The following is a 70,479-nucleotide window of genomic DNA, read 5'->3' as shown; positions in this document are numbered from 1 at the left end:
GAAATGAAAACTTTTGTATTGTAAATAATTCGGAAAGTTTAAATTGAAAATTTGTGATACGGTTATCTCGTGTAATTCAGTAATATTTATACCCAAATGGTATTAAAATAGTTTGCAAAAATTATATTTTTGTTTAGCAGGTTAAAAATGAATTTATACTTATATAAATATAATATTTATATAATTTTGATTACACCGACAGTCGAATAAATAATTCTACCCCAAGCCCACAATCAAACAAGGAACAGGAAATGGATTCAAATTATCAATTCTAAGCCTGTTGAACCCTAAATATATAATTTATATAAGTACATAATTTTATTAAAGAAAAAAATTAATAAATATTGAAAACATTTATATATCAACCCAATTTCTTGTGTTACACTTGTATTCCCCCCTATCCCCTAAAACAGTGAAAAATCATGAAAACGTAAGGGTATGAACTCACCTTGTGTATGAGTTTCTGGTTGGTTTCGATGTGGTTGCGATGATTCCCAGTATAGAATACGTGTGATTAACCGTATCCTAATTATATTTTACACATAATTACATGTATAAATTAGATAACTAATGATTTAACAAGATAAATAATATTAGTTCATATGGATTTCTTACTAATAGTGGAGAAAATTCTAGGTATTGATTTGAATGTTTGAAGGCTAACTGGGTAACTGCTTGCATATACAAAGAACTTTGATACGAGTTTTGAGAGTATATGAGTGAATTACGTTTACTGTAAGCGTATAATGAATTCATTTGTTCCTTAAATATGAAGGAAACTCATAATGCGGTGAATGTAATTTTTAGGGTGTAATCACATAGGGAAGCTGATTTTAGATAAGATTATGAAGATATTTGATGAGAGTTTACGGTTATACACTTCCAAGATGAAGTGTTTACGGTTTGAACCATTATTCTAAAGGAGGGTTCACGGTATGTATTATATATATATATATATATATATATATATATATATATATATATATATATAGAGAGAGAGAGAGAGAGAGAGAGTGGGTTCGTGTATAAATGAGATTAAGATGTGAAAAAGTAAAGAACCAATAGGAAATAAGCATGTGTATAAGAGTTGGGTTTTTTTTTTATTTCACACGTAATATTTTGATTTTTATAATTTTTTAATTAAAAGATTATAAATGTAATTTATCTATGCAGTTATCTTTTATGAATTTAACCGTCATTGAAGAGTGAGTAGTCGGTTTTCAAATTGAGCTAACCGTGTATCCGTAATTGATTGAAGGTCTACGTTTTTGTTATTACAAAATTTATTCTGAGGGTTTATTTTAAGTTTTCTCTACTATTAGATTATGTATTTCAACATTATTCAACATAATGTTTGCGTTTAAAGCTTTGTTAAATGCGAAAGTTAACAGGAATAGGCAAAGTTCGCATTCAAAAGTCATGAAGAAATTTCCAATTTCATCACAGAGAATGGTTACCAGGAAGAAGGATTATTTAAATGAGAATGTGGACAAAGTTGATTGCATGGTTAATTCTCGTGATCATCCTATCGAAATAGATGTTGATGAAGTATCAGTAGGAAAAAAATTTCGATCTGATGAAGTTAAGAACGAGAGTAAGTTATGATGTTTTGTTGTTAATGTTTTTCAAATTGACTTATTTTATCATTTTTTTCGGGTTGATTTTGTTATGTCTGTATGTTTAGATAATGAGAGTCCAATTGAGATTTATTCCAGTAATTCTATGAAGAAGACAATTGACATTTCATATAGTAATTATTGGTAGAAGAAAAAGCCAAGGAATAATGTTCATCAGTCTGTGTATAGTTCAATGAAAAAGAGAAAACATGGTTTGTTTGGTCGATTAAACTCAAAATCATTTGATTCAGAAGGTTAGTTATTCTAATGTTGTTATTCTTTAAGTTTATCATTAATCTAGATTATAATTTTTTTTGTTGGACATAATTTAGATTATTTAAGTGATTCTAATTTTGAAGTTCGGAGCATTACAAGGAGCAGGAAGTTGGTTAACAGAAGTGATAGAAAATTTAGTAAAACAATTGTCTCCGAACATGGTAAACTTAAATATAATGTTATTTATTTATTGTGTTCCATATTTATTGATTTTGTTTTATTAATTTTTTTATATTATTTTACAACGTTTATATATTGATAATTTTGTTGTAGACTTTTCTAGAGATTCTGATTTTGAGGATGGTACCAGTAGTAGTGTGAAGAGGGTGGATAAGATAGCTTATAAGAAAGTTAAAAAGAAAATGGAGTTGAATTGTGCTAAAATAAAATCATTGTATTCTTGTGTTTCTCTTCATTCTATATATGGCGTTGTGAATTCAATGAATCATAATCAAAAAGAATGTGTGAGGAGTTTGGGGTTTGGATCATTGATAGACATGAAGACTCAAAGTATTCTAGCTAAATTATGTTATTTTGTTGTTGATTCTTTTGATCCTTTAGAGATGGTTATTAAAACTGAGGTTTCTAATATTTTGGTTACAAGGGAAGATGTTAATAGGGTGTTAGGTTTGCCTATGGGGGTTGATCAGTTAAATAGTGTTGATTTAAGAGGTAACGAGGAATGGTATGAGATATGGAAAGATCAATTCAAGAAGCCGTTGTCTTTAATAACTCCAAATGATACCGTGTACAAGATAATAGAACGATGTGAAGCATATATGGTGTTTGTTGCAAATTTTATTATTCTTGTATGTACATGTTTTGGATCATGTAACAAACAAGGTGCATGCAATTTGAAGCTTCTACCGTATTTGTCTGAATCATATAAGTTAGATAAGTTTGATTGGTGTACATATGTATTAAATTGTGTAAAAGAGGAAAAGTTGATTTGGGGCAGAAGTGATATTAAGACTTTCTTCAATGGTCCTAGTGTGTTTCTAACGGTATGCCATTTAATGTTATTTGATTAAATATTTTTAAAATATTAATAATATTTATATTTTGTTATTAATTTTTGTTTTTTTTTTTGTAGTTTCTATATGTTGATAGGATTCAATGTAGGCAAATGTTAATGGTTAGAAGATATCCAGTAATTAATAATTGGACTTTAGAGCTGTTGAAAGTGAGAGAAATAAATGAAATTTCCAATGGAGGTTTTGGAAGACCATCTGCTATAGTGAAAAGTGTTGATGAAGTTTCTAGAGGATCAATTTTAGTAAGTAATGTTAATTGTGTAATTTTGATCGTGAACATGATTTATTTGTTTAGTATTTTGATTTTATGTTTAAATCTTCAGTTTTAGATATTAATTATACTTTTTTATATTTTTTCTTGTTATCAGGAGTTTCATTCAGAAATGAAGTGGTGTTTAGTAGATATGTCTAAGAAAGTGGATAAAGCCTTTAAAAAGCATGGAAATTTGAAAATAATAGAGTTTTATGGATTGAAGGTGAAAGAGTTATGTTCTGCATATAAAGATTTTCGTCATAGTAATTATAAATGCGAATACTTTCGAGTCATGTGGAAAAAGCAGTAGTTGTGATGATAAGTTTGATGAATTTCGAGATTTTGGGCAGTCTATTAACAACATCGTTGGTGTTAATAAATATGGATTGGCAAATTCGTTTGGCAAATCTGGATGTATTGAAACTAAGTTGCTTGTGGATTGCGAGGGTGGTCATAAGGAAAAGTGTGTAGTTGAGGGTATTCCTTCTTTTAATTTAGGAATTGAGGATGACATGTATACTCCTCCAAAAGTGAATGCAGGTGTTGATAGTTATGTTAGTAATAATTTTGTTTCTGTTGGAATAAGTTTTGCTTCAGTCAAAGGAAATGTACTTAAATCTCATGATGAAAGTGAAAAAGTTAAAATACTTGAGAATGATATGATTTCATTGAGACCAAAGAGAAGTCAAACGTTACCTCCAGTGCTTAGGTCTCCATTTGTTGTACGAGCTGTTGAGATTGATAGTAATTTGACAAAGGAGGAGAATATCAAGTCTAATTGGCTATTCAGTTTATGTGGGAATCGAACGTAATGTGTTTGTGTATATGTATATATATTTTTATATATAATGAATATTTAATTTAATGTATTTTATTTTTATTTTAATAGGGATGATCTTTTTCATAGCATAAATGGACAACGTGGGGAAAGATACATGTTTGAGAGCTTATGTCCAGGAGAATTTCTTTTTTCCGGGACTATTGATTGTTTTGTTGAAGTGTTGAACTATGATGAGAGAGCTAGGAATTTGGACACTCCTTCATGTTTCTTCTTCAAGACAGCAGTATTGGTACGTATAGTAATTGTTAGTTATTGTTTCTATATTATTATGATGTTAATTGAATTGTTGTTTTGTATTTAGGATCCTGCATACATGCATAGTGAAGCATGTAAATATGATGATGTGTACCAAAATTTTAAAGAAAATGTTTTTCATTGTTTGGGAGAGTCTAAAGAACGAAGAAATTTAAAAGGAATTGATTTGGTAAGTTTAGTTTTTCTTTGTAAAATTTATTCCTTTTGTGTTTGTATCTTATTGTGAAGTTGATTATTTTTATTTAGATGTTCTTTCCTGCATGTGCAAACAGTCACTATTTTGTGTTTGTTTTTGATTTTAAAAACCGCAAAGCTGTCATATTGGACAACATATTATATAGTCTTTCTGAAAAACCATACCCACATCTAACTCAAAATCTGGTAAGTTTGTTTGTATTTTTTTTGTTTAAATGTTTATTTATATTCATGAATTATATTTTTTTTATAATGGATATTGAATTTTTGTTTATATTTAAATGCAGAAATATATGTTTGGTAGATATCTTCAAGACATAAAACATTTTATGGCTTTTTCAGTTATGTATGAAATGGAATTTGTTGATCAATATATGACGTGGAAAACAAGAGGTAACAGTAATGATTGTGGGATTTTTTTGATGCGTCATATGGAAACTTATAAAGGTGGTCCTTTAGCTCAATGGAAATGTGGGTTTAAAATGGAAAGTGTTGAGCAGATTTTGCAACTTAGAAATCTTCGAAGAAGATATTCTATGAAAATTCTATTGAGTGAAGTGAATCTAATGAAAAATGAAGTTCAACAACTTCTTGTTGAATATCAAAAGCTTTCTGCAAATGACAGCCGTGTAATGTATCATGAAGGCATTATCAATATAGCAGCTAGGTTAGCTGCTTTTGGTCCTTGATATATGTTTGTTGAAGTAAACAGCAAGTCGCTATGTTTATGTAGAAGTATTCATAGTAATGGTTATGAATGAGTAAGTAAAACAATTTGTTATGAAGTATTTTAAATGTGTGTTTGTTTTTGGTTGTTTTTCTTTAGGTTGAATTTAATGTACTTCTACAAACATAAGTTTATAATAATATATGAAAAGTGTGGCTACATTTTTATGTTTTTGATTTTGATTGTATATGTATAATCTTTTTTAAAGTTAACATATTTACAATCATATATAATATTAACATATTTAAAACCATCATATCTACAATTTTCAGAGTAACATATCAACAATCATATATAATATTAACAAACTAACAACCACCATCGATAATATTTATAAATATATTACAATCCCCATTACAATCATCCCAAAAGAAGTTAGAGCACATAAACATATTATATAAATGACCAAATATTCATACTAACACCATTTCCTTAAATCTAAAAACCCAAAAACCCAAATTCCCACCTTTTCACCTTGCAACTTCATCTACTTACCCAGAAGATTCACTTGATACTTTGTGTAATCCAAAGCTTCAATGAGTTTGTCAACATTTATCCAAAAGTTGAATTCGTCAAAAAGCATGATCCTAGCCTCCCAAACAGTAATTTTTGGATTTGATGCAACCATTGAATAGAGTTTCGTGCACATATAACTGTTGGTTGCAAAGTTTAATGTTTTTGGGAAGAAGTTTGTAACAGTGGTTTGATTATGCTCCAAATAAACTTGTTGAACACAAAAAAAAAACCCATCTATTTTAACTTTTTTGACAAAGTTCAAGAAATCATTCCAATAAGCAAGCTTGTTTAGACCAACGTCTAAAGGAGCAAACGAGACTAAAGAGTATGCATATGTTGTCGCAACATCATAACCAAAAGAACTTAAGATGGTATGAAATACCTCTGCAGAGAAAGTTTCAACCTCGATGAAGTCTATATAGTCAATGTTGCCTCCAATGTAATCTCGATTTGGGTAGTAGTGGAAACTACCTCCATGGTTTAGCATCATTGTGAAGTACTTTTTGTTTTCCCACCCTGAATGAAGATTGAAAAGAAGATTATATAAGTATTAATAGGATAAGATTTTAACAATAAAGAACATACCATATATGTCGTAAAGATCAAGATAATCCGAGGAGTTCCGAACTACCCAAAGCGATGATTCAGAAGCCATCAATGGATAGTTTTTTTTTCTTTAAGTTTATGGTGATGTTGAGGAGGAATATATAGCGGTAACAATTGGAGTTAGTAGAGTAGGTAATTAATTTTCTGCCATCATTTGCTTCAATAAATATTATAGTCTATTATGGCGGTTGTAGATTTAGGTAATCATGGTATCTATACATTGAAGATGATAATCCTTATCTTCTTATGAATTAATTTTATTTATTTATTTATTTTTTTTTGCATTTTATCAAACAAATCGGTATATATTACCTTCTTTTATTAATTTGATATAAATAAAATAAATATTTTTTTTGTATGTTATAATGAGATTATAATCTTGTTATTATTTATAGTTTTTACATTATATTTTTAGTAATTATTTTTTTTTTCATTTTTTTAAATATAAAATATAAAGTTACTATTAGATGAAAAGCTTTTTATATGAAAGGATTGTTTGTATTTATTGTAATTAAGTCGATTTGACTTCTGCATTTATGAATATTTATATTTTTTATAATTGTTAATTCTGAATAGATTTAAGTAATAAATGAAAGATTTTACTAGGTAATAAAATATTATATATTTCAGAAGATTAGTTGCATATATATACATGTGTAAGTTATAACTAATATTATATTTTTCAATCGCATTAGATTTAATATTTTTAAGTAAAATGATTCTGAATATGTAGTTGATGATTTGAAATAGTCTTAACATATATTTCGGAAGATTAGTGGCATATATATTTATGTGTAAGTTATAACTAATAATATATATTTCAATATAATGTATATTTTTCATCAAAATAAGATGTATAACACACAAATGAGGTTGTGTAAATTTTGCAATACGTTGGTTCAACATGATTCTAGAAATTGTCCATTTGTCAAAAGACATGCTCAAAAGAGTTGCAGAGAAGATGTTGAAGGAAAAAGACATTGGTATATCTCTGAAATATGAGGGAATCCATTTTTCTCTCTTGTTGAACATATCAGCCAACCATTTATTATCCTTCAAATGAAATTCATTCAACATCAAATCCCATTTGTTCTCAAATTCTGATGGTTCAATATTCATATTCCAAACTAGTTGATTTATGCGTTTCTTGAAATCTGAATTTGAAACTAAATCAGCGTCAATCTGTCAAGTTAAATTTGATTTTATTAATATATTTTCATAAGCTATTTTTAATTCAATAAATTAAATTTTTTGTTACCTTTGATGGCATTTTTGACATTATGTGCCACATACATAATCTGTGAGTACATCCTTGAAACACCTTTCCTATTGAAGAAGATAATGCTACATCTATGTCTGACAGAATCATTGTTGGTTTCTTCTTATGTGATGACAAAAAAGCTTCTAATAACCAAGAGTATGATTCAATTGTTTCATCTGATATTAGTCCTACTCCAACATTGATTGTCTTTTCATGATTGTTTATTGCAGTGAAAGGAACAAATATCATATTGTACCTGAAAATAATTGTAAAATGTATCCCTAATTCTATAATATAATTTAATAAATATAAATTTTACCTGTTTGTTCTATATGTAGCACCTGGTTCCTGGTACGTAAATCTTATTTGAGTAATTTCCATTTTTAGCCTTGGACTCGGCGAGTCATAGGTCCGACTCGCCGAGTAGAGACGGGACCCGGGACATGTTTAAGTTGGCGACTCGGCGAGTCCATATCCTGGACTCGGCGAGTCACCGCTGTTTGATGAAACCCTAAGTTTCAGGGGTTTGCACCCTATTTAAGCCCTCATTTCCGCCCTAAGCCAGCCCCCTTCACCCTCAGGAGCTCTCCATACGTTCTAACCCCTTGTTCTTGTGAGTTTGAGGCCTTTTGTGTGTTTTCTTGAAGATTTTGAGAAGGAGGAGGAGTAGATCAAGAGGAAGGGAAGGAAGTCAAGCATCTTTGTGTTCTCTCAGTAATTTCTTGGAGGCATAACTCGTTTTCCCTCTGTTTCTATGCTTGTTACTCCATTAAAGTCCTTCTTGAGCCCTTCCCCAAGCTTGCATGTGCAATATAATTTGTAATAAGCTGATTGGCCTCTAGATCTAGGCATGGTTGAGCTCCAAGAGCTCAGATCTACTGCCTTTACGGACCCATATTACATAAAGACCCTAGATCTACTCATTTGGTGCATTTTGAACCCTAAAACTTTACGTGTTATTCATGCTCTAGGAACCCAGTTCTGTGGATAGCATAAGCTGGATTCAAGCAGAATCCAGCATATAGTGATTGCATGGTAACAACTCGGCGAGTCGTTCATCTGACTCGGCGAGTCTGCTTGCGAGTCTCCGAGTTTGTCCCCTTTTCGTTGTTTGAGTGGGAGTAGTGAGTCACGGGGTGTGACTCAGTGAGTTGGAAGCCAAACTCATCCATGGAGGAACTCGACGAGTCAATGCCCTGACTCGGCGAGTTCAAGGCAATCTCCTTAGATCAAGAACAAACTCGGCGAGTTGTTCATACAACTCGGCGAGTCGCAGCATATGTGTTCTTCGGATGAAGATGAACTCGGCGAGTTGTTCATACAACTCGGCGAGTAGGATGAAGGACTTGAACCTCAATTTAGAAGGAGAACTCGTCGAGTCAACGTCTAACTCGACGAGTAGGGACGAGATCCAGGGCAATCGATTGGATAGGGACTCGGCGAGTTGGAGAGCCAACTCGGCGAGTCGGGTCAACTAAAAGTTGACTTTGACTTTGACTTATGACATGATCAGGGGTAAAATGGTCATTTTACCCAAAGGACAGTTAGCAGTGATTGATTGAGTATGTTGTGGGAGTTGCAGCCGGAGGATTTCCGGAGCAGCAGCAGCAGTAGGCAGTCAGTTCCCGACCAGACCAGCAACTACTTCGGGGTGAGTTACCTTCCAGTAGCGGTGGGTCTACGGCCACAATGCCGGCCCACCAGTAGGAGTTGTATGTGGATGATTGTCTCCGTGATATTCATCTAGGGTTACTACTACCTGTTCCATTCTTATGTGCTAGTATGATGTGATGCTATGTGTTAGTGGTAGTAGGGGAGATAGTCCCAAGACATCCGGTCAATAGGGCCGAAGGGGTAGTTATACCCAGCCATGCTAGATAGATTCTGATACTGTGGTACATGTTATGTGGTAGTAGTAGAGGGGAGAAGTAGTCTCCAGTATCCGGTCGAGAGGACCGAAGGGGAGGCCAGCACCCAGGTATGCTAGGCAACATCCGGTCCAAAGGACCGAAGGGGTAGGTCGAGCACCAAGATATGCCTGACGATAGATGTATGTTATGTGATTATTATGGTATGTGGTACAGTGGGGGAACTCACTAAGCTTTGTGCTTACGTTTTTCAGTTGTTGTTTCAGGTACCTCTTTAGCCAAGGGGAAGGAGCAGGCTCGGTAGCAGCATATCACACACTTTTGTTTCCGCAGTTATGAGTTTATTCTGGGATTGATACTCTGATATTTTGGTTGTTTAAATGTTGTGGATTTCAATTTGGTTTTCAATGTAAAATGGTTTAATTATACAATGTTTTAATTATTAATGATTTCCAAGTAATGATTTATAAACAAAATTTTTGGACGTGAAAATTAGGTCGTTACAAGTTGGTATCAGAGCCTTGGTTTGAGGGATTAGGACACACCTTCGGGGGTGTCTGAACTCAGATCGAGGGATTGAAAGATTTTCTAAAGGAAAATGTTTTGAAAAAAAATGAGAAAATAGTTTTGAGAAAGAACGAAGTGTGTGATGTGCGCGACCGGCCGAGCTCAAGTAAGTATTCCCCAAAGTACCCATACAAGTTTATGTTATGTTTATCAGCTTTTGTAGAACAGCATGCTAGAATATGACTAAGGATCTAGGAACGATGCCTTATGTGCCTGCTTTATGTGTTTCAGCTGTATAAAAAAAAAATTGCATGCTAGAGTCGAGTAGACAGCAATAGGATAGCCTGTTAGGTTATGCCTGATACTATGAGTTTAGCTCTGTATGCTAGATTAGTTCTTCTCTATGAGAGCGGATTTGCTTGAAATTGTTCCCTTAGCTCGAATGATGGTTGCTTTGTGCTTTGTGGGACTCTGAGTGGTGGGAGTTAGCCATTAGGTGAATACGTCACGTCACATGTGATCAGGGTTGAATAATCTTAGAGTGTTGGATTTGTCCCTATTACACAGCTCTCGTTTGAGTCTAACCGTTGTAGGGATGAGCCTGTTACTCGAAGGATTATCCGAGTCTAACCACATGTGATGGTATTCAGGTAATGGTCAATTGGCACTACTAAGAGGCCTTCAGCAGCTGAGGACCTGGTAGGGTGGAGCCTGAGATTTCCCTAGGGCAAGCCTAGGATGAGTATAGTAGTGATCAGCCGTAGTGGAAAGGATCTGGTGGAGTCGAGGCAGTTCTTGGAGAAGGTACGGATAGATGTTGAAGGTAGTATGGGCCCGTACTACTGAAAGCAGAGGATCCGTACCCGAGCCAAGGGAGGCCAAGATGAGACCAGGGAACTTGTGGTAGATGTGATCCCTCAAGAAGTATTAGTATCACTAACAATTATTATTCCTGTATTACAGAATGGTGGTACTACGTTCGAGGCCGATAGATGGCGGTTTATGAGAGGGGTCAGGTTCGGGATCAGGTTCCGAGCCAGTCGATGAGGGACTACGCGAGTTCATCGCGTCAGAGAGATTACCAGAGGCATCATTGAGTCGACCCCCATCATCTTTGGGTCGATCAAGGAGAGGATCATCGAGTTGATGGAGGATCACTTTAGGGCGTTCAGGAGCGACATGGCATCTGGCCAGTCGGGGCCTCGCACGCTGTCCTTTAAGGACTTCAGGGGCAGTGGTGCACCAGATTTCCACGGGGTGAAAGACCCCATTGCTGCTAGGCAATGGATTGCAGACATCGAGTCTGCACAGTTGACTAGCTTCTGCCCCTCGGGTCGAAGGTGAGGTATGCAGCAGGATGTTTACGGGACCGAGCTTGAGATTGTTGGGAGTCAGTGGGTGACTCGTTGGGAGCCTCAGCTATCGAGACTATGACCTGGTCGGATTTTGTGACCAGGTTCAGGGCGGAGTTTGCGCCGGCTGTCGAGCTTCAGCAGCTGGCCAGGGAGTTTTTGGACATGAGACAGACGACGGAGAATGTGGCGGAGATCACCGCCAAGTTCCGGGAGAGGGCACTGCTGGTGCCCCAGTATGCAGGCGATGAGGAGGACCCTTAGTTTTTCAGCTTGCCTCACCTTGGACTCTATGATTGCCAGGGCAAGGGAGAGGGAGATAGACTTGGAGCACATCCGGAAACGGAAGGCAGGAGAGGGTCAGTCAGGAAATGCGGCAACAGGGACGGGGACGCTGCAGGAAATGCGGCAAGACGCACGAGGGGGCATGCAGGTTGGGATCATCAGGCTGCTACAAGTGCGGCAAGCCTGGACACTATAGCAGGGATTGCACTGCTCCGGCAGCAGTTATCCAGACGTCTGAGTTGCCGTGTTTCCACTGCAACCAGAGGGGCCACAAGAAGGCCAATTGCCCCCAGTTGACAGTTTCAGCGCTAGCTCCAGCGACCCTGCGGATCACTGATTTTATAAGTACATTGCATAAAATGGTTTTAAAATCATTTTGCATAAAATGGTGTTTGGATAGTATTTGGATGATTTTAAAAGTACATTGCAGAAAATGGTGTTTTAATTATTCTAAACGGTACATCTTAAAAGCAGATTGCACAAAATAGTACACCTATATTGTACTCTTTGTAATATAATTGCAGAAAATGGTATTTGTAATTAAAAGTACATAATAAGAAGGGGTGTAACCATTACATATAGTTAAATTCCATAATACCAATATGTAGCAGCCATCCATTTGTACTAAAATGCCTAAACAATTCACAAAAAAGGCATCCTAAAATGGTAACAAAAGAACAAGTGGAAGTATGCTGCAATCAACAGGTGTACTAATTAATGTACATGTAAAAAAAATGCCAAAACATGTTGACAAAAGTGGCAACCTATATCATCCCCACTACACCCCATTTCTACCTAACCGACTACTCCAAAGTGACTAGGTTTGCAGACGAAGAAGAACCACCATCCTCATTGCCAATGGGGGGCAATGGCTTAATGTAATGAGTTTGGGGCCAAACATTGTTTCCAGTATGTTTGAAGAGTAACATTCAAGATATTTATCTTTAGAAAAGTATTAATTAATATATACATAAGGTGTTTGATGGATGAAATTAATTCCAATAATTGTAATTTTCACATCCTCATCTAGCTTCAAACACATTTCCTTGACAATGAAAAATCAACCAAAAATCTACAATAATTTAGACAGCTAGTAACAATCTTTGTTATGATTAATATAATTGTTAGAATGCATAAAATTAGTAATATACCTCATATTCTTTCCAAAGCGATTCATTTTCCTTATCACTGTTGGACAAACATTAGAACTCCATCTTTGACTTTCCTTATTCATGTGGCAAACCTGTTCATAAAAGTATATCTTAGATTTTCAAAGAGGTTAGTCTTAACAAGAAAAAACTTGAAAGGTACAATGTTTTCAAAATGTATTATCCTAATAAGAAAAAAAAAAGTTAAAAGATAACATTTAAATATGTTATATTTCAAAAATAAAATGTTGTCCTAATAATATTAGATTTTCAAAGTTTATTGCTTTAATAAGAAAAAGGTTGAATGGTAGAAGTTTTTAAAGTTACAAAGTCTTAATAGGTGAGATTTTTAAAGTGCAATGTCTTCATCAGGAAAATATTAAATGAGTCTTAATATGTTAGATATTAGCAGTATAACACTATAATTTAAATAGTAATATTTAAGATAAAGCACATTGTCTTAATATGAAAAAAGATATACTGAAATATGAAAGAAAATTGAAAGTATAATGTTAGTGATGGGAACATAAATCATAGATGCTTAGATTTTCAAAGTACAATGGCTTAATAGTAAAAGATTATAAGAAAAAAAAATCTTTATAGGTTATATTTTACAATTGTCTAGACTTTCAAAGTACAATGTTATAATTGTCTAAAATTTTCAAGTATAGTGTCTAAGTAGGGAAAAAATAAAAGTAAAATGTCTAAATATGTTAGATTTTCTAAGTATAAAAGTCAGTATAAAGTTTTAATGCGGTTAATGCAAATTCCAAATTTACCCTTCCGAGTATATTTTTAAATTAACTTAATACAACATTTATTTTTATTTCAAATATACATGTGTCTCATCCTTAATGGTTGTTTTCCTTTTCACAAATCATTTGTGTTTTCGTGTGTGTGTGTATATATATATATATATATATATATATAGGTTAGATTTTAAAAAACATTTTCTTAATAGGAAAAAAAAATAGAAGAAAATATCTTAATAGGCCAGATTAAAAGTACTATGTTGTAGTTGTCTAGATTTCCAAAGTACATTATCTATGTAGGAAAAAAAGTATAATGTCTAATAATATTAGATTTTCCAAGTGTAAAGTTTTAATAAGAAAAAGTTCAAAGGTAAAAAATTTGCAAAGTTTGTTGTCTTAATAAGAAAAGGAAATACAAATTACAACATTTAATTATGTTAGATTTTGAATATAAAATGCTATATATGTTTACCAAAATCAAGCAAGTTCAGATTTTCAAAATAAAGTCTTGATAAAAAAAAAAAAAAAATTAAAGCTATAATGCTATAACTAGTAACCAAAAACAAACATGTTTAGTTTGTGGAAGTAGAGTGACTAGGAAAAATAATAAAATTACAGTGTCTTAATAGATTTGATTATGAAAGTATAATGTTTTAATAGAAGGTTATATACCTTTGCATCTAAATAGCATTCAGTTGCAACATACAAACTTATGAGGCCAATATGGAAAGGATTTTTTTATTATTGTTACCTTATTAGACATTTTACATGTATATTTAGTAATCAGCAAAGTACAGTTTGGTTTATTACCTTGTCCGTAACACCTCCCATAACCTTAATGTTTTATCGTATTCAAATACCCTGAAACCATGTGATACTTTTTAATTAGCGAGGGTAGAAGAGTAAATTTACTTGCCTTTTGAGTTGGATCAGAATCCAACAGAAACAGAAAGCAGTTGTGTAATGGGCTGTTGAGTAGTTCCACCAGCTGCCCTATCAAAACAATAATAGACATGTTAGAAACCACAGCTAAGAAACGGAATTGCGGATTCTGGCAGAGTTGGAATTCGAGATTCCATTTCTTGACGTGTTTGGTTGACAATTTGGATGGAACACACTTATGTTGGATTTCTTGAAATTCCATGTTTGATAATCACAGCTAGGAACTGGAATTGTGGATACCGGTGGGATTGGAATTCGAGATTCCATTGAATGGTGCCTTTGGTTGAAAATTCGGACGGAATGCAACTTTGTGAAATTCCTTGGTATTTCATATTTGATGGGCTTGAACCATTTATTTATAGGGGCAGGCAGAAAGAATGCCAGTTTTGATTCATTCCTCCCTCTTTATTAAAAGACCAAAATACCCTTGTTATATATTGAGATAGAGGGAGGACATTTTATAGCGCAAAGAAAGAGTTGAGAGTGCATGCCTTTTTGATCATGGTTGAAATTTGGACCAAATCATTCCAATAAAACACCTGAAAGCTTATGAATCATTTTTCAAGATGAATAATAATGGAGAGAGAGAGAGAGAGAGAGAGAGATCACTCATGTTTTGTGAGATAAAAATTCTTTATTTCAATTATTAGCAAAATATTGTGTGTATAATAAATAAATAAATAAATAACACAAAGTAAAATGACTAATTAGATAAAGTAAAATGACTTTTTTTGCCCTTATCTTCATCTTCTAAATCTCCTTCATCTTAAATCATAAAAATCAAACCAAATTCAATCAACACCCAAAAATTAAAGAAGAATCAAGATCCAAAAGTATAAAATAAAAATAATTCTAACCTAACAATCTTTAATCTTTTTAGTTTACTGTTCATGGTTTTTTTAAATAAATTTGTTGGTACCTTGGATCTTAATTTTGTTTTAGTTTTAGCTTAATTGTTGGGTATTGGTTTGATTAGAGTTTAAGATTAAAGTTGAGGAATTTTAGGTTTACAGGATGAAGGATAAAAAAAGAGAGGGACAAAATAGTCATATTTCACTTGGATTTCACAAACATTTTGCAACACCAACAGTTCCACCATGGAGAAAACTTTCAACAAAACTATACTTTACTGACCAATTGTACAGCAAATGAAATATCTTAGATGAAAACCATAAGTTTTGAAATATCACAAGGACGAAATTGTAATTTACTCTATAAATAATAATAGTGGCATGTTACCTGTCAATAACCAAGATCAAAGTTGTAGAATGAGTAAGTCAACAATATATCATTACCTTAAAAACAAAAATAAAATACTTAAATAAAAAAAAAAAAAAAAAAAAAAACCACATCTGAACTGTATGGTTATTTTCATACCACATCTTTCTCAATCAAACCCTTCCTTTCTCTAATTTCTGTAAACCTTTTTATAAATCGCAATAAATATAATATTTGGGTGATAGAACTTGGAGGGCACAATAGTCATTTACCTGCAATTGGTTTTTGATAGTCATGTACTCTAATGTTTTTAACTGAGACAACATACTGTTGAATGGTATGAATAAGATCCCACTAAGAATGCATAAACCTGGAATTACATGTCATGAACAGATTTAGTTAAAATTAGCCAAAAGGGTCGATGTGTAAATTTCAACAAAATATAAAAACCTCTTTTTGCCCCTATAGAATATTCTCTGTTTTAAAGCGTCTGGATCCATGACTCAGCCTTCATAATCCAAAAAGCTTGACCACTGTATAACATAAATAACATTATTTAATTTATTTTTCTCTTAATTTTTACACATAACAACGTACTTCCATTTTTTTACCAATAGAAGCAATGTACTTTATTCTTTATCCATAATAGCAGCATACTTATACTTTTTATCAATAATAGGAATGTTCTTTTAATTTTTTTTTTAACCATAATAGCAATGAACTTATATTTTCTACCCATAACAGCAACATACTTAAATTTCTTTACTGATAAAAGCAATATACTTTGTTCTGTATCCATAATAGCAGCATATGTATACTTCAACCTGTAATGTAGTTTATTTAATTTTTAGAGAATCTTTTCGGGGGTTAGGGTATAGTTATGCTCCTTAAACATTTATGACAGATAATTTTTTAAGAGAATTGATTTCTTTGTTGAGGTTAAATTATGCTCCTTGAACACGGAAATGGAAGAGATGAAGAAGACATAGGCAAAATGGTCATTTTCATAAATTTAACATATGGGCTGTTTGAAGTTGAGACCCAAAGACCAAACAATACACATTATCACACAATGAAATGAGTACCACATTTTTAAAAAGATTCTATTTTTAGGGACTTAAGGTTTAGTTTTTTGTTGAAATTTCATGGAAATGAAAGAGATTAAGATGACAGGGACAAAATGGTTATTTTCATAAATTTAACATATAGGTGTTTATGAAACCATGAAATCCTTAGATATGATAATTCTGCAATTAGTTTTTCTAAGTACAGTGACTTTATAGGAAAAATAATAAATGTAATATTACTCTAAAAAGATTGATAAATCAATCATTCATATATTATTGTTACAGAACCACTGATATTCGATAATGAAAATTGTTACTAATTGGAAAACAAAATTATCTTCTATTAAAGTAATAAGATATATGATGATAAGGTAAAAAAAAAATTGCAATACCTGATCCCGTTTCTTGTACAGATCACCACCAGAAAGAATGAGATGAAATCCTTACTTTCTTAACATAATTCGTTTGGCTAAAAAAAAAGGTAACAGCAATAAGATGTCTGTTCAAGCACCACAGCTGAATGAAGAGGTCCTGCAAAAAAATTGAAGTTTTTAAACAAACAAAGTTCTCATATATAATATTTTTATTCACAAACAAGAATTGATTATTACCTCATCAGAGATAAGAAAGTACACACAAACACCCTCTCTTTATATTGACCACTTGTTTTTAACATTTCCTTCCCTAATGTCCCAATTCACTGAATAAAAGCACATCTTTTTTTGATTGATTCGACATCAAGTATGTTAATCCCATCATTTCCTGAAGATGATATAAATAAGCACAAGTTTTAGGAACAGAGGGGTATTTCTGGAATTACACAAACAGGGTCGTAGGCTCATATAATCTTTTGTAACCAGTGGATAGAAGAAGGCTGGAATCAATAACCAACTCCCTTATAATATTTGAGATTCAATGGAACTAAAAGTGTAAATTTGTAGTAGCCTTGGAACACAAATTGAAAGTGTGATGCTATCTATAAATGGGCAGATTTTTCAAAGTATGTTATGTTGCAATAAGAAATAAATGGAAGTACAGTGCTATATATAATTGGGTAGAATTTTCAAAGCAGAATGTCCTAATAAGAAAATGATTAACCATATGATTTCAATAAAGAATCTTCTTATCAGTGCAATTGATAAGAAAATGATTAACCATAATACCAGTATCAGAAGGAATCTCTGACAAAAAGCTCAATGTCAAAGTCATCAGCAACTTTAACCATTTATAAATATCAACTGGGGAAACTTATAATATGTAATGTCTGTGGCACACAAAATATGGCTTGTGCAGAAGAGTGATTCACTTGCTCTGTATCACATGCAATTATGAACTTCACACACACACACACACATATATAGTATACAATTGAACTTGTAAGACACACTATAAAATAAGATACAAAACCAAATTGTATCTTATGAGAAGCTGCAAGGGGAAATAAATGAATGGCTTTAAAATGATAAAAATTTTAACTCTTACAACTGTGTGCAACTTTCACTAGGTGTATAATTAGCTGAAAAACATACCGATGGGTATAGTTTCTATACGCAATGGCTCTATGCATCAGTAATAACCTGTTTTAACCACTCATTTGTCACCTACTTGAAAATAAATAAATAAAAACATTTCTCAGAAACATCTAAATCTTTTGATAAATACAACTCCTGCAACATGAATAACACAATGAGATTTAGAAACAGAGAACATTACAAATACAAAAAAAAAAAAAAAAAAAAAAAAAAAAAAAAAAAAAACATTCTAACGTAACAAAGACTTTGTGTTCTTTATTCTTGGAATCTCAGAAATAAGAAGAGAGGCGATGACACAAACAGGCCCACAAAGAAATCACAACACCTCTTCGTTTGATTAAGATTCAAGACACACTTCTGTTTCTAATTGAGTAAAATTACAAATAACAAATTATCTTTCCCTAATTGAATCTTTAATGGCTCAAAAAGTTTTAATTTGGTTTGGTTTGGTTTGTGATTATTTACTTTTGTCTACATAATTCAATCCAACAACATTTTCACCTGCAAAACAACTCTTTAACTTAATTAAGAAATTTCATCAGACACCTAAAGTGCAGAGTAGGTGATCTAATTCAAAAACCCAACAAAACAAAAGATAAATGGAGGAGAAAAAGAGAAAGAAACCCAGTGAGGGTGTTTGATCTGTTTAAAATTGAATTTTGTACTGTTTAAAATTGTTAATTGCTACCAAAAGAATTTACCATTTTGATGTGCTTCTCCTTAATCTGTCTGCTTTGGCAACTGAAGAATCTCAGTATGTTTAACAAAGAAGAAAGATAAACTGATATGAACATGTATGTATGTATGTATGTATAAGGGAAAATTAGGTAACTTCAATCCACCTTCTGATACACAGATAGCAATAACTGCTTTATTCACCATTTTTTTTTAATAAAAATGGCTCATCATTTCCTGAAGTGAAGATAATAAATAAGCACATGTAATTTAGGCTGATAACTAGCTTGTGTATTACGTATAATATATATTGAGGATTCTTCTCATCCATCTTTTTCCCAAAAAACTCTCTAAATTGTCACATTAGTAGTGTAGTGTAGTTTGTGAGGGTAGAAGAGTAAATTTACTTAATTGTATCAGAATCCACTGGAAACAGAAGATCCATCGTTTTGTTTGAAGTCGTAGTGCAATGAGCAGCCATATCAAAACAATAATAGACATGTTCGAAACCACAGCTAAGAAATGGAATCGCGGATTCCGACAGAGTTGGAATTCGAGATTCCATTTCATGACATGTTTGGTTGATGATTGGGACGGAATTTAGTTCTGGTCGATTTTCTTGAAATTCCATTTTTAGTAATCGCTTCACAGCCAAGAATTGGTTGAAAATTAACCCTGTCAAATTCCTTTTCAACCATTCATGAGGGCAGGTGGTTTCAATTTCATTACTCTTTTTTTTATTAAATGACCAAAATACCCTCCATCACGGTTGAAATTTGGACCTAATCTTTCCTTAAAAAAAAAAAAAAAAAAAAAAAACACTAGAAAACTTGTGATTCCTCTTTCATGATGAATAATGATATTGAAGAGAGATCACTCAAACCCTGTGAAAAAAAAATTGTTTCTTACAAATATTAGCAAAATATTGAGTATAACAAAAAAAAACACAAATAATTAGCAATCAAAATGAGTTTTTTTGCAATGATCGACCCTGGCACTAATGGTGTAAAAAAAATGTTTAAATAAAATGACAGATTAGTTTTAAGTAAAATGACTTTTTACCCTTATCTTCATCTTCTCAATCTCCTTCATCGTAAATCATAAAAACCTAACTAAATTCAATCAAAACCCAAAAAAATTAAAACAAAATCAAGATCCATGGTCTTTTTTTTTCCCAATTTGTTGGTACCCTGGATCTTAATTTTGTTTTAGTTTTAGTTTTAATATTTGGGTTTTGGTTTGATTGGATTTTCAGATGGAGATTGAGGAATTTTTAGGTTTAGAGGATGAAGGAGAAAAATATGGGGACAAAATAGTCATTTCAATTGAACTTCACAGACATTTTGTAACAGCATTAGTTCCAGGGAAAAACCTTGCAACAAAACTACACTTTATCAACCACTTGTGCAACAAAAGAAATATCTAGATGAAAACCATAAATTTTGAAATATCACAAGGACGAAACTGTAATTTACTCTATAAATAATAATAATAGTAGCAATAACCAAGATGAAAGTTGTAGAACAATTAAGTGAACAATAATATATCATGCAAAAGATAGATAATTTTTTAAGAGAAGTGGTGAATATCTAACATCTGTGTTGTTAAAGTTATTATGCTCCTTAAACATAAAGACAGCTAATTTTTGAAGACAAGTGGTGAATTTTAACATGGAAATGGAAGAGATGAAAAAGACATTGGCAAAATGGTCTTTTTCATAAATTTAACATATAGGCTGTTTGAAGTTGAGACCAAACACATTACACACCATGAAATGAGTATAGTATTTTCAAAAAGATTATTATGTTTTTTAGGGAGTTAGGGTTTAATTTGGCTCCTTCAACATATATGATGATTATTTCTAAGGATCTAGGAGAGAAATTTTGATGAAAATGGAAATGAAAGGGATGAAGATGACAGGGACAAAATGGTCATTTTCATTATTAATTTAACATCTACCCAGGTACCGAAAACATTATGAAACCTTGAAATAAGGACCAAAGATTCCCTTTTGGACCTAAACCACCAACCTGTGACAATAAGAACATGCATGCTGTTTAACTGTAGCAAGACTACTATCTGTTAATACTTATAATCTCTATTATTGTATCCATATTATATAAATTTCATTGAGTAAAAAGAACAGCATGCAAATTTTAACAACCGGACCACAATAATTACATATGTACATAGGGGGAAGGGGGTTTCATGGAAGAGCAAGAGAAAGGCCACTGATATAGACAAGAAAGCATCACTTAATTATAAATTTGACATTAATAACTTTTTAATTAAGTGAACTTTTTAACATAAAAAATAGATTGAATTCTTTGCTAAAAGAAAGCATTTTTTTTATCAAGTCAATCATAGATATAGACACAAATCCAGTAAATATAAGACGCCGTTATCTAGGCAGCACTTATTAAAAAAAAAAAATAGGGTTATTTGCATGCTAAATATCAAACCCATCAGATGTAATATATCAAGAAAAAAAAAAGGAAAAATTAAAACCCAAAATTTACAAAACATGCAAGAATCTGAGCAAAAACTTTGAAACATGGAGAAACATAACAGAAATGAGTATACAACTTCTAAAAGAGGCATGCCAAAGGAGCATGCCAGGTGTCCCCAAATAGAAAAATTCTCCTCTTCATAGAAGTATGGCAGTTTTAGAAAATGTCATACAAATACAAAGCCATTTCACTGCTTAATTAGGTAAATCTTTTTGGAGTATAATGTCCTAAAAAGAAAAAAAAATTGAAAGTTCGATGCTATAAATTAATGGGTAGATTATTCAAACTATAATGTCACAATAAGAAAAAAAGTACAATTTTAATATTGTGTAAATTTTTTAAAGCATAATGCTCTAATAACAAAAAAAAAGATGAAAGTGCAATGCTATAACTGTTGAAACTGAGAAAAAGTTTATATTTACGGATGGTTATATAGAATTGTTATTTTTCCAGAAAACTGTACTTTATGAAAAACTCCATGTCATTCAAGTTTTACTTGATAAAAAAAAATTAAAAAACAGATTGTATCACAGGAAATGTACTTACATAAACAAAACCATGTAATTTTAATGTGAAAATGAGAAACAATGGACTTTAAAAACTTACATGTAACAGGATGATCAAAGGCTTCATGGTCCTTCTGAGAAGGATAAACTGTAGCAATAAGAACATGTTGTTTAACTGTATCAAGAATGAGAAATAAATTTCAGAAGTAAAGAGGAGGGAATAGAATTAGAAATAAATTTCCCCTTATGGCACATGAAAATTTCAGAGATGTTTAATATCAATTAAACAAGATCAAATTATAGCACAAAAGAATGTAATATCAGAAAATGGTACTGCTTTTATGGTATATTATCTTACTACTATAATAAACAATCTAAAACAACATACGCTAAAATAGTACTTTGGAGGAATAGGACATTTTCCATCAAAAATGAATTGTCAAATTATCCATGAGGCAAACTATTTGATGAGCCATGGAACATATTAAAAATAGGTACAACATAAAGATACAAGATGTGGGCTTCTAAATAAAGTCAATGTAAGAATATGTGTATATGAATATGAAATCTAGAGTTGATAAAAAAAAAAAAAACAATCATGGAACAATTAAAATGCTGTTCAATAAAAAGAATTGACTAAATAACAAATATAATTTGTACCAGGTGTACCAAATAAGTTCTGATGGCGTTTTCATGCAATATTCAACATTTTTTTTTTGATAAAAAAGCACATCAATTCCTGAAGATAAAAAATAAAGCACAGGTTTTAGGAACAGAGGGGTATTTCAGGAAATACACAAACAGGGTCATAGAGCTACCTGTTCACTTACATATTGTTTCCATGCTTTGTCAGGTTGTAATCAGTGGCAATTTGATAAAGCAAGTTCATAATTTCATAACATGAAGGCATAATCACCCAACACCCTTTTTTGAGATTCAATAATGTACCTTTAAACATTAACACAGAAAAGCTAAATAAAAACATAAAAAGCATCAAGTGTTTTATAGTGTTAAGGTTAACTTTGATTCACAGAAGCATCTTCTTTTCCTTTTCTCCACCATAAAAATGTTATGTAGCTTTATTTGGTTTCTAAAACCTTTTCTTGTTGCAGAGTAATGAATGCATTTTGTCAAAGGAATTGGAACTAAGAATAGTAATTAATATAAGGGAACTTGTGGTTCACAGAATATTTTTGAAAAAATCAGCTACACAACACTCAGGGACCAAAAACGTAATATTACTCTAAGAAGATTGATAAATCATTCATCTATTGTTTCCAGAAACATTGATATTCGATAATGAATAGTAAAACAAAATTATCTATTTAATTATTCAGATATGATCTGGTAACAAAAACTGCAATACCTTGATCGATACTTCCTTAACATAATGACCACAACAATAAGATGTGAATGAACAGGTTCCTGCAAAAAATTTAAGTTTTTTTAACAAAATTCTCATATATTAACATTTTTATTCACAAAAGGGAAACGATTATTACCCCATCAGAGATACAGCATCCTCTTGTTTTTAACATTTCAACCCACCAAAGAACACACCATGTGGCATTTCCCTTCCCTGATGTCCCAATTCACTAAATAAAACAACACTTTTCAAAATAAATAAAAGAAATGAATAAATTACAAATATATATATATTTTTTCAAAAAAAAAAAAAAAACAGGTCTACTAAATAACTGCTGAAGGTGTTTTCCATGCAATATTCAACATCTTTATTTGATTGGATCAACATGAAGTGTGTTAATCCCATCATTTCCTGAAGATAATAAATAAACATAAGTTTTAGGTTAGGAACAGATGGGTATTTCTGGAAATACACAAACAGGGTCATAGACTCATATGATCTTTTTGTAATCAGTGGTAATCACCCAGCACCCTTATTTGAGATTCAATGCAATAACCACACACCTTATTGAGCATCAATAATAAGCCTTACTGATTATAAAATACATAAATTTATCATACTCATCAATAAGCCTTACTGATTATAAAATACAAATGAAAATACAATGTCAAGTTTTGTCCCCCCATGAAGTCTAAAACAAACAACAATTTTGACATGATGTGATTAAGTCCAACTGAGCCACCATAATACCATCTTTTTCCAAAAAAAAAAAAACTTTCTAAATTGTCAAATTAGTAGTGTAGTTTGTGAGGGTAGAAGAGTAAACTTACTTGCCTTTTTGAATTATATCAGAATCCAGTAAACAGAAGCAGTTGTTTTGTTTGAAGTAGTTGTGACATGAGCTGCCATATCAAAACAGTAATAATATACATGTTAGAAACTGCAGCTAACAAATGGAATCGCGGGTTCCGACAGAATTGGAATTCGATATTCCATTTCATGACGTGTTTGGTTGACAATTGGGACGGAATTCAGTTCTGTTGGATTTTCTTGAAATACTATTTTTGGTAATTGATTTGCAGCCAAGAATTGGAATTGTGGATTCCATTCAATGGTGCATTTGGTTGAAAATCCAGACACAATTCAACCCTGTCAAATTCCTTCAAATTTCAAATTAAATGACCAAAAAACCCTTGATCACGGTTAATATTCGGACCTAATCTTCCCATAAAAAAAAAAAAAAAACAAAACACCAGAAAACTTGTGATTCATCTTTCATGATGGATAATGAATATTGGAGAGTGATCACTCAAGCCCTGTGAGAAAGAAAAAGATTATTTCTTACAAACATTAGCAGAATATTGTGTATAATAAAAAATTTAAAAAAAAAAACACAAATAACTAACAATCAAATTTAGTTTTGCTGCAACGTTCGTCTCTGGCAGCATTAAAAAAAAGGTTTTAAAGTAAAATGACTCTTTTGCCCTAATCTTCATCTTCTCAATCTCCTTCATCTTAAATCAGAAAGACCTAACTAAATTCAATCAACACCCAAAAATTAAAACAAAATCAAGATAATAATAATAATAATAATAATAATAATAATAATAATAATAATAATAATAATAATAATAATAATAATAATAATAATAATAAAAATAAAAAAAAAATAAAAAAAAAAAAAAGAACTAACCTAACAACCTTTAGTTTTCTGTTATTTTCTTCAGTTTGTTGGTACCCTGGATCTTAATTTTGTTTTAGGTTTAGTTTAATTTTTGGATTTTGGTTTGATTAGAGTTTAAGATGGAGATCGAGATATTTTAGGTATATAGGATGAAGGAGAAAAAGACTGGGGCAAAATAGTCATATTTCACTTGGACTTCACTGGCATTTTGCAACACCATCAGTATCAGGGACAAATCTTGCAACAAAACCATACTAACGAAATATCACAAGGACAAAATTGTAATTTACTCTATAAATAATATTGGCATGTTACCTGACAATAACCAAGATCAAAGTTGTAGAATGAGCAAATCATCAATATATCATGCACAATGCATACATTTGGATTATCATCACCCTCATAGAATGACCTGTCAAAAACCTCATTTTAAATAATTTGAAATGTATGGTTATTTTCATATATTCGATAATAGAAATTATCTATTAAGTACTAATTGGAAAACAAAATTATCTTCTATTAAAGTATTAAGATATATGATAAGGTAACAAAAATTGCAATACCTGATCCCATTTCTTGTACAGATCACCAGAAAGAACGAAGTGAAATCCATACTTTCTTAACATAATTCATTTGGCTAAAAAAAAAGTTTCTTAACATGATTATTACCTCATCAGAGATACGAAAGTATACATCAGCACCTCTTTATATTGACCACTTGATTTTAACATTTCAATCCACCATGAGGCATTTCCTTCTCTGATGTAAAGATCTACCAGGCATACTAAATAAGTACTGAAGGTGTTTCTGTGGAATATTCAACATCTTTTCTGATTGATTCAACATGAAGTAAGTTAATCCCATCATTTCCTGCAGATAATATATATATATATATATATATATATATATATATATATATATATATATATATATAAGCACAAGCTTTTAGGAGCAGAGGGGTATTTCTGGAAATAAACAAACAAAGTTACAGACTCATATCTTTTGTAATTCAGTGGATAGAAGACGGAAATCACCCAACACCCTTATTTGAGATTCAATGGAACTAAAAACGTATCTTTGTAGTAGCCTTGAAACAAAAAGCTCAGCATATAAATTGTTAAAAAAATCACAACACCTCTTGGAAGTATCCTCATTTGATTAAGATTCAAGCTTACTTTTCTTATGCCCCCAAAAAATCAATTGTCAATCTCTAAAAATCCTGCAGTAAGAAAATTACAAACATAAGTCCATATATTTTTGTAGCAATGACAATCAAAATCTGTTTCAAATATGGAAATTTAACACTTCAGCCTAACGTATATTAATTATAGGCAACTCTTAGTTAGAACCAAATACACTTCTATTTCTAATTGAGTTAAAACTACAAACAATAAATTTTCTTTCCCTGATTGAATCTCTAATAGCTCAATAATTTAATCCAATAACATTAAGACATTTCATCAAACACCTAAAGTGCAGAGAAGAAGAATCTACAACTAAACAGTACTTTTTTGGGTTTCAAGACTATTTAAACTTAACTATTGTTTGACCAATCATCTTCATTTGATGGGTGATTTCTATTAGGTGACCTGCTTCAAAAAACCAACAAAACAAAAAATAAATGGACGAGAAATAGAAAGAAAAAAAGAAACCCAGAAATCGGAGGAGAAAACACACAATTAAACTTACAACCTAGAAATCAGAGGAGAAAGACATGTATTCTTTTTCTTGATCGATGATGACGGTGAACCAAACTGACATCGGAACCAGACGTCATACTACAACTACAAATAATAAAGGTACAACCCAATAGCCCCAGTGATGAAGGGAGGCCTGAAGATGTTAGCCTAATTTAAAATACCTAACAAAAACAAAAACGAAATCAATGAAATACACACACAAAAAAAAAAATCAAGAACGTTACCTAACAGAGGAAGAGGGAAACGCAGAGGATTGTTGAACGTCGGGGAATGAAAGAAAGAGGAAACGGTGGTGTCGATAGAAGAAAAAGAACCTCCAAATAAAACCCTATTCTTCAAAGAAACATGTATGTATGTTGTTTTGAGAGAAGCCAGAGGGATGAGTGAAGAAGGTTATTTTAAGCGCGAATACACCGACCCAACCCTTTCGACTTCCGATTTCTAACGGTTCTTTTTATAAAACATTCCTAAATTACCATACTAACAAAATAACATTTCCATTTATCTTAAGCCCCTTAACTTTTGTTTTTTTACTTTAACCTGCCTTTTTTCTTTTTAATTTTTATTACAAATTTAGTCTAAACTTATTTTTTTTACAACTTTCTTTTTATATAATTTCTAAAATTTAGGCTTTTAAAAAAAATTATTTTGTTACAATTTTATAAAATTTGATTTTTTACAAATATTCTTTTAATTTTGTTTTATATTTTCTTTTCTTAGATTTTTCTGATTTTATAAATTATATTTTTTTAATTAGTTTTCTATATTCTACAAAAATTATTTTTTACATAATTTTTTTTTTCAAATTGTTTTTAAAAAACTAATATTCTTTAGAAAATTATTTTTACAAAGAGTTATATATTTGGTTTTATGCATGTATTTTAAAAAAATTCCCGCATTTAAATAAATATTATTCTTTAAAATTTATTTACTATTTTTATATATTCATTTACATGGTCGGTTTCAAAAATAATCTTTTTAAGAGTGCACTTTTATGTTACAGTTAAATGTCTCATCCAAATTCCTTTGTTATACAATTTTGGAATGGTGAAAACATTTAAATATTTCAAAGGGAGGCTCATCCTTAACTCAAGTAATAAAACATTTAAAAGTTAAAACTTCTATTGTTTTCATAATCTTTAAAATATCTATAATATATAACCAAACAATATACATATATAACTAAATAAAAAAGAAAATGTAGAAATATTTAAAATATCGAAAAATTCAATCACTATCTAGACTTCACCCATCATCCAAAAGAACCAAAAATTATGAATCTTTCAAAACTCAAAACTCAAAACCCTCACTCCGAACCTATCATGAACTATTTGTTTTCTTTTATGTCACAATCATTTCTTCTCCGGTCCCATTGTGTCGTTAGTTTATATCCCCGTCATCGAGCCACTACTCACATTAACACTCTTCGTCTGGACCGATGTGTGTCGCTCCATAATCATGGTGTGCCGATTGCTCGCCGCTCTTGCGAATTGTTTCTCATACTCACTATTATTTGGTTCTCATCGCTTCTCTTTTTTTTATCAAACTTGTTGATATTTATCTTTATTTTTCAGAAAAACATAGGTTGAAATCCACTTTAATCGTGTAAAGGAGCATAGACAAAGAAAAGTTTATTAGCCTGTTGAGTATAACTAAGAGATGAGTGACTTACACAACAATTTGGGAGTTATTGATGGTTATTTTGTAACATCAAGCAAATAATAGTTAGATATTTAATTTATATATAATATATATTTACTAAATTTTAAATAAAAATTTTAATAGAAAAGAAATTTTTCAATTGATTATATGTCTTCATTAAGACGATTCTTTGAATCTAACTAGGGATGACATCATCCGAACCTAAACTGAATTGTATCAAGAACCGAAGAACCAAGAACCAATTTAGTGGAAAATGGAGAATTGAAAACATGAATGGATACCTCATTTTTGGTTCTGGTACGAGTCTACAAGTAAGTGCGTTCTTTAAGGATGTGTAGTTTCGGACCCGGCCCAAACCGGACTGAGAATCGACGAGATTTAAAACAGAGAGAACATCACGCATATACAAAAAAAGGAAGAGGGGCGATGAGATAGAAAGGCCCAGAAAAAAATCATAACACCTCTTTGAAGTATCCTCATTTGATTAAGATTCAAGTTTACCCTCCTTATGCTCCCAAAAATCAAATTTCAATCTCTAAAATCATGGTAAGAAAATTAAAAACATAAGTCCAAATTTTATTTGTAGCAATGACAATAAAAAAAAGTTTTCAATATGCAAATTATATAGTTTATCCTAGTGTATATTAATTGGAAAGGAAACCTAACTTAATTTAACAGAAACACACACCTTCATATGCAAAGTTTTGTTAGAACCAAAATACGCTTCTATTTCTAATTGAGTTAAAAACAATAATGATAGGTTTTCTAGCATTCTATACGTACTAGTTAAGGCAACAGAAGCAATATAAAATCCTATGTGTACATGCACCCTAAAGGATCTAGGTTTATTCTATTACAGCAACCTATTTATGAAAAATAATAGAAGAATTACTAACCTCTTGATGTTCTTGATCTTTTGGAATACTCCTTAACTGAGATCTGATCACAACCATCTTTTCTTTGGATGAAGAGGACTAGTAGTAAGAATCCCTGTTTGTTTCACACCCAAGACTCCAAGAGAGTACCAAAAAATAAACTAGGATGAGGGTCAATTTCACAAACCCTAAGAGGGTAAGAAATCGTCCACTAAGAAAGGGGAGGAAGAAGGACGACGAAAAATCAAGTCAAGGTTCAAGGAGAATGAAAATCCCAAGTGCCTTATTTATAACATGGATCCTTGCATTAGTTTCACACCCCCCCCCATCCCATGTTGGATGGGGTAAATTGTGAGTTTCATCTCCCATCCCATGTGGGATGGAGTGATTTTCGAATTTCCCCTTATCCTTAAGTGCTTAGGAACATTCCAGTCAGTTAACATTTAACCAATTAATATTCAACCATTTAATTAATTAAAACTATTTAATTAATTTCCAAAATAATTTCTAACCAACTGGTTTAGAATAGTTGTCCACCAGGGTTGCTTGGGTGGTTTTCCTTTGGGAGGTCTCGGGTTCGAGACTTCTTGGAGGCTTTTCCATAGGTGAAGCAGGTAAAAGGGGTAATAGGGTAACTCCCCATGGGTGAAGGTTCGGGAAAGGCATACTGCCCGCTTGGATGCTGTGACATCCCCATTTTCATGGCCAGAAAAGACCGATTTGTTTATGCTTTATTTTGAAAATCATAGTATATTTTAAAGAAATATGTTGCGGAATTTGTTCCCAGAAAAAACATGATAAATATATTATCAAAGCATTTCCGAAGAAATGCATTTTATTCTTTTTTAAAACCTTGGGATGTCATCGTCAATACAGAAACATAAGCATAAACAGACCTTATATTCATTTACACTAGTGATCTACATCTCCTTAATCTCCCAGTGTAATGTAGCTTCATATCGACACCTGTGATACAAATAAGCTTGAGTGGGTCAGGTTGGGAAACCTGGTGAGTACATAGAGTTTTCAACCCATAATAATATAATTATTATGTTTAATCATCAAACAATTAACACAATTACCCATCCACAATATCTTCTTTATTTTTAAGGGTCTACCCTAAGAATCATTTATCCTACATTCCTTCAATCCAAAGTCCATTGCTTCCAGGGTTTATACGACAGGCACTAAGTCCATAGTTGCCAATGCTCGTTCGTAAAGCACTAATTCCATAGTTGCTAAAGTTCATTCATCGGGTACTAAATCCATTGCTACCAGTGTTTATCTAATAGGTACTAAGTCCATAGCTACCAACGTTTATCTAACAGGTACTAAGTCCATAGCTACCAATGTTTATCTAACATGTACTAAGTCCATAGCTACCAACGTTTATCTAACAGGTACTAAGTCCATAGCTACCAGCGTTTATCCAATAAGCACCAAGTCCATAGCTGCCGATGTTATTTATTAGGCACTAAATCTATAGCTGCCAATGTTCACTCATGACATCTTTCATCTCTCATCATTCATCTACCCATGTTTTACCCATCATATTCGTAAATATAAAATACATATACAGTTTAAATTATTTAAAACATGTATAAAATCGTTCATCCAGCATAGATAGCAAGTATACAGGTTATATGCACACATAGCACGTAATTTATATAAAAGTACTCCATATCAATGTGTAAGATGAAAGTAACTATGCACTCACTTGTTAAAGTGATGATTCCAAACTCAGACAACACTTCGCTTCTTAACAATATAATTTCCTTCGACGAAACCTAGTATTATTACCACTAGATTTTAGTCTAATATTTATTGCGACTAATTATTAGTCTAGATTCGTCATTAACTGGGAGTCTACTTCATGATCTATCAAGTAATGAACAACCAGGTAGGATCATATCGGAGGTAGGCTCCGTTTGGTATACAAAGTATACTGTTTGGAAATCTCACTTTAAACATCTCACTAAATCACAGCCTAGACATCATTCTCGTAAGTAGATCAATCGGTATAACGAATTTGAATCACTGATAAATCTTATGTATAGATTCATAATAACGATATTATATTTAAACATAAGCTATACTTTAAATAGGGTAGGTATATCTTACTTACAACGAGTTTTTATTAAAAACCGGGCTTTGCTGGAGCAGCGTTTCTGAGCCGAAAAAGCTCTTTTTTCTAGGAGCCTCCGTGCACTCCGGGGCTTTCTTCTATTGCTAGGAAAGTTTCCTAGGCTTTAAGGAGGGGTTAGGGAGTCTATAGAAAAGTTAGAGAGAGAAAGAAAGGCTTATGGTGTGAAGAAAATATGAAGAGTTCATCTCTTATTTATAGGGGTTTTATCGTAGAGTATGCCCTAAGTTTCGTCCATATCTTCCGCGTACGAGATCCGTTTTCTACGTTCTTTATATACATGCATTGGTATTTACGAGTACTACAACTTTCATTTAGACCTATTCGGCTAATTCTCATTTTATCTCCGATTTGCAAAACTATATCGAATTTATCGCGCTCGAAGAGTAGGGACTAAGTTCCGTCCATATCTTTCGCGTACAAGCTCTTTTATTGACATTCTTTATATCCACGCATTGGTATTTATGAACACTACAACTTTTATTTAGATCCAGTCGGCTAATTGCCACTCTATCTCAGATTAACAAAACTGTATCGAATTCGCTGCGCTCGAAGAGTAGGGACTAAGTTTCATCCATATCTTTCGCATGCGAGCTCCGTTTTCGACTGTCTTTTAATCGTTGAGCTCATATTAAAGAGATATTCAATTCTTGTTTAGACTCTTTTGGTTAAAAAGCGACCGATCTAAAATTCGAATTTTGGGTTGTGCACTCTTGTGCTAAATCTTAGAAAAATCATAACTTCCTCATACAAAGTCAGATTTGGACGTTCTTTTTATTCATACTCTCGGTTTAACATATACTACGACTTTGGTTTAGATCACTAAGGATAGAAAGTATTTTATCGTAAATTCACTTTTTACGATTCCCGGTGTCATGCCGGTTTTGCCGTAAAACTTCGACAGGTCATAACTTCTTCGTTATAACTCGGATTTTGGTGTTATTTACATGTACAAAACCTTTGTGAAATATACTATAACTTGGTTAAGATTATTTATTCAAAATAATCTTCTATCAAAAAGTCATTTTTTATGCTCATTGTCTCTAAATTGATTAGCCCGAATCTGCATGCGTTACAAATATCACTGCACGACTCGAACCACTAACATAATCTAACTCTTCCGTTCTAAAAAAATGCAAAATAATTTCTAATTAAATTATTAAACTATAATAAATTAACAAACTTATTTTCTCATATTTCTTTTTGTTCGATTGGGTTATGAGGGCAAACCAAAATGACCTTGTTATTATTAGAAAATATTACCAGTAGCTAATGACATTGGACACTATTTCCAACAAATAAATTATCTTTCCCTAATTGAATCTATAATAGCTAAATAAGTTGTTTAATATTTTAATCTCGCTTATGATAATTTACTTCTCTTTACATAATTTAATCAGAAAATGACATTGTAGCCCTGTAATGTTTCCGGAGTTGGTTTAATCAGTGCCTAAACATTTTTTTGTTGCTTTTATGGGGAGCATAAGGTCATTTTTGTCGGGTCTAATTGGTCATCATGAAAGAATCGAAGGAGTAAACCAGTGTTTAGGGTGTCAAACCAACAAATATAGGGATATAATAATAATAATTAAACACAATTCACTGCTACAATATACTAAAAGATAGTATAAAGCAAGTTGGGTCGGTCCACAAAGACATGGGACTTAATGTTTGACCATATTTTCACACGATACATTATTACCAATTGTTAAAAAAAATAAGGCGGAATTTTGATAACTTTAAATTAAAATTCGCTAAAAGATAAATTAAAGGCTAAAATTTAGAAATTAAAATGACATTTCCGATTCCAAGATCCATTTGATTACTGTGTTGTAAGATATGACATGATTTCAAGATCCATTTAAATTAAACTTCGTGTATGCACTCATTTCAGAAGATGTGTGAATGCGCTCCTATCGAAGAAATCTACACTCATTATTTAAGGTGGAGGGCACTCAGGCGTCGATAAGGCATATCCCATTCTTCTTAGTCTTCTCTCCATGCTCTTCAACAGCTTGTGGTTGCACAATCTTCATATCTTCTTCCAAAACCCGTGTCAACGCTCGACGATCCATAATAGGAGATAAATTCATCACCATAACAAAAGCGCAAAAGAAATATATACAACAACAAATATACAAAACAAGAAAAATACAACCATATAACATGGTTGTTAGCCTCAAAATAAACTATCAATGATAAAAAGGCCAACAAAATTAAACACAAATGAATTTCCTGTGAAAATATCATCATGACAAATATGGAAAGGCTTGGCTCAGCTTTTTTTACTAGAAAGCAGCATAAATATGTACAAAGACTCAACTTAACTACGACGAAAGAAATGAAAAACTAACATAAACTAAAACTCATATATATATATATATATATATATATATATATATATATATATATATATATATATATATATATATATGAAACTTGAACACAAAGCCCCCTACTTTTGATGGGACTCAAGACCCCATCAAAGCCATGAGATGGCTATCTGACATGGAGGGGTGTTTCTTCACGTGTTCATGTGCTACTAACCAGAAGGTCAGATGTGCCTTGAACCTGCTGAGGTCTGGGGAAAAGGACTGGTGGAGATTGATGATTGGATCGTATTCTGGTGACCAAAGAGTTGCAGTTACTTAGGAGACGTTCAGGGATATGTTCCGCGCCCGCTACATTCCATGGGTCGAGTGGGAACGGTTGACTTAGGAGTTCTTGGAGTAGAGACAGGATGGTGACACGGTGACGGAGATCACCCGTATGTTCACGGAGAGGGTGATGTTCAGCCTGGAGTTTGCTTCTGAGCAGGTTTAAATGACACGTTATCTAAGCATGCTCAAGACTGACATTCGACAGTTTGTGGCGACCCTGCGTTGTGATATGCTTTTGGAGTTACAGGAGGCCGCTAGGCGGCATGAGTTAGAGATTGAGTTGCAGTTGAGGGAGCAGCGACATGTCCCGAAACAGTCACAATCGGCGCCAAATCGGTCTAAGACCGCTGATTCCAGGTCAGAGGGACAGCATGGCCGCACTTGTGGCAAGTACGGGAAGGGTCACTTGGGGGTTTGCGGATTTAGCAGCGCGTGCCGCGAATGCGGCAGGGAGGGCACTATGAGAAGGATTGTCGCCAAAAAGCCTCGGTTCAGGATATGAGGATCTGCTACCACTTCCATGAGGTTGGTCACATGAATACCAACTGTCCACAGATCACTGCCAGGATGGCACAGGCTCCAGCGCCAGCTACAATGGGGATTACTGACGGGAGTCATGGTCGAGCAGTGCCCCCGAGGGCCCAGGGATGCGCATTCCAGCTTACGGGTTGGAATCAGGGTTTTGTGCAGTTGAACATTCAGCGTCCCCTGTAGCCGAATGTACTGTCGAGCCCTGGCAGCTGAATGTACTGCCGAGCACTCTGGGTAACTCCTCCGGGAACACGTCACCCAACCCCGGATGTTTCCGCCGTTTCTTCGGTTCGGGTTGCCAGTGGGAGAGCTAGAGTGTCCGTTGCAAGTCTCTATCGCCAACGAACACGGGATTTCTACATCTTCGGTCTATTAGGGTTGCGTATTAGAGATCTTCGGGTTATCTTTCCCGATAGACCATATTATGATTCCTATGGGGGATGTATGTGTGATTGTAGGTATCGAGTATGGACTGGCTTAGTCGCTTTGGTGCCATGATCCACTGCGAGGGTCAACGAGTGGTGGTTCAAACCCCAAGTGGGGGAGAACTGATTGTGTATGGAGAGGGCACCATATTGGGATAAGGGTTTTGTTCAGCTGCCAGGGTTCAACAGTACATTCAGCACGGGTGTGCGAGTTATCTAGCGTATGTGGTGGATACGCGGGTCAGGGATCAGGTTTCAGTATCATAGGTTCTAGTGGTCAGGGAGTTTACTGACGTGTTCCCGGAGGAGTTACCCGGAATGCCTCCAGAGAGACAGTTCGAGTTTAGGATCGACCTAGTGTCAGTTGTGGCCCCTATCGCCAAGGCGTCGTACCGGTTGGCACCACCAGAGATACATGAGTTGTCATCACAGCTGCAGGGTGTCACACCCCCGAACCGAAGAAACGGCGGAAACGTCCGGGGGTTGGGTGACTTCATCTTGTAATACAATATAACAACCATCATTGATTACATCAAGTATTGTATCATAATTTTACATGCCAAAATATTCAATGTATGATGATAACAAAATACGAAAAAAGTCCGTGTGTTCTCGATGACCAAATCTGATTAACAATTCTCTGAGAATACAAGTTAATTTGAAGACGTCAACATATATAATGTTGGTGAGTTCATAAGCATGTTGTAGGAAAAGTCTTGTATCACTTTGTAAACACCAGAAAATCCGATATCTTTTGTAAAATGGTTTGAAAGTTTTGTATCAAATCTTGTGTTAAAGCATGTGTGTTTTTGTTTTGCAATGTATAAAAAGAGTATTCCAGAAAATCCTATTTTTTCTGTTGTAAGCAGAAGGTACTGTATAATTGTATGTTTTCCCAGAAATCCGATATTTTCTGTTTATAAAAGTGTTGTGGTCTTAAAACCCTAAGACCGGATACCAGTGTATGTATGTATGTTTTTGTATCATCAAAACTGTATATGTATTCCTTAAATTTTACAATGGAGTTAATTTCTATGTGAGTCGTTATAACCATACTTGATAATGACTGATCCGCCTGTCATGACGTTTTTTAGGCGCCGACTTGTTTAAGATAAAGTTTGTCACTCTAGACTAGCCTAGTCTAACTTTAGCGAACAACTCGAGTGTGGGGTGTCAACCCTGTATAGATCAATACAGAAACTCCCGCTCTCCCTCCAGGAGACTCTGGTTATAACTACAAGCTTACGGCTGTACACTAGATAGGTACGAATAAATGAAATGTCTCACAAGAACCTTAACTGAATTTACGCGAATATTGTATTACATTATGTAACACAGTAAATAATGTTTTCGTGTATGTTTTCAGTTTACTAGGCCCAACAAGCATGTAAATGGACCACAAATGCCCAATAAACATGTAATGAATATTCGAGGCCCAATAAGCATGTAAATGGACCACTAAGGCCCAATAAACATGTAAGGTATGTTCCAGGCCCAATAAGCATGTAAATAGACCACTAAGGCCCAATAAGCATGTAAGGTATATTCTAGGCCCAATAAGCATGTAAATGGACCACTAAGGCCCAATAAACGTGAAAATGACGTGTTTAGTCTGTTTGTTATTACGTTGGTTGTTTAAGCTCAATTGTTTACCAAAATGACATAAAAGACCCACTTTTTGTAATGATGACATTTTTGGCCTATTAAACCGAAAATTTACACTTTAGGCACATTTTTGGTAAAAATGGCACTTTAGGTCCATTAAGACCATAAGTTTACATTTAAGGGATTAGTTTAAATAAAATAACATTTTTAGCCCACTTTTGTTAGAATTAACATTTTCGGCCCAATTTTGATGAAAATTGACATTTGCGGCCCAAATGTATAGAAATTTAACCTTTTCTAAGTTTAAAAAAATTTAAATTTTCAACCCATTTAACCGAAAATTTACATTTTTGGCTTAAATTTGTTTAAAATGAAAATTTAACCCACAAAGGTCAAAAGTTTACAAATTTAGCCCATGAAACCTTAAAGGCCCAACTTTAAGCCCATTTTGTGAAAATTAACACTTTTGGACCTTTTAAAACCATACATATCTTTAAGACCCATTATTATATAAAAATGACTCTTTTGGTCCTTGAAAAACCGTGATTGTCCTAAAGGCTTTACCTTTTTGTTTATTTGTCAAAAATGGCCCCTTAAACGGTTTTGGATTGTTTTCTAGTGTATCATAACATGTTTTAAACTTTCAATTTTCATAGTAAGTTGCATGTAATGATTTAGTTTGCAAATATCACCAAGTTTTGTTAGCAATTTCGAGTTTCAAGAGGTTTTAGCACATAATCACAACATATAACATGGAAAAACATACATATACATACATAAACACATAGATCTAACACAAAGCAACTTGTATCCTCCCCCAAAAACAATATAAAACTGAAAACAAGGGGTATGAACTCACTTGGGGGTGATGGATCAGTATTTAAAGAAGTAAAGAAGGTGTTTTCGGTCTAACAGGCTCCTTGAAGATGTGGGTAGTTCAAGAATGAATGTGCTTTGATGAAGAGTTCTAGATGCACACAAATAAACCCATGAAAATTTGGAAGGATGAAAAGAGGTTTCTTAAGTTAAAGATGGAGAATGTTTGAAGAAATTTGAGTGAAGAGAGGTGGCTTCGGCCGATAATTAAGAAGGAAGAAGGGATGGAATGGGAAATGATGTTGTATGGAAGTATGAGATGGTCTAGATACATGATGTGCTAAAATGCAGACGAGTACCCAACTCGTCATGAAACTTCTTCCAAAACCTGGAAGTGAACCGAACATCCCTGTCAGAAATCACGGAGACTGGCACTCCGTGCCGAGCCACCACCTCTCGAATATTGATATCAGTCAGATTCTCGGCCTATATGCTCTCCTGGATCGGAATAAAATAGGCACTCTTGGTCAACCGATCCACGATGACCCATATGGAGTCCACTCCCAGCGCGGTCCTGGGAAGCTTGGTGATGAAATCCATAGTAATATCTTCCCACTTCCACAGGGGAATATCCAATGGCTGCATCTTGCCATGTGGCCTCTGGTGCTCGGCCTTGACCTTCCTGCAGGTCAGGCACCGCTCCACATACCATGCAACATCCCGCTTCATGCAAGACCACCAATAATCAAGAGGAAGATCCCTAAACATCTTCGTCGCCCTGGGATGAATGGAGAATTGGGATTTGTGCGCCTTCTTCATCAGAACCTGGGGCACGCCTCCGTGGTATGGAACCCACACCCTGCAGTGTAGCGTCAATAATCCCCTACTGTCATAGTCGAAGGAGGAAACCTGACCCACTATACGCTCACTCTTCTGATGTCCCTCCTTCATAGCCTCCTGGCGGGCCTTTCGGATCTGCTCCAATAATGGGGTCACTACTGTCATCCGCATGCAGATATTTCTGATCGGCGTTGCCTAGCGGCTAAGTACATCGGCCACCACGTTGGCTTTCCCCGAGTGGTAAAGGATCTTGCAATCATAATCCTACACCACGTCCAACCATCGACGCTGCCTCATGTTCAAATTCGGTTGATCCATGAGATACCTCAGGCTCTTGTGGTCTGTGTAAATGGTACAACGAACCCCGTAGAGGTAATGACGCCAAATCTTGAGGGCAAAAACAACAACCACCAGCTCCAAATCATGTGTCGGATAATTCGCCTCGTGAGGCTTCAGCTGCCTCGAAGCGTATGCAATAATGTGACCTCTCTACATAAAAATCGCGTCACAGTACACCACAAAATCCTCTACGCCCTCAGGCAGGGCTAGGATCGGCGCCTGGCACAATCTCTGCCTTAGAGTCTCGAATGCGGCCTGCTGCTTGGGCCCCCAACGGAAAACTACAGCCTTCTTCGTAAGCCGAGTCAAAGGCACGACTATCTTGTAGAAATCCTGGATGAATCTCCGATAGTAGTCGGCTAATCCTAGGAAACTCCGAATATCAGATAGAGACTTCGGAACCTCCCATCTCATCATGGCCTCTACTTTGGCCGGGTCGACCAGAATCCCGTTCTGATTGACAAGGTGCCCAAGAAACTGCACCTCGCGCAACCAGAACTCACACTTGGAGAACTTGGCGTACAAGCTCTCACTCCTCAGAGTATCCAAAACCTCTCGCAGGTGCTCTGCATGTTGCTCCTGCGTCTTGGAGTAAACCAAGATATCATCAAAAAATACTATCACGGACCGATCCAACATCGGTCTACATACGCGGTTCATGAGATCCATGAACGCGGCAGGAGCATTGGTGAGCCCGAAGGGCATCAACATGAACTCATAATGGCCATAGCAAGTCCGAAACGCAGTCTTCTGCACATCCTCCTATCTGACCCTCATCTAATGGTATCCTGAACGCAGATCAATCTTGGAGAACCAAGACGCTCCCTGTAGCTGGTCAAAAAGGTCATCAATCCTCGAAAGTGGGTAACGGTTCTTCACCGTTACCTTGTTCAGCTCCCGATAATCTATGCACATGCGATGCGACCCGTCCTTCTTCTTAACAAACAGGATCGGGGCTCCCCAAGGCGAACTACTCGGCCTGATAAATCCTTTGTCTAGTAGCTCCTGCAGCTGCGTAGACAATTCCTGCATCTCGGGAGTAGCCAACCGATACGGTGCCTAGGCTATCGGAGTCACACTAGGGACTAGGTTGATCCCGAACTCCACTTGTCACTCCAGAGGTATCCCAGGAAGCTCCTTTGGGAACACATCTATGTAGTCCTCCACCACCAGAACGTCGCTCACCATCGCCTTACCCGCCTCCCGAGTATCCACAACATATGCGACATACCCAGTGCAGCCCTGCTACAGGTAGCGCCTTGCCCTTGTTGCTGAGCACATTGTGGGTCCACGTTGTGGCCTCTCGCCATGGATCACCAACTCTCCCCCACCTGGGGTCCTGACTTGCACTAACTGTTGTGCGCAATCTATCACCGCCCCATCGGGGATCAACCAATCCATGCCTATAATCACCTTGTTCCTTCACAATGGAATAGGAACAAGGTCTACCAGGTAGCAGTGCTCGAATAATCTCAGCACACAATCTCGGAATACTACTGATGCTCGCACCGATCGATCATCAACAATCTCTACCTCTAAAGGGCAATCCAACATGCCCGAAGACTCAGAAAACCTCTTGTTGAGTGCAAGAGAAACAAAAGATCGAGTGCGGCGCGTGCCTCCTCGGTAGTCAACTGGAAGGACCAGCTCCTCACCACTGGGGCCTCCGCCTTGCCCTACCGGCCATTAGTAATCTGCAGGGCCACTGGAGCTGGCGCCTTCACTAGCGTTGCTGCTGCCATCAAATAGGGGCAATTGGCCTTCTTGTGGCCCCTCTGGTTGCAGTGGAAACACATCAACTTCGACGTCTGAACAGTAGGTGCAGGGGCGGTACAATCCCTCCTGAAATGCCTCGTCTTGCCGCACTTGTAGCAGCCAGATGCTCCCAACCTACAAACTCCTTCATGAGACTTGCAGCATTTCCTGTAGTGGTTACGACTCTATTGTCCTTTCGGCCCAGCATATGATCCCTTGGGCTTCTTCCCTGAAGCCCCAGTCACCTGCCCCTCCTCGTCCTTCCTCTTCCGGATGTGCTCCAGATCGATCTCCCTCTCCCTTGCCATGGCAATCATGGAATCCAGGGTAGGGCAAGCTGAAAAACTGACATATTCCTGAATGTCAGCTCGTAGCATGTCATGGTAGCAGGTCCTCCTCATGTCCTCATCTCCTGCATACTGGGGAACCAATAACGACCTCTCCCGGAACTTGGCAGTGATCTCTGCCACTGTATTAGTCGACTGTCTCATATCCAGGAACTCCCGGGCCAACTGCTGGAGTTCTACCGCAGGCGCAAACTCAACTTTGAACCGGGTCACAAAATTCGGCCATCTCATAGCCTCAATAGCCGAGGCTCCCAGAGAGTCACCAACCGACTCCCACTAATCCCTGGCCCGGTCCCTCAAACATCCCGCTGCATATCGCACCTTCGACCCCTCGGGGCAGAAGCTGGTCAACTGTGCAGACTCAATGTATGCAATCCATCGTCTGGCAGCAATGAGGTCCTTTTCCCCATGGAAATCCGGCGCACCACTGCCCCTGAAGTCCTTAAAGAACAGTGTGTGTGATCCTGACTGGCTGGTCGCCATGTCATTCCTGAACGCCTTGAGGCGATCCTCCATCAACTCGACAATCCCTTCCTTGATCGACCCAAAGATGACCGGGGTCGCATCAAGGATGCGTCTAGTGATCTCAGACGCAATAAACTCACGTAGCCTCTCATCTACTGGTTCAGAACCTGAACCCAAACCCGATCCCTCTCCTGAACTGCCAACTGCTGGCCTCGGACGTAGTAACACCATTCTGAAATACATAATGACAATTGTCAGTGATACTGATACATTTAGAGGGATCACATCTATCACAAGTTCCCTGGTCTTGCCTCGGCCTTCCTCGATTCAAGTACGGATCCTCTGCTTCCAGTAGTACGGGCCCATACTACCTTCCACATCTATCCGTACTTTCCTCAAGAACTGCCTCGACTCCACCAAGTCACTACTACTGCTACTGATCTTTGCTACTCTCATCCAAGGCTTGCCCTAGGGAGAATCTCGAACTCCACCCAAACCGGCCCTCAGCTGATGAAGGCCTCCTTGTGATGCCAATTAGCCATTACCTGAATACCATCGCATGTAATGAGGCTCAGATAATCCTTCGAGTAAAAGACTCGTCACTACAACGATTAGACTCAAACAAGAGTTGCACAATAGGGCCAAGTCCAACACTCTGGGATTATCCAACCCATATCACATGAGACATGACATATTCACCTAATGGCTAACTCCCATCATTCAGAGTCCCACAAATCACAAAGAAAGCAACATTCAGACAAAAAGGGAGCGATCTCAAGCAATCCTATCCTCATAACAGGAAACTTTACTAGCATACAATGCTGATCTCATACTACCAGGCATAACCTAAACAGGCCATCCTATTACTGTCTACTCAACACTAGCATGCAATTCTCATAAGTTGAAACACATAAAGCAGGCACATAAAGCATCATTCCTAGATCCTTAGTCATATTCTAGCATGTTATTCTACTGAAACTGATAAACATAACATAACTTGTATGGGTACTTTGGGGAATACTTACTTAAGCTTGGCCGGTCGCACACATAACACACTTCGTTCTTTTTCCAATACTCCTTTTAACTTGTCTTTTAGAAAACCATTTCCTTGTAAAAATCTTTTAATCCCTCGATTTGAGTCCAGTCACCCCCGAGGGTGTGTCCGAATCCCTCAAACCAGGGCTCTGATACCAACTTATAACATCCTAAATTTTGAGTCCAAAAATTTCATTTTAATTAACCAATTATAAAAACATTCATAAGAAAACTACGTAAAAATATATCATTTTGTAAATCCAGATATCATGTCTGAAAGCCCAAAACATATAATAACAACATGTCAGAGTACAATCCCAGAATATCTCAAATGCAGAAAATCAATGTGTGTGTATGATGTGTTGCTACCACGCTATCTCCTTCCCCTTCGCTGAAGAGGTACCTGAAACCAAAACTGTAAATTGTAAGCATGAAGCTTAGTGAGTTCCCCCATCGTACTACATACCATACAATCACATAACAAACACATACTGTCAGGCATATATGGGTGCCCGACCTACCCTTTCGGTCCTGTCGACCGGATACTGCCCAACATATCTGGGTGTTGGCCTACCCCTTCGGTCATTTCGACCGGATACTGCCTGGCATATCTAGGTGCTGGCCTACCCCTTCGGTCTTGTCGACTGGATACTGCCTAGCATATATGGGTGTTGGCCTCCTTTTCGGTCATGTCGACCGGATACTGCCTAGCATATATGGGTGCTGGCCTACCCCTTCAGTCCTGTCGACCGGATAGTGCCTAGCATATCTGGGTGTTGGCCTACCCCTTCGGTCCTGTCGATTGGATATTGGGGACTATTTCACCCCTCTACTACTACCACATAGCATGCATCACATAGTCAAATTCTATCTAGTATGACTGGGTATGACAACCCCTCTTTGGCCCTATCGACCGGAAATCTTGAGGACTATCTCCCCTACCGCTACTGGCATACAATCTCATATCATACTAGCACATAACATATCAAATGGTAGAAAACCTAGATGAATATCACAAAGACAATCATCTAACATACAACTCCTACTGGTGGGCCGACATTGTGGTCGTAGACCCACCGCTACTGGAAGGTAACTCACCTCGTACGAGTAGCTGCTGATAATCTGTGCGGGAAATCTCTGTCCGCTGTTGCTCCAGAAATCCTCCGGCTATAAACCCCACAAAACACTTAGTCAGAATCTGATATATACTCTTAGGGTAAAATGACTAATTTACCCCTGACCAAGTCCAAGTCAAAGTCAACTTCCAGTTGACCCGACTCGTCGAGTTGGGCCGCCAACTCGTCGAGTCCCTAACTCTTTACCCGACCTTATCCACGACTCTACTCGTCGAGTTCAACAATGGCTCGACGAGTTCCCCCTCCCTTATGAACATCGAATGAATCTTCATCCGACTCGCCGAGTCGGATGAACAACTCGTCGAGTTCCTTCATCTGATAAACAAGTCATGTGCTTGACTCACCGAGTTGTATGAACAACTCATCGAGTTCATCTTCAACTGCAAGGAGATTGCCTTGGACTCGCCGAGTCCGTTCTTGCACTCGTCGAGTCCAATGAAGTCCAGATCTAAGACTAAGTCCAATACGTTGGGTCACTCCCTTGGGCCCTCTAAAAACCCTTCTTGTGCTCAACTGGTTTCCTTCAAACCTTAGCAGAAAAGGGGAGTTTCGCCTCAAACTTGTCAAGTCCCAAGAACGACTCGTCGAGTCGGGCACGTCCAAGTCTTATTTTTTGATTTCTAGCGTACAACTCTTGACCAAACGGTAGATCTAAGCTCCTTCAATCATTCTAGCACGTAAAGTTACAAACTTTACGTGCATGCATGGGACTTTGAGCTCAAAAGGACATAAAATAAGCTCTTAAGATGCATGGGACCTTAAATGGGTGCAAAAGCAACCCCTAACTGCCTTGTGACTCCCTTAATGACTTGATTCTGAAGCCTAAACCCCAACCATGCTTGCAATCATGGTTGGTCACCAAAAATGTCTTATAAAAGCCCTAAATCTCCCCAGAAAAGGGATCTATCAAATGAAGGAGCAAGGTTACAACTTTATACCTCCAATGAACCGTGGAAGATGCAAAAACTCGAGTTCCCTTGGTCTTCACTTGTTTCCTCAAGTCTTTCCCTCCCTCCTTATGGTCACAACTAGCAAGATCCACCAAAAATGCTTTAGATCTTCTCAAAAACAGCTAGGGTTTGCTATGGTGGGTTTCTGGGAGCAATAGGGACGAAGTGGTGGTTGAAAGAGATGATTAAATAGGGTGCAAACCCTCGGATTAGGGTTTTTGTCCAGTCAGAGCCTACTCGTCGAGTCTAGTCGTCGAATCGATGAGTCCGCCACTTAAGTCCTGTGTCCAAACCCGCTCCTACTCGACGAGTTGGTCCTTCAACTCACCGAGTCCCAGGCAAAAAATGCAAAACACTTAGATAAAAATACATACCAAGAACCAGGTGCTACAATGTTATAGTTTAATGAATGTGGGTCCATTTAGGGCCCAAATAAGTTTTCTTAACCCAAAATAATCCAATTGAGATTTTATTGGCCCATTAGGCCCAATAAGAGGGTCCTGGTCTAATAAGAGTTTGAACCGGGATATTAGGGTTACAACCCAAGGTTGAGTGTATGAAATGTATTGAAGTACGTTTAGGGCTTCACGAGTGAGTTTTGATTCGAATGGTTGTTTTTGAATGAGTAATATGTATAACCTTAAACTTGAAGCTACAAGATACATCATGAGTTGATTACATATAGACAAAATTTCCTAGCCCAATTATGCTAGTGGTGACACAGGGACTGCTGGGCAAGCAGTTCATTCGTCCGAGTAGTTCTCCATGGGGAGCGTCGATTCTCTTCGTTAGGAAGAAGGATGATTCACACCGGATGTGCATTGACTACCGGGAGTTTAGAAAGTTGAAGGTGAATAACCGGTATCCACTCCCGAGGATAGATAATCTTTTTGATCATTTGCAAGGAGGATCTTGGTTCTCCAAGATAGATCTGAGGTCCGGGTACCATCAGGTCAAGGTTAGAGTGGAGGACGTGGAGAAGACCGCGTTCCGGACTCGTTATGGACATTACGAGTTCGTCGTAATACTGTTTGGGTTCACCAATGCTCCGACAATATTTATGGATCTGATGAATTGGGTCTGCAGACTGATGCTCGATCGCTTGGTCATCGTGTTCATAGACGACATCTTGGTGTACTCCAAGACCCGAGAGCAGCATGAGGAGCATCTACGAGAGCCATTAGGAGTTTTAAGATGTGAGCGGCTTTATGCCAAGTTCTCGAAGTGTGAGTTTTGGTTACGAGATGTTTAGTTGCTTGGACACCTCGTTAACCAGGAGGAGATTTTGGTCGATCCGGCCAAAATCGAGGCGGTTATGCAGTGGGAGGTTCCGAAATCTCCCTCGGATATCATGAGCTTCTTGGGATTGGCAGGGTACTACCAGATATTCATATAGGATTCTCCAAGATTGCAATACCCTTCATTCGTCTCACGAGGAAGAGGGTGGATTTCCGGTGGGGCCCAAAGCAGCAGAGGGCGTTTGAGACCCTCAAATAGCGACTATGTGAGGCTACAGTCTTGAATATCCTGGAAGAAGTTAAGGATTTTGTGGTATTTTGTGATGCATCAATCACAGGACTGTGAGCGATCCTCATGCAGGGAGGATGAGTGATAGCCTACGCATTGCGGCAGTTGAAGTTGCATGAGACGAGATACCATACTCATGATCTGGAGTTGGGAGAGGTGGTATTCGCTCTCAAGATTTGGAGACATTACCTATATGGGGTCTGTTGTACCATATACACGGACCACAAGAGCCTAAGACACATCATGGATCGGCCGAACCTAAACATGAGACATCGCAGGTGGCTGGATGTAGTCAAGGACTACGACTATGAGATCCTTTACCACCCAGGTAAAGTAAACATGGTTGCGGACGCTCTGAGCTGCAAGTCAGCTGGATCTTCTACCCCAGTAACATGTATGAGGATATCAGTGGATTCTCCACTTGTGAGCTTGATCCGGGAAGCTCAGGTAGAGGGTAAGAAATGTCTATTTGATTTATGTGGCGACATCTTTATCTACAAGTTTTTTAAAGATGAAAATTATGGTAAGAAGTTATTAGTGATTATAAATCAGGAGACTTTGAACTAATACACACCGGTTCAATATGTATTATGTAAAGAGTTCGAAATAGAGTCTACCACAAGTAATAACTTGTAAAATATCATCAACAATTTTGATAGATATTTTCTAAAGAAAAGATAATGCATGTCAATTTCATGGGTATATTAGTTGTATAAAGTTCGTAAAATTTGACCCTGAAGTAGGTCTACAACATACCAACTTAACGAGAAAACTTTGACAGCATACCGACCATTCGAAAATGAAATTTCGAGGTCTAACCATAGACATGAAAAATAACACTAGAGTCTATAATTAGGCTTAATGTATATCGAAAAGGGTGAGTAGGGTGTGCCCTACTCGCGAGAAGCATCGTTTTGTTTTATATTGGCTTCAGCCCTGGATGTGGCCAAATGGTGTTCTGTTTCCAACACACACCTTTCTAATGCGGCTTGGCGTTGCCGAAGTTCTCTAATCTCAGCTCGGTTGGTAGTTAGTTCTCTTTGCAGGCATCAGTGTGATTTCTGGTTAACTCTTGATATTCACTCAAGTGGTGGAGGCGAACCGTGTTGGCTACCGTAGTAGCACCAACCTCTACGACTCAGTGGACGGCTGATCTTGCTTGCTCGTCGTTACGAGCAACTTGACGTACAAACACAGGGATGGCTCTGTCTGTTAAGGCTCCCTCATCAAGGTTGTAGAAGCTTCGGTCCCATTATAGGGAATTTGTTAACCCTGTTCACGACTCCACCGCTCTAAGTTTACTACCCACTGTGGTGTTGGACCTTGGAAGTTATGTCGGGGATTGGGATTTTGGGCAACTTAAGGTGGATCATAGACTTCTGGTTCCGAGTTAGAGTCTTCCTGAATGTCCTCTTCCTCTAAGTCTACTTCTAGTTCCTATTCAAGCCATCCTACGTTCCCTTGGTTGGGAAAGTACGGATCCCCCATCAGATGAAATCCAACCATGTTATCTATGAGAGAATAGGGGTGAAAAAGTTATTAATAAATCTAGAGATGGTGTTATCATGTTATAAATACTCCCATAGTATTTAAATTTATGTTTGGTTCTCGAGTTCTTCTGGTTCATAGGTTAGGCAAGTTTTAGACTTGTTGCAACACCACGATTACTCCCAAACACATGTTATTCATATATTAAATAAATATAGTTGATCAGGCTATATTTATCCTATATACGATTACATAATTGTCCAGGTTTAACTATAGTGTCCAACATCTAAATACTTTTATGTAGTTCTCACTGCAATATTGTTACTTGTATGTATGCATATTAGTATACTTCTTATAAAATACTTAGATTTTAAAAGTGTACTTTTAGTCAGAGCACTTCAGCCTCATTGTATTTATACTTGTATATCTTTTATGGTTTGATATACTTAGTTCGCTATAAACAATGCTCTGATACCAATCTGTCACACCCTAAACCGGAACGGCGGAAACGTTCAGGGGCGGATGACATCATGTATAATATCACAAAATTTGCATAATAGTAATCAAAGTACAACAGCCATGTATTGAAAAAGTATAAGTTTTACATATGTGTTCAAGTCATTGTATACATGATACCAAAAAGTTAAAAGACATGAGTCAATGAAGCCTCGTCTTCTCAAAAATTTATGAAAGTTATTGTACTCTGATATAGTATGTTGTAGTTTTAACCAATTTGAAACCACGAAAAGTGTGTTTCTTTGTACTGACTTGGTAATCTACATTTGTACTTGTAAAAATATTGTATTATAGTTTTATTATTTAATAAGACTATATGAAGATGTTTACTTATTCATACACTAATCGTATAGTTCAATACCAAATTGTGAGTTACTATAACCATGCTTGATGACCTAAGATGGCCTGAATACGACGTTCTTCAGGCGTCGCTATCGGTACGACATTTGTCACCACAGGCCTGCGGGCCTAGCTGTTGCAAGCAGCTCTGGTGCGGGATTGTCAGTCACGTATAGATCTATACACAAATGTCACGCTCTCCCTCCAGGAGACTCTGGTTATAAATTTCAGGACTTGGTTGGTACTTAGATAAGTACTTGAAGTGTGTCTCACAAATGCTATATTGACGTTTACGTATAGAATAATGAAAAGTTACTTTGTAATAGACAAACTGTAAACTTTTCTCATAAACTATATTGAATATATTTTATAGGTTTGTTATCCGTAAGTTATCCTGAATATATAAAGTAGTATACATGATCCACAAACTGTATCTTGTATGTTTATTATCCTTATTGAAATCTGATCTTTGAAAAGTAATATGTAAGTCCCATAAACTATACTCATTATAGTTTATATGTTTGTGTTTTTCTGAAATGAAAACTTTTGTATTGTAAATAATTCGGTAAGTTTAAATTGAAAATTTGTGATACGGTTATCCCGTGTAATTCAGTATTTATATCCAAATGGTATTAAAATAGTTTGCAAAAATTATATTTTTGTTTAGCAGGTTAAAAATGAATTTATACTTATACAAATATAATATTTATATAATTTTGATTACACCGATAGTCGAATAAATAATTCTACCCCAACCCACAACCAAACAAGGAACAGGAAATGGAGTCAAATTATCAATTCTAAGCCTGTTGAACCCTAAATATATAATTCATATAAGTATATAATTTTATCAAAGAAAACAATTAATAAATATTGAAAACATTTATATATCAACACAATTTCTTGTGTTACACTTGTATTCATCCTCTCCCCTAAAACAGTGAAAAATCATGAAAACGTAGGGGTATGAACTCACATTGTGTGTGAGTTTCTGGTTAGTTTCGATGGGGTTGCGATGATTCCCAATATAGAATATGTGTGATTAACCGTATCCTAATTATATTTTACACATAATTACATGCATAAATTAGATAACTAATGATTTAACAAGATAAATAATATTAGTTCATATGGATTTCTTACTAATAGTGAAGAAAGTTCTAGGTATCGATTTGAATGTTTGAAGGCTAACTGGGTAACTGCTTGCAGATACGAAGAACTTTGATATGAGTTTTGAGAGCATATGAGTGAATTACGTTTACTGTAAGCGTATAATGAATTCATTTGTTCCTTAAATATGAAGGAAACTCATAAGGCGGTGAATGTAAGTTTTACGGTGTAATCACATAGGGAAGCTGATTTTAGATAAGATTATGAAGATATTTGATGAGAGTTTACGGTTATACACTTCCAAGATGAAGTGTTTACGGTCTAGAAACTCAAATGGTAAAGGGTTTACGGTTTGATTTCATTCTAATTAGGTGTTCACGGTTTGAATTCTATTTCATAATGTGTTCACGGTTGAGCTTTTGTTCTTAATGGAGTTCACGGTTTTGCTTTTGTTTTTAAATGATGTTCATGGTTTTGATTTCATTCTAAATGTTGTTCAAGGTTTGTATTATATATATATATATATATATATATATATATATATATATATATATGTATATATATATATATTGTATATTTTCCTATTTTAGTTGAAGTATAAGCCCCTTTATTTAAACTTGAACTTAAATCAATATATGTTTCATTATATATATATATATATATATATATATATATATATATATATATATATATAATTCATAGGAGTATGGTTTTCAAATATATGTTTATACAATAATTTATATAAACATGTCCTATAGCATTCAAAGTTCTTAATGTATAGATATTATGATGTTAAATTACCTGCATACTATTGTAGTTTAGACTTATATTGATTTGAAATAATGGGTTGTTACATAGAGGTTCCCACGTGGAAGTGGGAACAGATCACGATGGATTTTATTACTAAGCTGCCGAGGACGGCGAAGGGCTTCGACGCTATTTGGGTCATCGTGGATCGATTGACCAAGAGCGTCCACCTTTTAGTAATACGGGAGAGTTCATCGGCCGAGAAGCTACCCGAAATGTATATCCGCGAGATCGTTGCTCGCCATGGGGTGTCGGTCTCTATTTGTCTCAAACCATGATGTTCAATTCATCTGCCGTTTCTGAAAAAAGTTCCATGAGGAACTGGGCACGCAGCTTCAATTCAGTACGGCCTATCATCCGCAGATAGATGACCAGAGTGAGCAGACCATACAGACTCTCGAGGATATGCTAAGAGCTTGCGTTATTGACTTCGGTGGGAGCTGGGACTCGTACCTACCCCTTGCAGAGTTATCCGACAACAACATCTTTCAATCCAGTATTGGTGCTCCACCATATGAGTTGTTGTATGGGCGGAGATGTAGCACCCCAGTCTGTTGGGGCGAGGTTGGTCACAGGATGATGGGTTAGACCGAGATAGTTTCGCAGACTACCGAGATGATTCAGCAGATCAGACAGCGGTTGTAGACCGCACAGAGTCGGCAGAACAGTTACACCGACTGGCGTCGATCTGAGTTGGAGTTTTAGGTCGATGACATGGTACTCCTGAAGGTCTCACCCTGGAAGGTGTGATTCACATCAGGAAGAGGGGGAAGTTGGGTCCCCGATACATCGGGCCATTCAGGATCGCTGCCAGGGTTTGCATGGTGACGTATAGACTAGATCTTCCTAAGGAGCTTAGTCAGGTCCACAACACTTTCCATGTTTCACAGTTGCGGAAGTGCATTCTAGATGAGCAGGCGGTAGTGTCGTTATATGATATTCAGGTTGATAGGTGTCTGAATTACATGGAGAGGCCATTGGCCGTTCTTGAGAGGAAGGTAAAGGTTCTATGGAACAAGAAAGTACCTTTGGTAAAGGTACAGTGGAAGCACAGGAGGGGATCAGAGTGGATGTGGGAGCCGGAGGCAGAGATGTGGGAGCACTATCCAGAATTGTTCATCGCAGCAGACTTCGAGGATGAAGTCTAATTCAAGTGGGGGAGAATTGTAACACCCTGATGCCCAGGTATAAGTTTTAAAACCTTATATACATGTTTATGGACCTACACGACGAGTTGGTTGCTCTAACTCGTTGTGTAGAGTCAGGTTAGCCCACATGGATTATTGGACCTACTCGACGAGTCGGAGGACCCTAACTCGACGAGTAGGAGCTGGAAAATGAAACCCTAATTTTTAGGGTTTGCACCCTATTTAAGGGACCTTAAGTCTTTTCCTCCAGCCCCTTACCACCTCCTAACGGCCAGAAGAAACCCTAATCAGTGTAGACTTGTTCTTGAGTGTTTGTGAGATTTAAAGAGTGATTTTGGTGCATTTTGTGAAGAAGGTTTGAAGTTTAAGGATCTTGGAGCAAAGGAAAAGTTGTGGATCTGAATCTACTTCACATGTGCATCATTTTGAAGGTAACAAGCTGTTACCTTGACTTCCCTCTACCTAGATCTCTCTATACTTAAGTTTAGGGCCATTTTAGCATATATGTGAACCATTTCGGGTATTGTTCATGATCTGAAGTTGTAACTTCAGATTTGGACTTCTCTTAGTCCCTATAGCCATAAAGTTATCTGATTTATCAAGCTTGGGCCTTTCTCTTTGGGTTAAACCTTTCCCTTAGTTGGTTTTGGCATTTAGGACCATGCATGTATGTAAAGTTTGCAACTTTACGTGGAAACCATGCCCTAGGAAGTTAGATCTGCAACATGGAGCTTTAGAGCGACTTAAAAACGTTTGGATTAGAAATGAACTGAATGAACTCGAAGAGTCACATAGCCGACTCGGCGAGTCGGATGAAGATTGCCCGTATTTGATTATGCATGAACTCAGCGAGTCGATAAGAGGACTCAACGAGTCAGTAAGGGTTTTTCCCGACATCTGGACATGCATGGACTCGACGAGTTGGTTGAAAACCCGTTGAGTCAATTAGGGTTTTGGTGAATTCTGAGTTCTTAAGGAACTTGACAAGTTGCTAGCTGCACTCGACGAGTTGGGTCAACATGGACTGTTGACTTTGACTGTTGACTTTGACTTTGACCAATGGTTGACCAGTGTGACTTATGGGGGTATTTTGGTAATTTGGGAATCTATGGAAGTGGATCATTGGTGGATGTAGGTGTTGGACTTGGAGCTGTATTTGGTGGAGATTGACTTTATCACTTCGAGCTACTTGTGAAGTGAGTTCTCGTGATTATATCAACAGGGTCTAAGGCACTAATGTCGACCCTTTTCGGATTTGTATCCGGGATATTGCATGATAAGCTTATTGATTGACATCCTGGTAATTAGGATGATGATATGCTTAGGGACATGGTTAGGACGTTAGGTCAGTATCTTGGTATATAGGATGATGCTATGTTAGTGACCGATTAGGTCTATATCTTGGTTATAGGATGTTGTTATGATAAGTGATTTGTTAGATCGATTTGAATGTTATATATGCTAACGTATAATATTTATGTGCACATGATTGTTTTATTGGGGGTTGGGTTGAGGCGGTCATGCTTTGTGCTGAAGGCCAACATACCTAGGGTGGTCCGGATAGACTGAAGTCCCTGCGAGGCGGTCAAGTCAGGCCGAAGGCCCGACGAGCGGTCCGGATAGGCTGTAGGCCTTGCGAGGCGGTCCTAGGCGTGCTGAAGGCTCGGAGAGCGGTCCAGATAAGCTGAAGGCCTGCGAGGCGGCCCCGTCAGGCTGAAGGCTCATAATGCATGCTGTTTGTTTATATGATATGATTATATATGTATGGCGTTGGTATTTTGGGGGTAACTCGCTAAGCCTTCGAGCTTATATTTATCGATTATTGTTTCAGGAAATTCTGATGATCGCGAGAAGGCGAAGGCGTGATCGTGCACCTCCTTATATTTTTATAATCTGATTCTTGGATACTTTAACACTAAACCATTTTTGAAAACAAGTTTTGTAATAATTATTGGTTTTAAAATGTTTTAAAAAGTTTACATTTGACATGATTTTTATGGATGTTACACATTCCCACTAGTGATCACATCATCATGACATGTTATATAAATTGAAACTCTCATGACCTTTCAAATTTCCAATAAACTCTCATAAGCTTTTAAATCTGTAATAACATATAAAATGTTTAATTAACGTGAGATAAATAGAAAAAAAAACTTTATACCTATGTTTTAATCTTTTACAAAAATTTGATAATAATAAGCGACTTTAAAATTAATTAATAATAACATACTGCAATAACAAAAATTAATTACATTACATTACGTTATAAACATTATATTTCAAATGATAAAAAGAAAATTTAAAAATAGTCAAATACGTAATTTTTAAATCACTTAACCATAACAAGAGTTAAAACTAACACTAAATTAATAGTTATATTTAAATTTATTCACGAATATACCACAAGTAGATGTCATTAACTGATCTGATTCTAACGTTATATATATATATATATATATATATATATATATATATATATATATATATATATATATATATATATATATATATATAACGTTTCGTTATCATTGCGACATATTTTATGATAATGCTATTAACTTCAATCCTACTAGTAAAAGTTTCGTCATAACCTGTTATTTAACTTATTTGAATAAACTATACATTTTGATTTATTCAATGAATACAAATTTTATTTACAATACACACAATACCCGAAAGTCTTGTCATATACCCTTTTCAATAAATAAAATATTGGCTAGCAATAAGGTTCACATACTTCACTGTCACTCGTAATAAAACGAAACCAAATGAGTTAAGTGATAATATTGAAAATATAATCCTACAAGTGGTAACCAAAATCAATCATGTTGAAATTTCTCGATAACAAAGGACTATGTGATAAGTGTTTAGATTTTCAAAGTATATGTTAGAAAATAGAAAGAACATTTTTTATGAATGTCTTAATAAGAAAAAAGTAGAAAGATGCAATATTATCATAGTGCACCGTCTTATTAAACAAAATTTAAATGTTAGATTTTGAAGATATAAATCTATAAAAGTTGACCAAAATAAAACAAGTTATTTTCAAAATACAAAGTCTTACAATGTCTTAATAGGTTAGATATTGAAATCTATAATGCAATACTAGAAATAATAAGGGCTAGTTCCATATAAGCCCTTAGGTTTTAAAAAAATATTGATTTTACCCTAGTGCGTCTTTTGGGGTTAATAAAGCCTGAGGTTTTGTTTAATGGGTTTATTTATTGTAATTACAAGGTTTTACCCATTGTTGGCGGTAACCCTCTCTTGAGTTGGCAAGTTGGATCCTATGTGGAATCCTACATGGTAGTCAACATGACATCCCCCTTTATATCAATTTCATCCTCGCAAGACTCGGTCGACATTTCTCTCCCACGTAATAATGTCAACATCCTTTCCAAAATCAAGCTCCATAGGGATTTCATGAAGTAAGAAGAAGGGCAGAGTGAAATTTTAGCAATGCCCTACTTATAAGGTAACAATGAATTTGATTTATTTCATGATCCTAAGTTGGTACAAGGAAGTTGTGGGTTTTTCAAATGAGTTGACGATCAACAAGATAAGGAAGACTTAAATAGGTTTACAGAACATAGACAGATGATGGCATTTATGCAGATGGTTGTTTTTTTGTTGGGAGCTATATTGTTCATGCTTGTTTTAGTAGTGTACAAGATATAGTTGAATTTGATTGTTTTGACATTGGTTGTTATGATAATGGTTGTTTTTAAAAGTACATTGCATAAAATGGTGTTTGGATGATACTAAACGATACATATTATAAGTACATTGCATAAAATGGTGTTTGGATAGTATTTGGATGATTTTAAAAGTACATTGCAGAAAATGGTGTTTTAATTATTCTAAACGGTACACCTTAAAAGTAGATTGCACAAAATAGTACACCCATATTGTACTCTTTGAAATATACATTGCAGAAAATGGTATTTGTAATTAAAAGTACATAATAAGAAGGGGTGTAACCATTAAATATAGTTAAATTCCATAATACCAATATGTCCTTTATATATATATATATATATATATATATATATATATATATATATATATATATATATATATATTCCTTTATGTACTTAAATGATCAACTATGACGAAACCCCACCTAAAAATTAAAGATCCATGCAAAGAAGCTAAATGTGGAAATACTAATCTTGATTGATAGTAATCAAAAGTTACTTGAGGCCCAAGTTGTGAATTAATTAAAGAGTAGTCCCCTTCCCTTCCCTTCCCTTGTCCCATTTTGTACAAAAATGACTTCTTCCACCAAGCTTCGTTTATTTGAATTTGTTTCGTCTTCCCTCCCCTTTGATAATATGTCTTCCCACAACCACAATTTATACATTAACCGGTTTTTGATTATTTGTTTATGCTTCTTTTAATTAAATCCTAACAGCTTAAACCTTCATATTTTACCGGAATTGGACGGTTAAATCCCGCTTGTGACAACAGATTCCCAACCGCTGCAAGGTCTCTACAGAACACCCATCCATTTGTACTAAAATGCCTAAACAATTCACAAAAAAGGCATCCTAAATGGTAACAAAAGAGCAAGTGGAAGTATGCTGCAATCAACGGGTGTAATAATTATTAATTAATGTACATATAAAAAAACACCAAAACATGTTTACAAAAGTGGCAACCTATATAATCCCCACTACACCCCCTTTCTATCTAACCAACTACTCCAAAGTGACTAGATTTGTAGACGAAGAAGAACCACCATCCTCATTGCCAATGGGGGGCAAGGGCTTAATGTAATGAGTTTGGGGCCAAATATTGTTTCCATTAACATGTATGTTTGAAGAGTAACATTCAAGATATTTATCTTTAGAAAAGTATTAATTAATATATCCATAAGGTGTTTGATGGATAAAATTAATTGCAATAATTTTCTGTACACATGGAATTCCAGACAAATCCCACAACTTACATGATCAGGCCGTAGCATCTAAGTCCACCATGTAATTTTCACATCCTCATCTAGCTTCAAACACATTTCCTTGACTATGAAAAATCTACAATAATTTATACAGCTAGTAACAATCTTTGTTACGATTAATATAATTTTTATAATGCATAAAATTAGTAATATACCTCATATTCTTTCCAAAGCGATTCATTTTCCTTGTCACTGTTGGACAAACATTAGAATTCCATCTTTGACTTTCCTTATTCATGTGGCAAACCTGTTCATAAAAGTATATCTTAGATTTTCCAAAAGGTTAGTCTTAACAAGAAAAAACTTGAAAGGTACAATGTTTTCAAAATGTATTATCCTAATAAGAAAAAAAAAGTTAAAAGATAACATTTAAATATGTTATATTTCAAAAATAAAATGTTGTCTTAATCAGGAAAAAGGTTGAATGATAAAAAAAAAAAATTCAAATCTAATAATATTCGATTTTCAAAGTGTATTGCTTTAATAAGAAAAAGGTTGAATGGTAGAAGTTTTTAAACTTAGTAGTCTTAATAGGTGAGATTTTTAAAGTGCAATGTCTTCATCAGGAAGGTATTAAATGAGTGTCTTAATATGTTAGATATTAGCAGTATAACACTATAATTTAAATAGTAATATTTAAGATAAAGCACATTGTCTTAATATGAAAAAAGATATACAGAAATAGGAAAGAAAATTGAAAGTATAATGTTAGTGATGGTAACATAAATCATAGATGCTTAGATTTTCAAAGTATAATGGCTTAATAGTAAAAGATTGTAAGAAAAAAAATCTCTATAGCTATATTTTACAATTGTCTAGACATTCAAAGTCTAGATTTTTCAAGTATAAAATGCTATATATGTTTACCAAAATCAAGCAAGTTTAGATTTTCAAAATAAAGTCTTGATAATAAAAAAAAATTAAAGCTATAATATGCTATAACTGGTAACCAAAAACAAAAATGTTTAGTTTGTGGATGTAGAGTGACTTGATAGCAAGAATAATAAAATTACAGTGTCTTAATAGCTTTGATTATGAAAATATAATGTTTTTTTTATAAAATTATATTGTTTTAATAGAAGGTTATATACCTTTGCATCTAAATAGCATTCAGTTGCAACATACAAACTTATGAGGCCAATATGGAAAGGATTTTTTTTATTATTGTTACCTTATTAGACATTTTACATGTATATTAAGTAATCAGCAAAGTCCAGTTTGGTTTATTACCTTGTCCGTAACACCTCCCATAACCTTAATGTTTTATCGTATTCAAATACCCTGAAACCATGTGATACTTTTTAATTAGCAAGGGTAGAGGAGTAAATTTACTTGCCTTTTGAGTTGGATCAGAATCCAACAGAAACAGAAAGCAGTTGTTTTGTCTGAAGTAGTTGTGTAATGGGCTGTTGAATAGTTCCACCAGCTGCCCTATCAAAACAATAATAGACATGCTAAGAAACGGAATCGCGGATTCCGGCAGAGTTGGAATTCGAGATTCCATTTCTTGACGTGTTTGGTTGACAGTTTGGATGGAATACACTTCTGTTGGATTTCTTGAAATTCCATGTTTGATAATCACAGCTAGGAACTGGAATTGTGGATACCGGTGGGATTGGAATTCGAGATTCCATTGAATGGTGCCTTTGGTTGAAAATTAGGACGGAATGCAACTTTGTCAAATTCCTTGGTATTTCATATATTGATGGACTTGAACCATTTATTTATAGGGGCAGGCGGAAGGAATGCCAGTTTTGATTCATTCCTCCCTCTTTATTAAAAGACCAAAATACCCTTGTTATATATTGAGATAGAGGGAGGACATTTGATAGCGCAAAGAAATAGTTGAGAGTGCATGGCTTTTTGATCACGGTTGAAATTTGGACCTAATCATTCCAATAAAACACCTGAAAGCTTATGAATTATTTTTCAAGATGAATAATAATGGAGAGAGAGAGAGAGAGAGAGAGAGAGAGAGAGAGAGAGAGAGAGATCACTCATGCTCTGTGAGATAAAAATTCTTTATTTCAATTATTAGCAAAATATTGTGTGTATAATAAATAAATAAAAAACACAAAGTAAAATGACTAATTAGATAAAGTAAAATGACTTTTTTTGCCCTTATCTTCATCTTCTAAATCTCCTTCATCTTAAATCATAAAAATCAAACCAAATTCAATCAACACCCAAAAATTAAAGAAAAATCAAGATCCAAAAGTATAAAATAAAAATAATTCTAACCTAACAATCTTTTTAGTTTACTGTTCATGGTTTTTTTTAATAAATTTGTTGGTACCTTGGATCTTAATTTTGTTTTAGTTTTAGCTTAATTTTTGGGTATTGGTTTGATTAGAGTTTAAGATTAAAGTTGAGGAATTTTAGGTTTACAGGATGAAGGATAAAAGAAGAGAGGGACAAAATAGTCATATTTCACTTGGATTTCACGAACATTTTGCAATACCAACAGTTCCACCATAGAGAGAAAACTTTCAACAAAACTATACTTTATTGACCCCTTGTGCAGCAAATGAAATATCTTAGATGAAAACCATAAGTTTTGAAATATCACGAGGACGAAATTGTAATTTACTCTATAAATAATAATAGTGGCATGTTACCTGGCAATAACCAAGATCAAAGTTGTAGAATGAGTAAGTCAACAATATATCATTACCTTAAAAACAAAAATAAAATACTTAAATAAAAAAAACCACATTTGAAATGTATGGTTATTTTCATACCACATCTTTCTCAATCAAACCCTTCCTTTCTCTAATTTCTGTAAACCTTTTTATACCCTGCAACATGAAATTGCAATAAATATAAAAACCTCTTTTGGGTGATAGAACTTGGAGGGCAAAATAGTCATTTACCTGCAATTGGTTTTTGATAGTCATGTATTCTAATGTTTTAGCTGAGACAACATACTGCCTCTGTGTAAGAATGCATAAACCTGGAATTGAACAGATTTTAGTTAAAATTAGCCAAAAGGGTCAATGCGTAAATTTCAACAAAATATAAAAAAACCTTTTTTTGCCCCTATAGAATATTCTCTGTTTTAAAGCATCTGGATCCATGACTAAGCCTTCATAATCCAAAAAGCTTGACCACTGTATAGCATAAATAGCATTTTTTTTAAATTTATTTTTCTCTTAATTTTTATACGAGTATAAGCAATGTTCATTAGTTTTTACACATAGAAGGCATGTACTTTATTCTTTATCCATAATAGGAGCATATTTTCAGAGAATCTTTTCGGGGATTAGGGTATAGTTATGCTCCTTAAATGTATGACAGATAAGCCAGACTCCTCCACTATACAAGTAAAGAGAAGGGAATGATAGACCTGAAATCAGTAGAACACATTTAAAAAAAAAAAAAAAATGATAAACATATTTTCAGAGAATGCTATAATCGGGTAGACATCATCTAAAAGTATAATGTTGTAATAAGAAAATAGCTAAAAGTAGCATGCTAAAATTGGGAAAAAATTTCAAAGTACAAACAAAAAGTCGAAAGTCCATTACTGTAATAGAAAGAAAGGATGGACAAATAAATGAAAGTAAGTTGTTATCTATTATTGCATTTAGGCCTAAAAAATAACCTAGAAAAATATTCTTTAAAGTATGGAAAACTAAAAGGCACCCTTGTTTTGTATATTTGTTACCTTTAACTTTGCATCATTAAACAGTGTTTCTCTCAGACTTCACTGCATTCTTACACCTTGCAAAAACCACAGACCTAATTGAGAATCAATAAGCCTTGTTGATTGAAAAATACATAAATTTATCTTTCCTATATGGATGGGCCCCATCTCTTCTGCATCTATAGGGAGGGAGACTTATTTCATTACAAGCAATTTCAATGTATTCAAAGTTGTTGTTAAATTGGACTATTCTGCTAAACTTCATTCTCTACTTATCTCACAAAAATCCTTAGATATGATAATTCTGCAATTAGTTTTTCTAAGTACAGTGACTTTATAGGAAAAATAATAAATGTAATATTACCCTAAAAAGATTGATTATATATTATTGTTACAGAACCACTGATATTCGATAATGAAAATTGTTACTAATTGGAAAACAAAATTATCTTCTATTAAAGTATTAAGATATATGATGATAAGGTAACAAAAATTGCAATACCTGATCCCCTCCGTTTCTTGTACAGATCACCACCAGAAAGAATGAGATGAAATCCATACTTTCTTAACATAATTCGTTTGGCTAAAAAAACAAAAGGTAACAACAATAAGATGCTTGTTCAAGCACAACAGCTGAATGAAGAGGTCCTGCAAAAAATTGAAGTTTTTAAACAAACAAAGTTCTCATATATAATATTTTTATTCACAAACAAGAATTAATTATTACCTCATCAGAGATAAGAAAGTACACACAAACACCCTCTCTTTATATTGACCACTTGATTTTAACATTTCCTTCCCTAATGTCCCAATTCACTGAATAAAAGCACATCTTTTTTTGATTGATTCAACAACATCAAGTATGTTAATCCCATCATTTCCTGAAGATGATATAAATAAGCACAAGTTTTAGGAACAGAGGGGTATTTCTGGAATTACACAAACAGGGTCATAGGCTCATATAATCTTTTGTAACCAGTGGATAGAAGAAGGCTGGAATCAACAACCAACTCCCTTATAATATTTAAGATTCAATGGAACTAAAAGTGTAAATTTGTAGTAGCCTTGGAACACAAATTGAAAGTGTGATGCTATCTATAAATGGGCAGATTTTTCAAAGTATGTTATGTTGCAATAAGAAATAAATGGAAGTACAGTGCTATATATAATTGGGTAGAATTTTCAAAGCAGAATGTCCTAATAAGAAAATAGCTAAAAGTAGTATATAACTGGGTAAAAATTTCAAAGCACAATGTCTTAATAAGAAAAAGTTGAAAGTCCATTACTGACAAATAAATGAAAGCAAGTTAAAAAATAACCACATACCTAATTGAGCATCAATAAGCCTTACTGACAAAAAGATTAAAACTCAAATAAATAAACTCATGATGTTATTGGAGATAGATGTTTATGTCTGTGATTATGATAACAAGACAGAATTAGTGAAAAGTTAGCAAAGTCAAACACATTATTACATTGTGATTGAGCAAAAGGATTGGAACTTGTTACACTAAATCACAACACCTCTTGGTTTGATTAAGATTCAAGACACACTTGTATTTCTAATTGAGTAAAATTACAAATAAACAAATTATCTTTCCCTAATTGAATCTTTAATGGCTCAAAAAGTTTTAATTTGGTTTGGTTTGGTTTGTGATTATTTACTTTTGTCTACATAATTCAATCCAACAACATTTTCACCCGCAAAACAACTCTTTAACTTAATTAAGAAATTTCATCAGACACCTAAAGTGCAGAGTAGGTGATCTAATTCAAAAACCCAACAAAACAAAAGATAAATGGAGGAGAAAAAGAGAAAGAAACCCAGTGAGGGTAGTAGATCCTTGGGTGTTTGATCTGTTTAAATAAAATGACAGATTAGTTTTAAGTAAAATGACTTTTTACCCTTATGTTCATCTTATCAATCTCCTTCCATCTTAAATCATAAAAACCTAACTAAATTCAATCGAAAAAACCCAAAAAATTAAAACACAATCAACATCCATAGTTTTTTTTTTTTTTTTCCATTTTGTTGGTACCCTGGATCTTAATTTTGTTTTAGTTTTAGTTTTAATATTTGGGTTTTGGTTTGATTGGATTTTCAGATGGAGATTGAGGAATTTTTAGGTTTAGAGGATGAAGGAGAAAAAGATGGGGACAAAATAGTAATTTCAATTGAACTTCACAGACATTTTGTAACAGCATCAGTTCCAGGGAAAAACCTTGCAACAAAACTACACTTTATCAACCACTTGTGCAACAAAAGAAATATCTAGATGAAAACCATAAGTTTTGAAATATCACAAGGACGAAACTGTAATTTACTCTATAAATAATAATAATAGTAGCAATAACCAAGATGAAAGTTGTAGAACAATTAAGTCAACAATAATATATCATGCAAAAGATAGATAATTTTTTAAGAGAAGTGGTGAATATCTAACATCTGTGTTGTTAAAGTTATCATGCTCCTTAAACATAAAGACAGCTAATTTTTGAAGACAAGTAGTGAATTTTAACATGGAAATGGAAGAGATGAAAAAGACATTGGCAAAATGGTCTTTTTCATAAATTTAACATATAGGCTGTTTGAAGTTGAGACCAAACACATTACACACCATGAAATGAGTAGCGTATTTTCAAAAAGATTATTATTATGTTTTTTAGGGAGTTAGGGTTTAATTTGTGGCTCCTTCAACATATATGATGATTATTTCTTCTTTGCTAAAAGAAAGCATTTTTTTATCAAGTCAATCATAGATATAGACACAAATCCAGTAAATATAAGATGCCATTATCCAGGTAGCACTTTATCAGTGCAGCACTTATTAAAAAAAAAAAGGAGGGTTATTTGCCTTATATCAGGAACAATACACAATCTGATATAAGCTTTTTTCCAAAATCAGTTGGATATGCTAAAATATCAAACCCATTAGATGATGTAATATATCAGGAAAAATTAAAACCCAAAATTTACAAAACATGCAAGAATCTGAGCAGAACCTTTGAAACATGGAGAAACGTAACAGAAATGAGTTACTACTTATAATCTCCATTTTTGTATCCATAATTTCTTAATAGGTTGAATGTTGAAAGTATAATATTAAAACAATGCCTCGTTAAGTTCGATTTGGAAAAAGAAAACTAGGAAAAGAATTAATAGTATAATGCTATGATTTGAATTTACCTGAGCAATAAGTTTTAAAAATTATACAGCCTTTAACCCCACCCAGTTGCTGATGGAAGAGTGGCATTACCTATATTTCTAGTCAATATGAGTTCTTGAAGATTGTAGCATCATTTCAATAAACTATCTTATCAGAAGGAATCTCTGAGCAACTGCAACTAATCAGAATTTTAACCATTTAAAAGAATTAACTATGGCACACAAAATATGAGTTCTTCAATTTATCTGCCACTAAAACAGCGTAACTATGGTGATGAAATGTGGAGCAAAAGAAGAGAAATTACATTTAGAATGTGTATATGAATATGAAATCTAGAGTTGATAAAAAAACAATCATGGAAAAACTAAAATGTTCGATAAAAAGAATTGACTAAATAACAAATATAATTTGTATAGAATTACCAGGTGTACCAAATAAGTTCTGAAGGCGTTTTCATGCGATATTCAACATTTTTTTTGATAAAAAAGCACATCAATTCCTGAAGATAAAAAATAAGCACAAGTTTTAGGAACAGAGGGGTATTTCAGGAAATACACAAACAGGGTCATAGAGCTACCTGTTCACTTACATATTGTTTCCATGCTTTGTCAGGTTGTAATCAGTGGCAATTTGATAAAGCAAGTTCATAATTTCATAACATGAAGGCATAATCACCCAATACCCTTTTCTGAGATTCAATAATGTACCTTTAAACATTAACAGAAAAGCTAAATAAGAAAGGGTCCACTAAATAACTGCTGAAGGTGTTTTCCATGCAATATTCAACATCTTTATTTGATTGAATCAACATGAAGTAAGTTAATCCCATCATTTCCTGAAGATAACAAATAAACATAAGTTTTAGGAACAGATGGGTATTTCTGGAAATACACAAACAGGGTCATAGACTCATATGATCTTTTTGTAATCAGTGGTAATCACCCAGCACCCTTATTTGAGATTCAATGCAATAACCACACACCTTATTGAGCATCAATAATAAGCCTTACTGATTATATAATACATAAATTTATCATACTCATCAATAAGCCTTACTGATTATAAAATACAATGTAAATTTAGGCTGCTCATTAAGTCTAAAACAAACAACAATTTTGACATGATGTGATTAAGTCCAACTGAGCCACCATAATACCATCTTTTTCCAAAAAAAAAAATCTTTCTAAATTGTCAAATTAGTAGTGTAGTTTGTGAGGGTAGAAGAGTAAACTTACTTGCCTTTTTGAATTATATCAGAATCCAGTAGAAACAGAAGCAGTCGTTTTGTTTGAAGTAGTTGTGAAATGAGCTGCCATATCAAAACAGTAATAATATACATGTTAGAAACTGCAGCTAAGAAATGGAATCGCGGGTTCCGACAGAATTGGAATTCGAGATTCCATTTCATGACGTGTTTGGTTGACAATTGGGACGGAATTCAGTTCTGTTGGATTTTCTTGAAATACTATTTTTAGTAATCGATTTGCAGCCAAGAATTGGAATTGTGGATTCCAAGGAAATTGGAATTCAAGATTCCATTCAATGGTGCATTTGGTTGAAAATTCAGACAAATTCCTTCAAATTTCAAATTTGATGGACTTCAACCATTTATGAGGGCAGGTTGGTTTCAATTTCATTACTCTTTTTTTTTATTAAATGACCAAAAAGCCCTTGATCACGGTTGAAATTTGGACCTAATCTTTCCATAAAAAAAAAAAAGAAGAAAAACAAAACACCAGAAAGCTTGTGATTCATCTTTCATGATGAGTAAGGATAGTGGAGAGAAATCACTCAAGCCCTGTGAGAAAGAAAAAAATTATTTCTTACAAACATTAGCAGAATATTGTGTATAATAAAAAATTTAAAAAAAAACACTAATAATTAACAATCAAATTTAGTTTTGCTGCAAGGTTCGTCTCTGGCGGCATTAAAAAAAGGTTTTAAAGTAAAATGACTCTTTTGCCCTAATCTTCATCTTCTCAATCTCCTTCATCTTAAATCATAAAGACCTAACTAAATTCAATCAACACCCAAAAATTAAAACAAAATCAAGATTAAAAAAAAATAAAAAATAAAAAAATAATAATAAAAAAAAAAAAAACAACAACTAACCTAACAACCTTTACTTTTCTAAATGAAAACCATAACTTTTGACATATCATAAGGACGAAATTGTAATTTACTCTATAAATAATATTGTCATGTTACCTGGCAATAACCAAGATCAAAGTTGTAGCACGAGTAAGTCAACAATATATCATGCAAAATGCATACATTTGGATTACCATCACCCTCATAGAACAACAATGAGCTGTCAAGTCCTTACCTTAAAAACAAAAATAAAATACTTAAAATAAAAAAAACCACATTTTAAATAATTTGAAATGCATGGTTATTTTCATACCACATCATTCTCGATCAAACCCTCCCTTTCTCTAATTTTGGTAAACCTTTTAGCCTGTTCCGGAGAAATACTCTGCAACATGAAATTGCAATAGATATAATACGTGGGTGACAGAAGTTGGAGGGCAAAATAGTCATTTACCTTCCATTGGTTTTTGAAAGACATGTATTCGGATGTTTTAACTGAGACAACATACTGCCTCTTTGCATATGTTGAATTGTATAAGATCCTACTAAAATTGCCCAAACCTGGAATTACATGTCGATAGCAGATTTAGTTAAAATTAGCCAAAAGGGTAAATGTGTAAATTGGATAAAATTTTCAAAGTGCAATGTCTTAATCAGAAAGAGTTGAAAGTACAATAATGTAATAGAAAGAAAATGAAACTAGGATGCTAAAAACACTTACATAAAATGCCCATGGATTTGATTCATGATCAGGTGCAAGTGTGTTTCTCTTGCTCTGTATCACATGCAATTATGAACTTCACATATATATATATATATATATATATATATATATATGTATATATATGTGTATATATATGTGTATATATATATATATCTATATATATATATATATATATATATATATATATATATATATATATATATATATATATATATATATATATATAAGGAGTGAAAACCTCTTTGTGGACTAAAAAAAATTCTTTTGGAACCTTTGGATTCATTGCACCATTACTCATAGAATGACCTGTCAAAAACCACATTTTAAATAATTTGAAATGTATGGTTATTTTCATATATTCGATAATGAAAATTATCTATTAAGTACTAATTGGAAAACAAAATTATCTTCTATTAAAGTATTAAGATATATGATAAGGTAACAAAAATTGCAATACCTGATCCCATTTCTTGTACAGATCACCACCAGAAAGAATGAGATGAAATCCATACTTTCTTAACATAATTCGTTTGGCTAAAATAAAAGGTAACAACAACAATAATCACAGCTGAATGAAGAGGTTCCTACAAAAAAAACTGAAGTTTTTTAACAAAAATCCCATATATAATACTTTTTATTCACAAAAGGGAATTGATTATTACCTCATCAGAGATACGAAAGTATACATCAGCACCTCTTTATATTGACCACTTGATTTTAACATTTCAATCCACCATGAGGCATTTCCTTCCCTGATGTAAAGATCTACCAGGCATACTAAATAAGTACTGAAGGTGTTTCTGTGCAATATTCAGCATCTTTTTTGATTGATTCAACATGAAGTAAGTTAATCCCATCATTTCCTGCAGATAAGCACAAGTTTTTAGGAACAAAGGGGTATTTCTGGAAATAAACAAACAGAGTTACAGACTCATATCTTTTGTAATTCAGTGGATAGAAGACAGAAATCACCCAACACCCTTATTTGAGATTCAATGGAACTAAAAGCGTATCTTTGTAGTGGCCTTGAAACAAAAAGCTCAGCATATAAATTGTTAAAAAAATCACAACACCTCTTGGAAGTATCCTCATTTGATTAAGATTCAAGCTTACTTTCCTTATGCCCCCAAAAATCAATTTTCAATCTCTAAAAATCCTGCAGTAAGAAAATTACAAACATAAGTCCATATATTTTTGTAGCAATGACAATCAAAATCTGTTTCAAATATGGAAATTTAACACTTCAGCCTAACGTATATTAATTATAGGCAACTCTTAGATAGAACCAAATACACTTCTATTTCTAATTGAGTTAAAACTACAAACAATAAATTTTCTTTCCCTGATTGAATCTCTAATAGCTCAATAATTTAATCCAATAACATTAAGACATTTCATCAAACACCTAAAGTGCACAGAAGAAGAATCTACAACTAAACAGTACTTTTTTGGGTTTCAAGACTATTTAAACTTAACTATTGTTGGACCAATCATCTTCATTTGATGGGTGCTTTCTATTAGGTGGCCTGCTTCAAAAAACCAACAAAACAAAAAATAAATGGACGAGAAATAGAAAGAAAAAAGAAAACCAGAAATCGGAGGAGAAAAGAGACAACTAAACTCACAGCCTAGAAATCAGAGGAGAAAGACATGTACTCGTTTTCTTGATCGATGATGATGGTGAACCAAACTGACATCGGACCAGACGTCATACTACAACTACAAAGAATAAAGGTACAACCCAATAGCCCCAGTGATGAAGGGAGGCCTGAAGATGTTAGCCTAATTTAAAATACCTAACAAAAACAAAAACGAAATCAATAAAATACACACACACACAAAAAAAAAAAAATAAGAACGTTACCTAACAGAGGAAGAGGGAAACGCAGAGGATTGTTGAACGTCGGGGAATGAAAGAAAGAGGAAACGGTGGTGTCGATAGAAGAAAAAGAACCTCCAAATAAAACCCTCTTCTTCAAAGAAACATGTATCTATGGTGTTTGTAGAGAAGCCAGAGGGATGAGTGAAGAAGGTTATTTAAGCGCGAATACACCGACCCAACCCTTTTAACTTCCGATTTCTAACGGTTCTTTTTATAAAACATTCCTAAATTACCATGCTAACAAAATAACATTTCCATTTATCTTAAGCCCCTTAACTTTTGTTTTTTACTTTAACCTGCCTTTTTTCTTTTTAATTTTTATCACAAATTTGGTCTACACTTATTTTTTTTTACAACTTTCTTTTTATATAATTTCTAAAATTTAGGCTTTTAAAAAAAATTATTTTGTTACAATTTTATAAAATTTGATTTTTTACAAATATTCTTTTAATTTTGTTTTATATTTGCTTTTCTTAGATTTTTCTGATTTTATAAATTATATTTTTTTTAATTTGTTTTCTATATTCTACAAAAATTATTTTTTACATCTTTGTTTTTTTTTCAAATTGTTTTTAAAAAAACTAGTATTCTTTAGAAAATTATTTTTTACAAAGATTTATATCTTTGTTCTAATGCATGTATTTTAAAAAAATTCCCGTATTTAAATAAATATTATTTTTTAAATTTTATTTACTATTTTTTATATTCATTTTCATGCGTCTATAGTTATAAAAACAAGTAGGAGTTATGATTTTTTTTCTTTTACATGGTCGGTTTCAAAAAGAATCTTTTGAAGAGTGCACTTTTATGTTAAAGTTAAATGTCTCATCCAAATTCCTTTGTTTTACAATTTTGGAATGGTGAAAACATTTAAATATCTCAAAGGGAGGATCATCCTTAATTCAAGTAATAAAACATTTAAAAGTTAAAACTTCTATTGTTTTCATAATCTTTAAAATATCTATCAATATATAACTAAAGAAAAAGAAAATATTGAAATATTTAAAATATCGAAAAATTCAATCACTATCTAGACTTCACCCATCATCTAAAAGAACGAAAAATTATGAATCTTTCAAAACTCAAAACTCAAAACCCTCACTCCTAACCTATCATGAACTTTTTGTTTTCTTTTATGTCACAATCATTTCTTCTATGGTCCCATTGTTTCGTTGAGTTTATATCCCCGTCATCGAGCCACTACTCACATTAACACTCTTCGTCTAGACTGATGTGTGTCGCTCCATAATCATGGCCTGCCGATTGCCCGTCGCTCTTGCGAATTGTTTCTCATACTCGCTATTTTTTGGTTCTCATCGCTTCTCTTTTTTTTGTCAAACTTGTTGATATTTATCTGTATTTTTTAGAAAAACATAGGTTGAAATCCACTCTAATCGTGTAACGGAGCATAGACAAAGAAAAGTTTATTAGCCTATTGAGTATAACTAAGAGATGAGTGACTTACACAACAATTTGGGAGTTATTGATGGTTATTTTGTAACATCAAGCAAATAATAGTTAGATATTTAATTTATATAATATATATATATATATATATATATACTAAATTTTAAATAAAAAATTTAATAGAAAAGAAATTTGTCAATTGGATTATATATGTCTTCATTTGAATCCAACTAGGGATGACATCGTCCAAACCTAGACTGAATTGTATCGAGAACCGAAGAACCAAGAACCAAGAACCAATTTAGTGGAAAATGGAGAATTGAAAACATGACTAGATACCTCATTTTCGATTCTGGTTCGGGTCTACAAGTAAGTGTGTTCTTTAAGGATGTGTAGTTTCGGACCCGACCCAAACAGGACTGAGAACCAACGAGATTTAAAACAGAGAGAACATCACACATATACAAAAAAAAAATAAAAAAAATAAAAAAATAAAAAAGGAAGAGGGGCGATGAGATAAAAAGGCCCACAAAAAAATCATAACACCTCTTGGAAGTATCCTCATTTGATTAAGATTCAAGTTTACCTTCCTTATGCTCCCAAAATCAAATTTCAACCTCTAAAATCATGGTAAGAAAATTAAAAACATAAGTCCAAATTTTATTTGTAGCAATGACAATAAAAAAAAGTTTTCAATATGCAAATTATATAGTTTATCCTAGTGTATATTAATTGGAAAGGAAACCTAACTTAATTAAACAGAAACACACACCTTCATATGTAAATTTTTGTTAGAATCTAGGTTTATTCTATTATAGCAACCTATTTATGAAAAATAATAAAAGAATTACTAACCTCTTGATGTTCTTGATCTTTTGGAATACTCCTTAACTGAGATCTGATCACAACCATCTTTTCTTTGGACGAAGAGGACCAGTAGTAGGAATCCCTGTTTGTTTCACACCCAAGACTCCAAGAGAGTACCAAAAAATAAACTAGGATGAGGGTCAATTTCACAAACCCTAAAAGGGTAAGAAATCGTCCACTAAGAAAGGGGAGGAAGAAGGACGACGAAAAATCAAGTCAAGGTTCAAGGAGAATGAAAATCCCAAGTGCCTTATTTATAACATGGATCCTTGCATTAGTTTCACCCCCATCCCATGTTGGATGGATTGAATTGTGAGTTTCATCTCCCATCCCATGTGGGATAGAGTGATTTTCGAATTTCCCCTTATCCTTAAGTGCTTAGGAATATTCCAGTCAGTTAACATTTAACCAATTAATATTCAACCATTTAATTAATTAAAACTATTTAATTAATTTCCAAAATAATTTCTAACCAACTAGTTTAGATCAGTTGGCCACCAGGGTTGCTTGGGTGGTTTTCC

The 70,479-nt window shown here is 34.4% G+C and overlaps 1 protein-coding gene and 1 long non-coding RNA gene across 63 annotated transcripts; both read right to left on the bottom strand.

Annotated features, from left to right (window-relative positions):
- Positions 1-5,484: 5,484 nt before the first annotated feature.
- Positions 5,485-27,134, bottom strand: LOC111911035 (protein FAR-RED ELONGATED HYPOCOTYL 3-like). Of its 22 annotated transcripts, none has more exons than XR_008227410.1 (20): positions 26,917-27,134; positions 26,532-26,853; positions 25,986-26,211; positions 25,308-25,862; positions 24,139-24,624; positions 23,633-23,719; positions 23,445-23,537; positions 23,309-23,367; positions 22,773-22,890; positions 22,603-22,681; positions 22,043-22,117; positions 18,249-18,320; positions 17,331-17,481; positions 17,112-17,250; positions 16,103-16,185; positions 12,744-16,022; positions 7,900-11,915; positions 7,578-7,836; positions 6,299-7,501; positions 5,485-6,229 (listed from the first exon to the last, which is right to left on the bottom strand). XR_008227410.1 is itself a non-coding variant. In XM_052767982.1 (7 exons), exons 5-7 carry the CDS (start codon positions 7,959-7,961, stop codon positions 6,854-6,856), a joined length of 969 nt encoding a protein of 322 aa, XP_052623942.1. In that variant the 5' UTR covers positions 7,962-11,915; positions 12,744-16,022; positions 16,103-16,185; positions 17,112-17,250; positions 17,331-19,780; the 3' UTR covers positions 5,485-6,853. The 22 variants fall into 22 exon arrangements, 1 of the variants encoding a protein (XP_052623942.1); XR_008227413.1 differs by having other exon boundaries at positions 22,043-22,090; XR_008227409.1 differs by having other exon boundaries at positions 17,331-18,320.
- Positions 27,135-42,574: 15,440 nt separating this feature from the next.
- On the bottom strand, positions 42,575-67,834 carry LOC111911032 (uncharacterized). 41 transcript variants are annotated; one of them, XR_008227444.1, is made up of 25 exons: positions 67,667-67,831; positions 67,428-67,598; positions 67,279-67,328; positions 66,734-66,958; positions 66,465-66,665; positions 66,260-66,386; positions 66,074-66,108; positions 65,800-65,853; positions 65,533-65,639; positions 65,392-65,463; positions 65,196-65,313; positions 64,223-64,296; positions 63,577-63,822; positions 63,410-63,486; positions 60,548-60,701; positions 60,323-60,468; positions 59,842-59,897; positions 59,386-59,520; positions 59,202-59,284; positions 59,048-59,127; positions 58,793-58,972; positions 57,405-58,081; positions 56,330-56,421; positions 56,166-56,250; positions 42,575-42,593 (listed from the first exon to the last, which is right to left on the bottom strand). It is a non-coding gene; the product is annotated as an uncharacterized LOC111911032 (long non-coding RNA). The 41 variants fall into 41 exon arrangements; XR_008227443.1 differs by lacking the exon at positions 42,575-42,593 and adding an exon at positions 55,554-55,797; XR_008227440.1 differs by lacking the exon at positions 42,575-42,593 and adding an exon at positions 55,554-55,739.
- Positions 67,835-70,479: the final 2,645 nt, after the last annotated feature.

The sequence above is a fragment of the Lactuca sativa genome, unplaced genomic scaffold, assembly GCF_002870075.4.
Source record: "Lactuca sativa cultivar Salinas unplaced genomic scaffold, Lsat_Salinas_v11 Lsat_1_v11_unplaced_15, whole genome shotgun sequence".
Lineage (NCBI taxonomy): Eukaryota > Viridiplantae > Streptophyta > Magnoliopsida > Asterales > Asteraceae > Lactuca > Lactuca sativa.
The sequence above is the reverse complement of the archived record's forward strand: the minus strand, read 5'-3'. Positions and strand labels throughout refer to the sequence as shown.

Coding starts and splice junctions, on each gene's coding strand:
- LOC111911035 (XM_052767982.1), bottom strand. CDS start 7,961: ATGGAAATTACTCAAATAAGATTTACGTACCAGGAACCAGGTGCTACA. Junction 7,837..7,899: donor GCTACATATAGAACAAACAG/GTAAAATTTATA, acceptor AATTATTTTCAG/GTACAATATGATATTTGTTC. Junction 7,502..7,577: donor TGTCAAAAATGCCATCAAAG/GTAACAAAAAAT, acceptor TTAACTTGACAG/ATTGACGCTGATTTAGTTTC.